At 46.5% G+C, this 72,089-nt stretch overlaps 1 protein-coding gene across 1 annotated transcript; it reads left to right on the plus strand.

Annotated features, from left to right (window-relative positions):
• Positions 1–40,347: 40,347 nt before the first annotated feature.
• Positions 40,348–42,900, plus strand: LOC132884549 (uncharacterized protein K02A2.6-like). The gene has a single exon (XM_060918411.1). It carries the CDS (start codon positions 40,348–40,350, stop codon positions 42,898–42,900), a length of 2,553 nt encoding a protein of 850 aa, XP_060774394.1.
• Positions 42,901–72,089: the final 29,189 nt, after the last annotated feature.

Genomic DNA, 72,089 nt, shown 5'->3' on the forward strand with positions numbered 1-72,089 from the left:
GAATGTGAAATACAGGCAGGCAATCCAAGACACAAGAGGTGATGATAGGTTTGGGTCTTGATATGAACAAAGAAGCAGAGAAAATCACAAACACTAAACAATGACTAAGACTAATGACAGGGTTTAAATACACAGCCACAATGAGAGAACCAGGTACATGACTAATAGATACTGAGAGAGGTGTGAGGCAATTAAACAGGTGAGGAAGAACAAGGTGATGCACCTGCTGAGAAACCTGAAAGAGCTCTGGTTATAACCGACTCTATCATACTGCACCTGAAATTAGCTCAGCCTTTAGGGGCACCAGCAGCTTTAGTCAGGTGTATACCGGGAGCCAGGGTGCCGGACATAGCCAGTAATCTTAGGGTCCTAGGCAAGCACAGGTTCTCAAAGATAGTTATCCATGCATGAGCTAATGATATACGCCTTTGTCAGTCTGAGGTTATGAAGAATAACTTTGTAGAGGTGTTTAAATTAGCGAAGGTGATGTCCAATGCTGTAGACATGGTTCTGGCCCCATCCCAATGCGGCGTGGCGATGTAGCTTACAGCAGGTTATGATCGCTAAACTGCTGGTTGTCCAGGTGGTGCTCTGAAAACAGTGTGGGCTTTATAGATAATTGGGCTAATTTTGAGGGCACTGCTGGCCTGTTAGGGTGGGATGGGATCCATTCCACTCATGAAGGTGCTGCTCTCATTTCCTGCAGCATAGGTCATAGTCTCAGAACAGGCCTAGTTAATTTCTGACAATCCAGAGCCAAGGCCAGGGAGCAGACAAACAGGCTTAACCGACTGTCTGCTAGCCGCACAGAGTAGTCACTCAGGGCCCACTATATCGAGACTGTGTCTGTTCCCCGAGCTCAACAAAAAAGTAGAAATACTCAGAGTTTGTTCCAGTAACCTAATCAATATAAAATTAGATCATACTGACTGTACAGCCACTGCCAGCACCTTTGATCTAAAGGTGGGGCTATTAAATATTAGATCTCTTACATCTAAAGCACTAATGGTTAATGAACTTATTACTGATCAGGAGTTTAAAGTGCTGATGACACGAACATGACTCTATGCAATTTCTTAAATAAACTATACAACATGGCAAACATGTTAGATTTCTGTTATAATTACGTGAAAAGAAGCTGTTATTAAGCGAATATCCAACTTTTAATTGCACAGCGCAAGAAAACTGGGTCCGTGGCTCGCGGCCATGCTGTGACATCAGCGGAAGAACACGTTGCGGTTCACTGGCTGTTCTACTCAATGGAAATGGTGCATGAAAACGCCGGTGAACTCTCTAGTGCTAGCTCTTCAACAACGAAACACTGGTACTTTAAGCAGTGATCATGATGGCATGATTTTATCTGATTTTAAATAAATGAGATTGATAATAATGTGAATGTTCACAACTAGTACATACAAACTCTGCAGCTTCTGATTCAGCAGCTGTGTCATACTCCGCAAAAACATCAGCAAGAACCTACAATATAAATGGAAATGCAATACACTAAGCTCAAATGACTTTTGGAAAGTATAATTTCTAAATTTTTTCTACATATTCTTGAAGTCGGTCATCGGGGTACTTGCTACCGTTCCCTAACAACGCATGGCAAAGGGTAAAGTGTAGTGTTGCTACAAGTACTTGCTAAAGCCTCCGGTGGAAGATCCTCGATGTGCTGATAAGACATACAGTTCTATATAACACACAAGTGTCACGATAATCACAAAACAGATGCAAATTGTTAAAATACCTAATTTTTAAGCAATCATGTATTGATCTCTTCCGAATAGAATCTATGATAGCCTACCCTCTTTACCCTTTGCCTCTCATTGCTAGGCGGCAGTTACATGAAAGCCGCAAGCTTTCACAAGCAAATACATGACTGATATCACGCCGACTTTATGATTACATTTATGATTATCATGAATGTGTACTCTATGATGTGTACTCTATGAGCGCTCTGGAGCAAGTCACTTCCAAGATGGCCGCACAGACCACATGGTTACTATTTTTAGCATCATGTCGGAGCACTCTATAGCTCTACGTACCTTTATCTTATGTCGTTTCTCAACACATGTTCTGACAGGAGGACTGTCTTTGGAGGAGTTGCCTTGTCCCAGGCGACTGCTGGATCCGGCATAGCTACTAGTAGACCCCCTCCGGAATACTGTAGGCACTGCTGATAGTAGCAACACACGTTTGTGCTGAACTGAACACCCAAGAGATTCCTTTAAGCTGGGAAGGGTGTCAAAACAATCCAAATCGAAGTGTTCAGAGCACAGGACAGATGTTGGTGAGGGCTCCCACTTGTCACGAGTGCGCCTGACTTGCTTCACCCACTTCGCATGCAGCTCTGGATCTCTGGGAAACTTGAATAAACTTACCCCATCCTTGTGGGTTTTGGAGCAAAAGCCGGCAACACAACGTGAAGGCATAATATATATATATATATATATATATATATATATATATATATATATATATATATATATAATCTATAATAATGTATAATAAAAATACTAATAATGATAAACTGAACACCTGCCGCATCAACAACAAACTGGTAAGTTAGGAGGAAGGTTCTTTCGCTGATGTCATATAGCTCCTCCTCCTCTTTCGTCTCCTGGGTGCTGCAGCCCCATCAAATTTGCCCAAATAGCCGAGCACAGTGCATCTCCTCCCTCTGCTGACGGGTGAGGCGCAACTGGTCTTGCTGCAGCTCCCCGCCGACAACCGGCTCAGGTATGCAGACCTTCAAAAAGCCATCCTTCAGCGTGTCGGCCGCTCCCCAGAGCAACAATGGCAGCGCTTCCGCTCGCTGCGCTTGGAGGAGGTTGGCCAGCCGTTTGCATTCGGGCAGCAACTTCGGGATGCCTGCCAGCGGTGGCTGAGGGCAGACGACCGTGACGCTGAGGTAGTGATCGACCTGGTGACACTGGAGCAGTTTGTCGCGTGACTTCTGGAAGGAATGGCGGAGTGGGTCCAGTGTCATCACCCGGTGTCACTAGACCAGGCAATCGAGCTGGCAGAGGACCACATGGCGGCTGTTCCAATGGCAGGACAGCATGTTTCCTCTTCTCCTCTCTCTTCTCTCTCTCCCTCTCCCTGTGCTTCCCATCCTCGCCCCATTCCCCCACCGCAGAGGCGGGGGCTGGCTCCCCCTCAGCCAGCCCGGCGCACCCGTGGTGTCCTCCCATTTCCCCCTTCCTTGTCTCTGTCTCCTCCCCCTCAGGTGAGTGATGTCTGTAACACTGGTGCAGAGGGAGAGCCTGGGCTGGTGTGCTGGTGCTGCAGGGAGCCGGGACATCTCCAACATCAGTGCTCCACGATGGAGGTGGGCGCGGTGGTCCAGGTCCCCGACGTGCCAGAAACCACCCTCGATCGGGCCAGAGCGCATCAAATACCGGTAAGTGTCCAAGGGGATACGTATCAGGCTTTGGTGGATTCTGGCTGTAACCAGACCTCAATCCACCAAAGCCTGGTGCAAGGTGAGGCATTGGGGAGAGCACGAATGGTGAAGGTGTTGTGTGTGCACGAGGATGTTCACAACTACCCTTTAGTGTCTGTCCACATTCTATTTCGAGGGGAAAAACATAATGTAAAGGCAGTGGTTAACCCTTGTCTCACCCACTGACTAATTTTGGGGACTGATTGGCTGGGGTTTAAGGAATTAATGACACACATAGCAAAGAGTGGGTCCTGCCATAATTCAGCTAGGGAAAGCCCTGAAGTAGCATTGGCGGGAGAAGCTGTCACAGAACCGTCTACAACCCCAATTCCAAAAAAGTTGGGACAAAGTACAAATTGTAAATAAAAACGGAATGCAATAATTTACAAATCTCAAAAACTTATATTGTATTCACAATAGAACATAGAGAACATATCAAATGTTGAAAGTGAGACATTTTGAAATTTCATGCCAAATATTGGCTCATTTGAAATTTCATGACAGCAACACATCTCAAAAAAGTTGGGGCAGGGGCAATAAGAGGCTGGAAAAGTTAAAGGTACAAAAAAGGAACAGCCTGAGGACCAAATTGCAACTCATTAGGTCAATTGGCAATAGGTCTTTAACATGATTGGGTATAAAAAGAGCATCCTGGAGTGGCAGCGGCTCTCAGAAGTAAAGATGGGAAGAGGATCACCAATCCCCCAATTCTGTGCCGACAAATAGTGGAGCAATATCAGAAAGAAGTTCGACAGTGTAAAATTGCAAAGAGTTTGAACATATCATCATCTACAGTGCATAATATCATCAAAAGATTCAGAGAATCTGGAAGAATCTCTGTGCGTAAGGGTCAAGGCCGGAAAACCATACTGGGTGCCCGTGATCTTCGGGCCCTTAGACGGCACTGCATCACATACAGGCATGCTTCTCTATTGGAAATAACAAAATGGGCTCAGGAATATTTCCAGAGAACATTATCTGTGAACGCAATTCACCGTGCCATCCGCCGTTGCCAGCTAAAACTCTATAGTTAAAAGAAGAAGCCGTATCTAAACACAATCCAGAAGCGTAGACGTCTTCTCTGGGCCAAGGCTCATTTAAAATGGACTGTGGCAAAGTGGAAAACTGTTCTGTGGTCAGACGAATCAAAATTTGAAGTTCTTTATGGAAATCAGGGACGCCGTGTCATTCGGACAAAAGAGGAGAAGGACGACCCAATTTGTTATCAGCGCTCAGTTCAGAAGCCTGCATCTCTGATGGTATGGGGTTGCATTAGTGCATGTGGCATGGGCAGCTTACACATCTGGAAAGACACCATCAATGCTGAAAGGTATATCCAGGTTCTAGAGCAACATATGCTCCCATCCAGACGACATCTCTTTCAGGGAAGACCTTGCATTTTCCAACATGACAATGCCAAACCACATACTGCATCAATTACAGCATCATGGCTGCGTAGAAGGGTCCAGGTACTGAACTAGCCAGCCTGCAGTCCAGATCTTTCACCCATAGAAAACATTTAGCGCATCATAAAACGGAAGATATGACAAAAAAGACCTAAGACAGTTGAGCAACTAGAATCCTACATTAGACTAGAATGGGTTAACATTCCTATCCCTAAACTTAAGCAACTTGTCTCCTCAGTCCCCAGACATTTACAGACTGTTGTAAAGAGAAAAGGGGATGTCTCACAGTGGTAAACATGGCCTTGTCCCAACTTTTTTGAGATGTGTTGTTGTCATGAAATTTAAAATCACCTAATTTTTCTCTTTAAATTATACATTTTCGCAGTTTAAACATTTGATATGTCATCTATGTTTTATTCTGAATAAAATATGGAATTTTGAAACTTCCACATCATTGCATTCCGTTTTTATTTACAATTTGTGCTTTGTCCCAACTTTTTTGGAATCGGGGTTGTATGTCAGAACCGCATCAGGGTGATACATGGAGTGAGGAGTGCCCCACCCCTCCTCCCTCTCTTGGGGATTCCCTTGGGGATTTCCCGTTAGAGCAGTCGTGAGACAGGACTCTGCGGCATGCATTTGACCAAGTGAGAGTAATCGATGGTCAAATTCTCCAGCCAAATGCGATGCTGGCCTTCCCCTACTTTACTATTATTAAGGATAGATTACCCTGAGTGACGCAGGACACTCAAACTGGCGAAAAAGTAGCACAGCTGTTAATTCCAAAGAGCTGCTGGGAATTTGTATTCCAAGCGGCTCATTTTAATCCCATGGCTGGACACTTGGGGCAGAATAAGACACTAGCCCGAATAATGGCCCGGTTCTATTGGCCAGGGATTCGCGGGGATGTCCATTGGTGGTGTGTGGCGTGCTGCGAATGCCAATTAGTAAATCTGGTGGCCACTCCAAAAGCACCTTTGCGCCCTCTCCCTTTAATCGAGACCCTGTCTGAAAGAATTGGGATGGATCTCGTCGGGCCATTAGATCGGTCAGCATGGGGATATCGCTTTATTTTAGTTCTGGTGGACTATGCAATGCAATATCCGGAAGCAGCGCCTCTCTGCAATATCTCAGCACATAGTATAGCAGAAACACTCTTCTGCTTTATCTCCCGGGTCAGGATTCCGAAAGAAATCCTGACAGACCAAGGCACTACATTCATGTCACACACACTGTGCAAGCTGTATGGGTTACTAGGGATTAAGCCTATCTGCACCAGTGTCTATCATGCACAAACAGATAGCTTAGTACAACCCCGATTCCAAATAAGTTGGGACAAAGTACAAATTGTAAATAAAAATGGAGTGCAATGATGTGGAAGTTTCAAAATTCCATATTTTATTCAGAATAGAACATAGATGACATATCAAATGTTTAAACTGAGAAAATGTATCATTTAAAGAGAAAAATTAGGTGATTTTAAATTTCATGACAACAACACATCTCAAAAAAGTTGGGACAAGGCCATGTTTACCACTGTGAGACATCCCCTTTTCTCTTTACAACAGTCTGTAAACATCTGGGGACTGAGGAGACAAGTTGCTCAAGTTTAGGGATAGGAATGTTAACCCATTCTTGTATAATATAGGATTCTAGTTGCTCAACTGTCTTAGGTCTTTTTTGTCGTATCTTCTGTTTTATGATGCACCAAATGTTTTCTTTGGGTGAAAGATCTGGACTGTAGGCTGGCCAGTTCAGTACCTGGACCCTTCTTCTATGCAGTCATGATGCTGTAATTGATGCAGTATGTGGTTTGGCATTGTCATGTTGGAAAATGCAAGGTCTTCCCTGAAAGAAACGTCATCTGGATGGGAGCATATGTTGCTCTAGAACCTGGTAATACCCTTCAGCATTGATGGTGTCTTTCCAGATGTGTAAGCTACCCATGCCACACACACTAATGCAACCCCATACCATCAGAGATGCAGGCTTCTGAACTGAGCGCTGATGATAACTTGGGTCATCCTTCTCCTCTTTAGTCCGAATGACACGGTGTCCCTGATTTCCACAAAGAACTTCAAATTTTGATTCATCTGACCACAGAACAGTTTTCCACTTTGCCACAGTCTATTTTAAATGAGCCTTGGCTCAGAGAAGACATCTGCACTTCTGGATCATGTTTAGATACAGCTTCTTCTTTGAACTATAGAGTTTTAGCTGGCAATGGCGGATGGCATGGTGAATTGTGTTCACAGTTAATGTTCTCTGGAAATATTCCGGAGCCCATTTTGTTATTTCCAATAGAGAAGCATGCCTGTATGTGATGCAGTGCTGTCTAAGGGCCCGAAGATCACGGGCACCCAGTATGGTTTTCCGGCCTTGACCCTTATGCACAGAGATTCTTCCAGATTCTCTGAATCTTTTGATGATGATATGCACTGTAGATGATGATATGTTCAAACTCTGCAATTTTACACTGTCGAACTCCTTTCTGATATTGCTCCACTATTTGTCGGCGCAGAATTAGGGGGATTGGTGATCCTCTTCCCATCTTTACTTCTGAGAGCCACTGCCACTCCATGATGCTCTTTTTATACCCAGTCATGTTAATGACCTATTGCCAATTGACCTAATGAGTTGCAATTTGGTCCTCCAGCTGTTCCTTTTTTGTACCTTTAACTTTTCCAGCCTCTTATTGCCCCTGTCCCAACTTTTTTGAGATGTGTTGCTGTCATGAAATTTCAAATGAGCCAATATTTGGCATGAAATTTCAAAATGTCTCACTTTCAACATTTAATATGTTGTTGTGGCAGCGGGGGCGTGGTCAAGCGCTGGTCTGTGACAGGAGGGCGGAGTAGGGGAAGGTAAGTGGCAGAATCGCTACACCTGAGTGTGATTAACCTGTGTTTTGTGTGTGTTCTCCCTAGTAAACCGCACCCTACTTAAGGAGGGAGAGTGAGAGCGGAGGGGAGCATTGAGAGGAGCCTACAGTCTGCGTGTGCGCGAGTCAGTCTCCGGATGTTTAAGCTAAATGTTAGACTGAAAAGTTTGGCAATAAAAAGCCGTTTTGCATCCTGATCTCTGTCCTGCCGTCTTCTGTGCTCCACCCACACATTGAACTCGCTACAGTGGTGCCGAAACCCGGGACGGTGGAGCACCGGTCCTGCAGCCCCATGGAATCCTCCCCGTTCGCGGACTTGGTCCACGCCCTCGCCACGGCTCAGCAGAGCCAGCACCAGGCACTCATCACGCTCCAGAAGGAGCAGGAGCGCCACTTCGAAGCCCTGGTGCTGGCTCAGCAGGAAGACCGAGAGGCGTTCCGGCGCCTCCTCGCGTCGGCGGGGTCCACCAGCGCCCCGGCCGCGGGCCCATCTCCCATCACCTTGACTAAGATGGGCCCGCAGGACGACCCCGAGGCGTTCATCGCGTTATTCGAGCAGGTCGCCGAAGCTTCGGGGTGGCCGATGGAGCAGCGCACGGCACGCCTCCTCCCCCTCCTGACGGGAGAGGCACAGTTAGCCGCACTACAGCTCCCTGCCGACCACCGGCTGGCCTACGCCGACCTTCGCCGGGCTGTCCTCCAGCGCGTGGGGCGCACGCCGGAGCAGCAGCGCCAGCGCTTCCGCACGCTGCGGATGGAGGAAGTCGGCAGCCCGTTCGCATTCAGCCAGCAGCTCCGGGACGCCTGCTGGCGGTGGCTGAGGGCCGAAGATCGCGACGCCGAGGGAATCATCGACCAGGTGGCGCTGGAACAGTTCATTGCCCGCCGGAACCGCGGAGTGGGTCCAGTGCCACCGCCCGGCGTCGCTGGATCAGGCCGTAGGACTGGCGGAGGATCATCTGGCGGCTGTCCCGGCGGCAGGACAACGGATGGCATCATCATCTCTCTCCTCTTTTCTCTCTCTCTCCCCCCTCCTCCCGTGTCCCATCCTCGCCCCATTCCCCCACCACGGAGGCGGGGGCCGGCTCCACCCCAGCCGGCCCACTGCACCCGTGGTGCCCTCCCGTTTCTCCCTTCTGTGTCTGTCTCTCCCCCCCCTCAGGTGAGTGACCCTCAAACCACAGCTACAGAGGGGAGGCCCGGGCCGGTTTGCTGGCGCTGCGGGGAACCGGACCACCTGCAGCAACAGTGTGCTGCGATGGAGGTGGGGGCAGTGGTGCGGATCCCCGACGCGCCAGAGGCTGCCCTCGATCAGGCCGGAGCGTATCGCATACCGGTAAGTGTACAAGGGGCGACATATCAGGCGTTGGTGGATTCGGGTTGCAATCAGACCTCGATCCGCCAAAGCCTGGTGCAAGACGAGGCATTGGGGGGAGCACAAGGGGTGAAGGTGTTGTGTGTACACGGGGATATTCACTACTACCCGTTGGTGTCGGTCCACATACTTTTCAGAGGGGACAAATCCATAGTGAAGGCGACGGTTAATCCTCGCCTTACCCACACTTTGATCTTGGGGACTGATTGGCCGGGATTTGGAGGGTTGATGGCATGCCTAGTAAAGAGTGGGTCCTGCCGGTTATCAGGGGAGGGTCCCGGTGTCGCTTTGGCTGGAGCTGCGGTCGCAGAGCCGTCTACGTCATCTCCGCGACAGAGTGAGGAGCCCCCGGCCCCTCCTCTTTCTATTGGGGAATCCCTCGCGGATTTCCCACTGGAACAATCGCGAGACGAAACTCTGCGACACGCGTTTGACCAAGTGAGAGTAATCGATGGTCAAACGCTCCAGCCGAACGCCACCCCGCCCTTCCCCTATTTTTCCATTTTAAAGGATAGGTTATACCGAGTGACGCAGGACACTCAGACGAAGGAGCGTGTCACCCAGTTGTTAATTCCAAAGAGCCGCCAGGAATTGGTATTCCAGGCGGCTCACTTTAATCCCATGGCGGGACACCTCGGGCAGGATAAAACACTCGCCCGGATAATGGCCCGATTCTATTGGCCGGGGATTCGCGGCGACGTCCGTAAGTGGTGTACGGCGTGCCGCGAATGCCAGTTGGTAAATCCAGTGGCCATTCCAAAAGCGCCCTTGCGCCCCCTACCATTAATCGAGACCCCGTTTGAAAGAATTGGGATGGATCTCGTTGGGCCATTAGATCGGTCAACACGAGGGTACCGCTTTATATTGGTTCTGGTGGACTATGCAACGCGATACCCGGAAGCAGTGCCTCTGCGCAATATCTCCGCACGTAGTATTGCAGAGGCCCTCTTCCACGTCATCTCCCGGGTCGGAATCCCGAAAGAGATTCTGACTGACCAAGGCACCTCATTTATGTCACGAACACTGGCCGAACTGTATGGGCTACTGGGTATTAAGCCGATCCACACCAGCGTGTATCACCCACAGACGGACAGTTTAGTCAAACGGTTCAATCACACCCTCAAGAATATTATCAAAAAATTCGTAAGTGAGGATGCACGTAACTGGGATAAGTGGCTCGAACCCTTGTTGTTTGCAGTGCGAGAGGTCCCCCAAGCCTCCACGGGGTTCTCCCCGTTTGAATTATTGTATGGGCGTAAGCCGCACGGCATCTTGGATGTACTGCGGGAAAATTGGGAGGAGGGACCTTCACAGAGCAAAAATGAAATTCAATATGTTATGGATCTGCACGCAAAACTCCACACGCTCACCCACCTAACTCAGGAGAATTTGCGGCAGGCCCAGGAACGGCAAACCCGCCTGTACAACAAGGGCACGCGCCTTAGAGAGTTCACTCTGGGAGATAAGGTACTCATCCTGTTGCCCAAGTCGAGCTCCAAATTAATCGCCAAGTGGCAAGGGCCCTTTGAGGTCACACGGCGAGTCGGGGACGTCGACTATGAGGTTAGGCGAACGGACAGGGAGGGGGCGCTACAGATCTACCACCTCAATCTGCTGAAGCTCTGGAACGAGGAGGTCCCCGTGGCGTTGGTGTCGGTAGTTCCAGAGAAGGCGGAGCTGGGGCCGGAGGTCCAAAAAGGGTCATTGGCATCTCGCACCTCTCCGGTCCCCTGTGGAGACCACCTCTCCCCGACCCAACTCACGGAGGTCGCCCAGTTGCAGGCCGAGTTTTCAGATGTGTTCTCGCCCCTGCCCGGTCGCACCAACCTCATAGAACACCACATAGAGATGCCCCCGGGGGTGGTAGTGCGTAGCCGTCCTTATAGATTACCCGAACACAAAAAAAAGGTGGTTCGGGAAGAACTTCAGGCCATGCTCGAAATGGGCATCGTCGAGGAGTCCCACAGTGACTGGAGCAGCCCGGTGGTCTTGGTTCCCAAGGCCGACGGCTCGGTCCGGTTCTGTGTGGACTATAGAAAATTCAACGCGGTGTCTAAATTTGACGCGTACCCAATGCCTCGTATTGATGAGCTGCTCGATCGACTAGGCACGGCTCGCTTTTACTCGACACTGGATTTGACGAAGGGATATTGGCAGATCCCCTTGACTCCATTATCCCGGGAAAAAACGGCCTTTTCCACACCGTTCGGCTTACACCAGTTCGTCACACTTCCGTTTGGGCTGTTTGGGGCGCCCGCTACGTTTCAGCGGCTGATGGACCGGGTCCTCCGGCCCCACGCCACCTATGCGGCCGCTTACTTAGATGACATCATCATTTATAGTAATGACTGGCAACAGCACCTGCAACACCTGAGGGTCGTCCTTAGGTCGCTGAGGCGGGCGGGGCTCACTGCCAACCCGAAGAAGTGTGCGATTGGGCGGGTGGAAGTACGGTATCTGGGCTTCCACTTGGGTAATGGGCAGGTGCATCCCCAAATTAATAAGACAGCAGCGATTGCGGCCTGCCCGAGGCCCAAGACCAAAAAGGGGGTGAGACAGTTCCTGGGGCTGGCTGGCTATTATTGTAGGTTTATACCTAATTATTCGGACGTCACCAGCCCGCTGACTGACCTCACTAAAAAGGGGGCGCCAGATCCGGTCCAGTGGACGGAGCAGTGCCAGCGGGCTTTCTCTGAGGTAAAGGCTGCACTGTGTGGGGGGCCACTTTTGCACTCCCCTGACTTCTCTCTCCCTTTTTTGTTACAGACGGATGCGTCGGACAGGGGGCTGGGGGCCGTTTTGTCCCAGCAGGTGGGGGGAAAGGATCGCCCAGTATTATACATCAGCCGAAAGCTGTCAGTGCGTGAGGGGCGCTACAGCACCATCGAGAAAGAGTGCCTGGCAATCAAGTGGGCGGTCCTCGCCCTCCATTACTACCTGCTGGGGCGCTCTTTCACCCTCTGTTCGGACCATGCGCCCCTCCAGTGGCTCCACCGCATGAAGGATGCCAACGCGCGGATCACCCGTTGGTATCTAGCGCTCCAACCTTTCAACTTCAAGGTGGTCCACAGGCCAGGGGCGCAGATGGTCGTGGCGGACTTCCTCTCCCGTCAAGGGGGGGGGGAGTCGGCTGTGGGCCGGACGGGCCCCGGCCTGAGTCGGGCGGTGGGGGTATGTGGCAACAGGGGCATGGTCAAGCGCCGGTCTGTGACAGGAGGGCGGAGTTGGGGAAGGTAAGTGGCAGAATCGCTACACCTGAGTGTGATTAACCTGTGTTTTGTGTGTGTTCTCCCCAGTAAACCGCGCCCTACTTAAGGAGGGAGAGTGAGAGCGGAGGGGAGCATTGAGAGGAGACTACAGTCTGCGTGTGCGCGAGTCAGTCTCCGGATGTTTAAGCTAAATGTTAGACTGAAAAGTTTGGCAATAAAAAGCCGTTTTGCATCCTGATCTCTGTCCTGCCGTCTTCTGTGCTCCACCCACACATTGAACTCGCTACAGTTGTCTATGTTCTATTGTGAATACAAAATCAGTTTTTGAGATTTGTAAATTATTGCATTCCGTTTTTATTTACAATTTGTACTTTGTCCCAACTTTTTTGGAATCAGGGTTGTAGAACGATTCAATCGTACTCTCAAAAATATAATTCGGAAGCTTGTAAGCGAAGATGCATGTAATTGGGATAAGTGGCTTGAGCCCCTGTTATTTTCAGTACGAGAGGTCCCACAAGCCTCCACAGGTTTTTCACTGTTCGAATTGTTATATGGGCATAAGCTGCGTGGCATTTTGGACATGCTGTGTGAAAATTGGGAGGAGGGACCTTCACCTAGTCTCATCTCATCTCATTATCTCTAGCCGCTTTATCCTTCTACAGGGTCGCAGGCAAGCTGGAGCCTATCCCAGCTGACTACGGGCAAAAGGCGGGGTACACCCTGGACAAGTCACCAGGTCATCACAGGGCTGACACATAGACACAGACAACCATTCACACTCACATTCACACCTACGGTCAATTTAGAGTCACCAGTTAACCTAACCTGCATGTCTTTGGACTGTGGGGGAAACCGGAGCACCCGGAGGAAACCCACGCGGACACGGGGAGAACATGCAAACTCCACACAGAAAGGCCCTTGCCGGCCATGGGGCTCGAACCCAGGACCTTCTTGCTGTGAGGCGACAGCGCTAACCACTATACCACCGTGCCGCCCCCCTTCACCTAGTAAGAACGAAATTCAATATGCTCTTGACCTGCACGCCAAACTCCACACACTCACGCACTTAACCCAGGAGAAGACAGGTGCAAGAACGTCAAGCCCAACTGTACGACAGGGGCACATGCCTTAGAGAGTTCACACCGGGAGACAAAGTACTCATATTACTGCCCACTTCGAGCTCCAAATTGGTCGCCAAGTGGCAAGGGCCCTTTGAGGTCACACAGCGAGTCAGGGACATCGACTATGAGGTGAGGCGAATGGACAGGGGTGGGGCATTGGAAGTGTACCACCTCAATCTATTAAAACATTGGAATGAGGAGGTCCCCGTGCCATTGGTGTCGGTAATTCCGGAGAAGGCGGCGCTGGGGCTGGAGGATCAAAAAAGAAAATTGACATTGCCCACTGCTCCGGTCCCCTGTGGACACCACCTATCCCAGATCCAGCTCACGGAGGTAGCCCAGTTGCAGGTAGAATTTTCCGATGTGTTTTCGCCAGGGCTTTGAACCAGAATTTTTTTCCTATTGGTTCGTTCCGAACAGAAACGGAATTTTAACGTTTCCGGTTTTGGGTTCCACCATTAAATAGACGTTCCCGAACCGGTTAGAACAAAAAAATTTCATTCCCGGAACGGTTAATTATGTTCCCTGTCAGCTGTTTAACAAATGGCTATAAAATTATGCCTCTGTCTCATCCAGCTTAAGCTGGATGATGTATGTAGGCTAATTCTATTACAACCTTCATTAAATAAGACAAGAAATAATTCAAAACAATTATTATTTCAAATGTTGGCGATTTGGATTCTCAGTATGTCTTCCCATCTACACAAACAGAAAAAGTGCCAAAAATGAAAGATAATTCGTTTAGTGTGTTACCAAAGGCTAGTCAGGCCCTATAGAGGGCTAACGCATGACGTCACCGCGCCACGAGATTTTGTTAGGCGCCATATTGGAAGACCAAGTACACATCTATGCAAGTACATATATTCATAAAACAAACTACACCTGAAATGTAGCCAGGGCCGGTTCTGCCCTAATCTGGACCCGGGTGCAACATCGCGCAACCCCCCCCCCCAAAAAAAACCCCCACCAGTCTAAATCAGGACAACCATCACATAACTATAACTATAAACATTTTAGATCAACTATTTTAACTAAATGGGCTATAATAAATAAGCCTGCAGGCAGCCACGGCGGGCTGCCTCAGAAAAGTAACCATTCAATGAGACAACTGAAAGCCTGCAGCCACAGCGGGCTGCCTCAGAAAAGTAACCATTTGTCCTACCTTAAAACTCGTTTTGCATTTTCTGCCTTTTTTTGTATTTTCGACCCTCCGTTTATTTTCTTTCCTTTTCTGAAAACCCGATTTGTGTCCAGACATTTTGTTCTGCTACCAACGAACTAACTCGTCAGGTCTCGTCTCTCGAGCCCGCGATGATTCCTGTGGGAAGGGCAACAACTGATACATTTTTACAAACAGCCAATAGGGAGGTTGCAATGTTCAGGCTCTTCTTTGCTCAGACACTCAGTAATGCAATTACTCACTTATTATCACATGGAGAAGTGATAGTAGTCCACCTTCCCGCTCTCTCTATTCGGTCAGCGAACGTCACACAGGAAGTGAACCCCAGCAGGTCATAGAAACTTGCGCAGGAGAAGAATGACTTTTTTTTTTATTTGTAGGCTACGGAAACTTTGAGGAACGAAATAAAAACCAGTATTAACCGGTTACCATTATTTTTAATAAGCGTTTCTGTTCCGGAGCATAAAAAATAATAAAGTTTCTGGTTTCGTTTCTGTTCCATGTGAAATAGAAAAAGTTCCCGGTTTTCGTTTTCGTTCCTTGAACCCGTTCAAAGCCCTGGTTTTCGCCCCTGCCCGGCTGCACCCACCTCATAGAACACCACATTGAGACACCCCCGGGGATGGTCATGCGCAGCTGCCCTTACCGTCTGCCTGAACACAAAAAAAAGGTGGTCTGGGAGGAACTTGAAGCCATGCTTGAAATGGGCATAATCGAGGAGTCCCACAGTGACTGGAGCAGCCCAGTGGTCCTGGTCCCCAAGACCGATGTGTCGGTCCAGTTCTGTGTGGACTATAGGAAAGTCAACGCGGTGTCTAAATTCAACGTGTACCCAATGCCTCGCATTGACGAGTTGCTCAATCGATTAGGCACTGCTCGTTTTTATTTGACACTGGATTTAACGAAGGGATATTGGCAGATGCCCTTGACTCCTCTGTCCCGAGAGAAAACGGCCTTTTCCACACCGTTTGGCTTACACCAATTCGTCACACTTCCTTTTGGGCTGTTTGGGGTGCCCGCTACGTTCCAGCAGCTTATGGACAGGGTCCTCCACCCCCACACCACCTATGCAGCCACGTACTGTATCTGGATGACATCATCATCTACAGGAATGACTGGCTGCAGCACCTTGAACATCTTAGGGCTGTTCTAAAGTCGCTGAGGCAGGTGGGTCTCACAGCCAACCTAAAGAAATGTGCGATTGGGTGGGTGGAAGTATGGTATCTGGGTTTCCACTTGGACCATAGGCAGGTGCATCCCCAAATTAATAAGACGGCAGCGATTGCGGCCTGCCCAAGGCCCAAGACCAAAAAGAGGGTGAGACAGTTCCTGGGGCTGGCTGGCTACTATCGTAGGTTCATACCTAATTATTTGGACATCACCAGCCCACTGACTGATCTCACTAAAAAGGGAGCACCAGATCCGGTCCAGTGGACGGAGCAATGCCAACAGACTTTCTCGAAGGTAAAGGCTGCACTGTGTGGGGGGCCACTGTTACACTCCCCTGACTTTTCTCTTCTCTTTATTTTGCAGACAGATGCATCGGACAGAGGGCTGGGCGCCGTTCTGTTCCAGGAGGTGGAGGGGGAGGAGTGTCCCATGCTGTACATTAGCTGGAAGCTGTCGATGCGGGAAGGCAGGTACAGCACGATTGAAAAAGAGTGCCTAGCCATCAAGTGGGCAGTCCTTGCCCTCCGGTACTACCTGCTGGGGCACTCTTTCACCCTCTGTTCGGACCACGCACCCCTCCAGTGGCTCCACCGCATGAAGGATGCCAACGTGTGGATCACCCATTGGTATCTTGCACTCCAGCCTTTTAAGTTTGAGGTGGTCCACAGGCCGGGGGCACAGATGGTGGTGGTGGACTTCCTCTCCCGTCGGGGGGGGGGGGGGGGGGGGAGTCGGCTTCAGGCCGGATGGCTCCCTGGCCTGAGTCGGGCAGTGGGGGTATGTGGCAGTGGGGGCGTGGCAGAGTGTCGGTCTGTGAATGGAGGGCGGAGTCAGGGAAGGTGAGTTGTCATGTCACTACACCTGTTGTCAATTAATATGTGTTTCTGTGTCTCCTCCAGTGACTGCGCCCTATAAAAGGAGAGTGAGAAGGGGAGCTCGGTGCCGAGGGCTTGCTACTAGCCTGTGTGTGTATGTGTGTCTGTGAAAGAGAGTCTGAGTTGTGTGCTGAAAAGCAGCAATAAAGAGAATGATCAAAGTTGCAAACAACCGCCTGTCATGCTTCTGTGCTCCACCCACATCAGAGTCTCACTACAAGGGGTTAATCAGAATGTCATAGGGCCGACCCATAATGGTGGTCACACCCTCGATCTAATACTAACATTTGGGTTAAATGTAGAAAATATAGTCACACTTCCACAGTCTGAAGTTATCTCAGATCATTATCTCATCTCATTCAAAATATGTCTGAGTAATAACATGTATGCACCTCACCATGCTACTGTATTAAATGTACATTCACGTCAACTACTGCACACAGCTTTATAAATGATCTCCCAGAGTTATCAACTTTGATTGGGTCACTGTCAGCCCCTGCAGAACTTGATCAGGCAACTGAATGCTTAGAGTCAACGTTCGGCTATACTTTAGATCAGCGTTTCTCAACCTTTTTTCAGTCACGGCACCCTTCAGAAGTATGCAAATTCTCAAGGCACCCCATATAAAATATACGCAGTCACGCTGACCATACGCTGACCCCGGCAGTGACATTGTGACATGGGAAAGGGGACCGTGAGACAAATTTTGATGATGCATGAGGCGGGAATGATCTGCATTAGTGTAACTATCAGTTTTTGGAATTTTAATTAATTTTATTTATTTCAATGTTAGAATATATAATTTTTTGACGGCACCCCTAACGAAGCCAGACGGCACCCCAGGGCGCCGCGGCACCCCGGTTGAGAAAGGCTGCTTTAGATAATTTAGCTCCTCTTAAAAGGAAAATGATCAGAGAGAAAAAATTAGCACCTTGGTATAATGATGACAAAAGCACTTTAAAACAGACCACTCAAAAATTGGAACGTAAATGGCGTCAAACAAAATTGGTCACGTTCAAATTAGCGTGGAAGGAGAGCTTTCTGATGTATAGAAAATCTTTTAGTGCTGCTAAATCAACATATCTCTCCTCCCTAATAGAAGATAACAAAAATAATCCAAGATTCCTATTAAATACTGTAACTCTGGATGGCCTTTCTTTTTCTTCACATGCAGCAGTAAAAGAACTTGGGGTGATTACTGACCCCAGTCTTTCATTCGAAACTCACACTGATAACATTACCCGGATAGTTTTCTTTCATCTAAGAAATATTGCTAAGATAAGAAATTTAATGTCATTACATGACACAGAAAAACTAGTTCATGCTTTCGTTACCTCCAAGTTGGATTATTGTAATGCCTTACTGTCTGGATGTTCCAATTGTAGCGCCCCCCTAGCTGACCTGGCTATTTGTTGGAGTGCGCTCCCCGAATCCATGTATGGCGAGAGATCTCTCTCTCTCTCTCTATGTAGTTAACTAATGCTCTAATTTATGTAATCAGAAATGTCTTTGAATGTTGCTATTTAAACTACTTAATGATGCTAATCATGACACTAGGCTACGGTTTTACACATTTAACATAAAGATATCAAACTGATGAATTAACCATGAAATCCTGTCTCTTTCTTAATGTATTGTCTTACTTTGTAAATACCTCGACCTGAAATATGTCTCAAATGACCTGTTTACCCTTTAACCTCTAAACTCAGGGTTCAACGTTACCTCTGTATGAACTCCCTACATGAAATATGCACACATGCACAAAACATTAAGTTCAACGGTTTACTTAAAAGTAGAAAAAAATATATATATACATAACATACAAACATAAAATATTCTCTTTTAGTTCCAGTTCAGTTAGAGTCCAAATAATTTAACTCAGTTTCAATTGCAATCCAAACTCAAATATTCACAACTCAAATCTTCAATCAAAACCTCATAGGCTACACCTTATTCTAATGCCGGCAGTTTATATCATAAACTGAAATACTATCAAATGAAACAAAAATGAAATGGGTACCCAACCAAAGCACGGTGAAAGTCAAAAGATGCAGGCCTGTAGACTAGTGTGGCTTGGGAGCGGAGAGACCTAAAACAACATGGCCGCTTCACGCCGTGGCGCATGAAATAAAACTCACTGCTTCAGCTGTTGTCGGTGTCGGGCTCTCGGTAGCCTCGCAGTGCTGGCGGTGCTGAAGGAGCACCGACGTTGTCACAGCCGAAGATATGCCTCCGAGGCTCGGAGTATGAGGATCTGTCACTGAAGTAGTATAGCCGGGCAGGCTACTTACTTGCACAGTTCACTTAACTCCAACAAGCGAAGTCTGGTTGACTATCACTCACGGTATCCTCGTGGGAAACTTTTGGTCAAAGTCTTCCACTAAACTCGCGTGTAACACTACTATGCATAGGCAGAATGTCCATAAACGACTCACTGTCCGTTTGTCATTAAACATTTACCATATACATACATCAAATTAGCGTTTTGCCAACTTTGCAGTTCACATGCGTCACAGCCTAACTCTTAGTCATCTTCCCGTTTTTTTTTCGCATGCTCTTTTTTCTCTCACACTTCCTGCTTCCCCTCGACCTCCAACCCCACTCTGATTGGCTAACGTAACAGGTAAGTACATTTTTTACAAACTTAATTCTTTTTACATGTACACAGTTTTTACAGTTTTAACACAATAACATTCACCTTTCAAAAGTAAATAAATAAAATAAAATGAAATAAAAGAATACACTGCAAATCTATAACCCCAAGAAAGATAATGTATGTTACCCAACATCCATTTCACTTAACATAACACTTCCCATTTAACCCCGTCCTGGCCAATGGGTTTTAACTCTTTCTTAACCTTAATACTATTTATTACCATTAACCTTTTAACTTTTTGAGCTATTTATTTCACTATGAACTTATTTATTCATATCAGCTTTTAACTTCTTAGTAATGAATTCCAACAGGGTTACACCCTCCCCCTTTTAATTGTCTGAGTGTCCTCACCAGACACTAGTAAACTTAACTAAGGAGTCTTATGTGTCTAATGCTTTCCAATTTTAATGACTAAACCCCTGTGCACAATGGTCACAGGCTGGTCCTTGGACCTACCAGGCTCATCATATGTGAGTCTAATAGTAGGCTTCACTGTTCTCTGAGGTCTTAGCTTAGGTCTGATCTTATCAGCTTTCTGGACCTCGTCCACATCTTCATGGGCAGTTTCAGCTTCCCAGGTCTCTTTTGGAGCCTCATCTCCACTACGCTCTTCCTCCCTCTCATCCCCATGGCCAGGTTCAGAGTTGCTTTCCTCAGGTTCGGCTTCAGGTTCATGATCTGATTCTCTTCCAGGGTCATGATCAGGTAAGGAGTTACGGTCTTCCACTTCAGGAGTGAAAGGTAAGTCTTCTTCTACTTCAACTACTGGCCTGGAGGCATTAGTCACTCTCTGCGCTAGCTCTCTCCAGGACGTTGAGTCACGCGGAGGAACATAGTAGCCCCAGTCAGAGGACGAATCGGAAAACTCTTCTAGCTCTTGAGCCTCCAGACTTAAGTCCCTTGGCCGAGGGTCTGCTCTGGTTCTTGGCTTGGCAGGAGGGTCTTGGACCTGTTTGGTGGTGGGCATCCTCACCAGCTGGCCAATAGGAAGAAGATGGTCCCTATGGATGGTCTTGGTTCCTGGTCTTCCATCCTCCCTTCTGATTTTAAACACAGGTAGGTTGGGCATCTTTTCCACTATAACGTAGGGCTCCTGATTCCACCTGCTCTCCAGCTTGTGCTTTCCTCGCAGTCCTAAGTTCCTGAGCAGAACCCTGTCGCCACTTTCCAAGGACCGAAATGTAACTCTGTGATCATACAACCTCTTGTTCCTTTGGTGTCTCTTGTCTGCAGCTTCAGAAGCTAGCTTGTAGGCTTGCTTTAGATCTTCTTTAAGCTTAGTGACAAATCTGGTGTGGCACACGTCCTCGACACCATCAGGGGACGTTCCAAAACACAAGTCTACAGGAAGTCTTGCCTCTCGGCCGAACATTAGGTGGTAAGGCGAATATCCTGTAGCATCACACTTCGTACTATTGTACGCATGTACTAAGTAAGGTACGTGTTGACTCCAACTTCGCTTTCTCTCACTTCCTAGTGTACCGAGCATGGAGATCAAAGTTCGGTTGAATCTCTCTGGCTGCAGGTCTCCTTGCGGGTGATACGGCGTCGTCCGCGACTTGTGTATCCCCATCAAGGTAAGTAGCTCTCGGATTAAACGGCTCTCAAAATCTCTTCCTTGATCTGAATGGATTCTGGAAGGTAATCCATAATGAACAAAGTATTTTTCCATCAGGACTTTGGCCACAACAGGAGCTTTCTGGCTTTTTGTTGGGAAAGCCTGGGCATATCTGGTGAAATGATCAGTGACTACTAACACGTTGCTTATACCTTTAGAGTCAGGCTCCATAGAAAGAAAGTCCATGCACACTAGGTCCATGGGCCCTTGACTTATGATTTGGTGCAATGGAGCAGCTCTCTGCACAGGTGTCTTATGGGAAACACACTCTCCACAGTTCTTGATGTATGCTTCCACGTGCGCTGACATCCCAGGCCAAAAGAAACGACTTCTGAGCAGGTCAAGGGTTCTCTCTTGTCCGAGGTGCCCTAGGTCATCATGCAGAGCGCGCATGACCATCTCCCGGAACTCTCTCGGCAAGACAAGCTGACTGACCACTTCTCCAGATGACCTCTTACTAAACCGGTACAACAGCCCCTCTTTCATGGCTAGCTTCCCAGCTTCTCTTTTCAGTCTCAGCAGCTCTTGATTTATGTTCCCATCCTCGGGCCAACGTCCATTCTTCAAGGCTTGGATGGCTGGTCCAATGGCCTCATCATCTTCTTGAGCTTTCTTTATGTTCTGTTTGGACATGAGCTCCAATGACTTCAATTCCATGTGCGATGGAAAGGCATAAATGTCTGGAATACAGTGGGGAGATGCTCCAAGCTGAGTGACATATGCTAGTGAGCTGTTAGGGAACTCTGAAATACAGACTTGCTGGCAGATCGTTTTGACCCCAGGTGGAGGTATAGTCACCCAGCCCTCTTCATCATCCACATCTGGCACCTTCCTTGACAACAGATCGGCATCCACGTTCTGACGCCCGGGGCGATACTGAATATCAAATTCGTACGTCGATAAAGCAGCAAGCCAGCGATGCCCTACCGCATTGAGCTTGGCTGTAGACAGTACGTATGTTAGCGGGTTGTTATCCGTGCGTACGGTGAATCTGGCCCAATACAAGTACTCATGAAACTTATCAACTACAGCCCACTTGAGTGACAAGAATTCAAGCTGGTGTATGGGGTAGTTTCTTTCGGAAGAGCTTAGCTTTCGACTTGCAAAAGCAACTGGTCTCAGGCCCTCAGGGTGCTCTTGATATAGGACAGCACCAAGACCCTTTAGGCTTGCGTCAACATGCAGGATGTAGGGCTTTTGAGGATTGGCAAACGCCAGTACAGGTGCATGTGTCAGACAGAGTATTATGCTATGAAATGCCTCCGTGCAAGATTCATCCCATCTATCCCCGAAGGGCTCAGACTCTTTTAGATAAACTTTGTGCATGGCTGAAGACGGTTTCTTACTTTTCTGAGTAGGAGCATAGCCCTTGGTGAGCTCAGTCAATGGCCTAACAATTGCTGAATAGTTTTGAATAAAACGGCGATAATAGCCACAAAATCCAAGAAAGGATTGCAGCGTCTTCAGGTTCGTCGGCCTTGGCCATGTTGCAACAGCCTCGATTTTGTCTGGATCTGGGGCGACACCCTCTGCAGACACTATATGCCCCAGGTACTTCACCCTTGGCAGACAGATCTGGCACTTGTCCACAGAGAGCTTCAGCCCAACCTCCCCAAGGCGATCTAGGATCTTGAGCAGTCTCTCCTCGTGTTCTTCAAGCGTCCTCCCGAACACGATCAGATCGTCCAGGTATACTAGTACTTGTAAAAGGTTCATATCTCCAACAGCTTTCTCCATTAACCTTTGAAAGGTCGCTGGAGCGCCTGTGATTCCTTGCGGCATTCTTTCAAATTGAAAGAACCCCAGTGGGCAAATAAAGGCCGTTTTCTCTTTGTCGTCTTCGGACATGGCTATCTGGTAGTACCCAGAGCGCAAGTCCAGAACAGAAAACCACTGACTTCCTGACAGGGCGTTCAGTGCATCTTCAATGCAAGGCGTCGTATACTGGTCAGGGATTGTGCGGCTTTTCAGCAGTCGGTAATCTATGCACATCCTAATAGAGCCATTTTTCTTTCGTACGACTACAATTGGTGACGCATAGGGGCTTCGAGACTCAGTAATGATTCCTGCCTGTAGCAGTTCTTGTAAATGCTTCCTCACGTCTTCAATATCTGCAGGAGCTAGTCGGTGTGACCGCTCACGAAAAGGCCGGGGATCAGAGAGACGGATTCTGTGCTCTACGCCTTTGGCTAACCCCACATCCCACTCATGCATTGAGAATACATGTGACTTCTGTGCTAGTTTCTGTCTTAGTCTGTTCTTCCATGATTCAGAGATTGGGGTGTCTCCAAAGTTTATTAAGCTTGCATCAAACTCAGTGCAAGCAGTCTCTTTAGGGGGAATAGTCGCGACTGAGTCAATGTGATACATGCAGCCAATCACTGTTCCAACAGGTATGGATGTTTCTCTCGTGTATTCATTCTTGACTAACACTCTGAAGATGTCGACATCCAATGCGCCACTGGGCACAACCATGGGATGGAGGAACACACCAGCGGGCAATGCAGATTTGGGTGATGCATCGATCATCAGTATCTCTTGTTCAACTGGCTTCAGTAACTCAACTTTGCACACTACCTGTGTGTCACCTTCCGGTGGGATGTTCAGAGGGCCTGGACCCAGCCATCTAACGCAACCGACCTCATCTTCATGCACAGGGATAGCACCACTATGGAGAGTGGATTCTTCTTCATTAACACTAACACGGAGACCCAGTGTTCGCTCAACACGTGCAACCTCCACACCATTGTCTTGACACTGTTTCACCAGGCGTCTAACATGGCTAGCGTTGGTGCCCACAATGACAGATGTCGGATCTTCAGCTCTAGGGCTAGGACATATGAGAGCAAGTACAGTCACCGTCTGACTGATTCCTAACACCTCAGCTGGATATTCAATGTCAACCACCACATACCCACAATAGGGATAGCTAACACCCGTTTCACTTAATCCCCAGAGGGACAGACCAGACACGGGCTGAATAGGGACATCAGACAGATGCTTCTGGTACCATGGTGCAAATATAATTGTCACCTGCGAGCCACTGTCTAACAGAGCAGTGCAGGAGTGCCCATTAATCTTCAATGGCACTAAACTGGGCGGACCAACTAGACCATCAGGGATGCAGGCGTTTTCTGGCACATCAGCAGTGCTTTTCTTCACTACACTGTTCACTCCACTAGCAGTGGCATCAGCCGATGGCTGGTTGTTTTTTGACAGTTTCAAAGCTTGGATAAGTCTCTTGATAACTTTGGCTTGGTTCTCTGGGTTCTCACACTTCCCTGCAAAATGCCCATTCTCCCCGCAGCGATAACAAAAATACTCATCAGAGCGTTTGACTGATCTCTGTGGAGAGCTGGCAACTGGGTTTTGCGTATTTACAGCTGAAATAGCAGCTTGAGGCTCAGGCGCTTTCTGAGTAACTTTCTGTTGCAGGCGTTTCACCTCTTGCTTCAATGCTGTCAGTTCACTGTCAGCGCAATGTTCATTTGATACAGGTTTAAGGGGAGTTTTCTCAGTGCTACCCAGCATAGCTGAAGCTGGCTTAGACACTGCAGCAGTGACTAAAGACTTGAGCTCTTTTATTTCTGATTTCAAGCTCTGAAGTTCAGACTGCTTAACATCACTATCTTGCCTTAGATAGGCACTCTGCACAAAGGGACTGATTTTCTTTCGTGAGGCTTCATATTCCTCTTCTTCTCTTATTTCTTTTAACAGTTGGAGAAAAGATGGCGGGATCAGTTTCCTCTCTCTCAGACGCAGATTGACTACCATCAAATCAGAGGAGACAGCACCACGCAGCAACTGATCTAGTCTTGCTCGGTCTACATAAGCAGGAGGGAGACCACCTCTCTGGACCACCTTGTTCAACGACTGGTCTAGCCGCCTGAGAAAGTCTGAAAGCTTTTCACCTGTCTGTTGCTGTAGTAAGCGAAATGCAAAATACAAGTCATCTCCTGACTCTGCACTCCCAAAGGCATGTTCAAGTGCCTCTAAACAATGTTCAGGTGACACATCAGGATCACTCACTCGAGCTGCTTTGATAATCTCCAATGCCGGACCTCTGAGGCTCTCCATGAGTCTTCGCCTTTTCTCTTTGGGAGAGCAATCACACTCTTCCACCATGAGCTTTGCTTGTCCCAGCCAGTGGTCAAACTGCTCTTCTCCGGATGGGGTGGGCAATGTCCCAGAGAAAAATCGTAGACGGCGATAACTGTTGTCACTTGAAAGCTTTGAAGTTTTTTGAAGAAAATCCCCCACCGCTTGCAGGATTGACTCCGTTGAGTTAGAATCTTTAACAGGGAACATTTTGCGGAGGTCTTCTATGGTCTTACCTTCAGCCTGCAGCAGCCCAGCTAACTTTTGACTAAAATCCTGTGCATTGGCGCCTGGAGCTGGCGGTGGAGCATCACCTTGTGGAACTCCATTTGCTATGACTACAGTCCATGCTTCTCCACCTTCAATAGGAAAGATCTCAGGAGGAACATTATCTCTTTCTGCTGTTTCTCTACACTCACACAGGACAAGGTAGCTGTTGTGCCGTGTACTGAAAGTTCGCCCTCGGACTCGCACACGTCCTAAACTCTTCACTGTTTGCATCGTCTCTTCAATGAGGCTGATGTCGACTTCATTGGGAATGAGTAGCAGGACTGCATGATCCTCAGGTACAGCCTCGCCACGGCACCATCCCCTTAGCTCCGTTGCTAACTCTGAATGGCTACTTGAAGTCTCCATAATTACATTAACTTTGAGTCTTTTCAACAGGAATGCTAATCCTATTTATGCTAAGCAGTTAGCTACCAAATGCTAATAATAAACTAAAAATATCCTTAATTATTTAATTTCCTAAAGTAATTAGTCACATTAATTAACAGTATTTACGATCCCGGACGAGCCCCCATTTTATGTAGCGCCCCCCTAGCTGACCTGGCTATTTGTTGGAGTGCGCTCCCCGAATCCATGTATGGCGAGAGATCTCTCTCTCTCTCTCTATGTAGTTAACTAATGCTCTAATTTATGTAATCAGAAATGTCTTTGAATGTTGCTATTTAAACTACTTAATGATGCTAATCATGACACTAGGCTACGGTTTTACACATTTAACATAAAGATATCAAACTGATGAATTAACCATGAAATCCTGTCTCTTTCTTAATGTATTGTCTTACTTTGTAAATACCTCGACCTGAAATATGTCTCAAATGACCTGTTTACCCTTTAACCTCTAAACTCAGGGTTCAACGTTACCTCTGTATGAACTCCCTACATGAAATATGCACACATGCACAAAACATTAAGTTCAACGGTTTACTTAAAAGTAGAAAAAAAATATATATATACATAACATACAAACATAAAATATTCTCTTTTAGTTCCAGTTCAGTTAGAGTCCAAATAATTCAACTCAGTTTCAATTGCAATCCAAACTCAAATATTCACAACTCAAATCTTCAATCAAAACCTCATAGGCTACACCTTATTCTAATGCCGGCAGTTTATATCATAAACTGAAATACTATCAAATGAAACAAAAATGAAATGGGTACCCAACCAAAGCACGGTGAAAGTCAAAAGATGCAGGCCTGTAGACTAGTGTGGCTTGGGAGCGGAGAGACCTAAAACAACATGGCCGCTTCACGCCGTGGCGCATGAAATAAAACTCACTGCTTCAGCTGTTGTCGGCGTCGGGCTCTCGGTAGCCTCGCAGTGCTGGCGGTGCTGAAGGAGCACCGACGTTGTCACAGCCGAAGATATGCCTCCGAGGCTCGGAGTATGAGGATCTGTCACTGAAGTAGTATAGCCGGGCAGGCTACTTACTTGCACAGTTCACTTAACTCCAACAAGCGAAGTCTGGTTGACTATCACTCACGGTATCCTCGTGGGAAACTTTTGGTCAAAGTCTTCCACTAAACTCGCGTGTAACACTACTATGCATAGGCAGAATGTCCATAAACGACTCACTGTCCGTTTGTCATTAAACATTTACCATATACATACATCAAATTAGCGTTTTGCCAACTTTGCAGTTCACATGCGTCACAGCCTAACTCTTAGTCATCTTCCCGTTTTTTTTTCGCATGCTCTTTTTTCTCTCACACTTCCTGCTTCCCCTCGACCTCCAACCCCACTCTGATTGGCTAACGTAACAGGTAAGTACATTTTTTACAAACTTAATTCTTTTTACATGTACACAGTTTTTACAGTTTTAACACAATAACATTCACCTTTCAAAAGTAAATAAATAAAATAAAATGAAATAAAAGAATACATTGCAAATCTATAACCCCAAGAAAGATAATGTATGTTACCCAACATCCATTTCACTTAACATAACACTTCCCATTTAACCCCGTCCTGGCCAATGGGTTTTAACTCTTTCTTAACCTTAATACTATTTATTACCATTAACCTTTTAACTTTTTGAGCTATTTATTTCACTATGAACTTATTTATTCATATCAGCTTTTAACTTCTTAGTAATGAATTCCAACAGGGTTACACAATAAGTGCATAAACAAGCTCCAGTTAGTTCAAAATACAGCAGCAAGAGGTCCTTACTAGAACTACAAAATATGACAACATCACCCCTGTCTTATGCACACTGCATTGGCTCCCAATCAAATTTCGTATTGATTATAAAATACTACTATTGACCTTTAAAGCACTGAATGGTCTCGCACCACAGTACCTGAGTGAACTTCTGGTCCTTTATGACCCGCCATGCTTACTTGGATCAAAAGGTGCAGGCTATCTGCTGGTACCTCATATAGTGAAGGCTACATCAGGGGGCAGAGCCTTTTCTTACAAAGCCCCACAGTTATGGAACAGCCTTCCAAGTACTGTTCAGGAATCAGACAGTCTCAGCATTTAAGTCTAGGCTGAAAACATATCTGTTTAGTCAAGCCGTTTGTTAATGGTGTTTATGAGGAAAAGGAGTCGATCTGGAGGGTCCTCAGACATAGTATTTTGGTAAACTGGGATGTATGGATGCTGTCAGTCCCCCACTCACTTGCTCACTTGAGTTTGTTGACGGTGTAGTGGCTGGCTTCTTTATGTCCTGGGGCTCCCTCATGCCTGTGTTACCTTCTGGCTCTCTCCTTTTAGTTATGCTGTCATAGTTAGTTTTGCTGGAGTCCCCGCTTGTACTCAGCACAAAATGTATACTGTTCCTACTTATTCAGGTGACATTGGGCATACCTAACAACCTGTGTTTCCTCTTCCCCCCCCCCCAAATCTGTCCCTCTGAGTTACATGTCAATCCTGGGATCAAGGTGCTGACCTCTTCTTCTCCTCGGACCTGCCTGATCCATCCTAATGCCCTATGTCTGGTTGGAGTCTCATCACATCGCTCCTGTGGAGGATGGACCCATATGGACAGTTGAAAGTCACACTTGGAAGACACTCTGGACACTTACAGTTATGCTTTTGTGGCTGAGGACTACAGTTGGCTTGCTAACTTTAGGACTGCGGTTGTCATGAACAGTTTTCCACTCAAGTTTCCATCAATGAAGAGTTATAACATCAGTGAAACTGACTTCATGTTAAAACTGTTAATGTTATAGTCATGTTGTCTACTGTTGTCCAGGTGAGGATGGGCTCCCTTTTGGGTCTGGTTCCTCTCGAGGTTTCTTCCTCATGTCATCTGGGGGAGTTTTTCCTTGCCACTGTTGCCACAGGCTTGCTCATTGGGGATAGATTAAGGATAAAATTGGCTCATGTCTTGGGTCATTCAGATTCTGTAAAGCTGCTTTGGGACAATGTCTATTGTTAAAAGCGCTATATGAACAAACTTGACTTGACAAGGAACAAAAGAGTCTCTCTGGTGGGGAACACAAAAAAATTCTGATTCTTACTGCCCCCTCCCCTCCAGCACCTGTAAGTCTCAGATATTCACTTACTACATTTGCTGTTTACATATATGATTTACTCTCATTAGTCATTTTGATGTATGGACATGGGCATAGTCTATAGAGCCAACTTGTCACACAACTTGTCAAATTGCAATTGTAAATGCTATCCCTGCTACTGTGATAGTACAGTGGGCTTTTATATACAACCCCAAATCAGAAAAATCTGGGATGGTATGTTGAACCTGAAATTAAAATAAAAAACAATGATTTGTAAATTATATTTGACCTGTATTGCACTCAAAACAATACAACAGCACCTGTGTCTCAACCAGGCTAAACCTTGTTTTATAGCTAACATTTTAGCTCATCATATATCCCTTTTGACCCAAAAGTTCCTGGAACCAGATGAACTAAACTCAGGAATTAAACTAGGAACTAAAAGTCCCTTTTTGCACATTCTTGTTTCCATTTCCACTGTATCTGAAAAAATAGATTAGGCAAATTACAAAAACAAAAAGTTTTTACATATGAGGAGTCCTATTGTTAGAACATAAATATGAAAATGTTATACATAGGGTGGCACAGTGGTGTAGTGGTTAGTGCTGTCGCCTCACAGCAAGAAGGTCTGGGTTCAAGCCCCATGGCCGGCGAGGGCCTTTTTGCATGGAGTTTTCATGTTCTCCCCGTGTCCGCGTGGGTTTCCTCCGGGTGCTCTGGTTTCCCCCACAAGACATGCAGGTTAGGTTAACTGGTGACTCTAAATTGACCACAGGTGTGAGTGTGAATGGTTGTCTGTGTCTATGTGTCAGCCCTGTGATGACCTGGCGACTTGTCCAGGGTGTACCCCGCCTTTCGCCCGTAGTCAGCTGGGATAGGCTCCAGCTTGCCTGCGACCCTGTAGAACAGGATAAAGCGGCTAGAGATGAGAATGAGATGTTATACATATTTTTTTTTCACACATTCACTCATTGTGTTCTCACAATGCCTTAAATTCAACCCCCCCCAAAAAAACCCTCCTTTATACTGACAGATAATATCCATACAAGACATGTTTTAGTGTTCACTTGCTCATATTTGTACCTGTACACTGTGAACCTATGTTCCCTCTAAGCTGTGCGCGGCCACGCAGACCTCTCAGGCCTGCCGCGCACCAGATTTTTCAGACAGCACAGTTTTTTATTAGACTAATTTTAAAAATTTTAAAAAACGAATGTCCATCTCATCCGCGAATTTAGTGGAGTAGTCTCATACTCAATTTCCATTTATTAGGCTGTAGACAATGCAGCCAATTACACGCAAGCATTCTATACCATGTCTCACGCTCTGCTCAATCTGAATCAGTTAATGACAACAATGGCCAAAAGAAAGACAGGAGTGCTATCTTTACAACAACCCCCAAAGAAAAAAGTTAGCCCTGAGTTTCAACGAGAGTGGCTAGAAGAAATAGTTCAAACAAATACAAGTGACGGTAGAGGTAAGACTGTGAAACTGTCAGATATATTCACATATGAAGAAGCTAGTGGAGTCGTCTGTAAAATCTGCATGGAGGCTAAAACAAAAGGAGACTTCTCAACTGGTAAAACATGGACAGAGTGGAAACTCGACTATTTGAAGCGTCATTTGACACAAAAGGTTCACACAGATGCCGTGTCGCTTCTGTACAGTTGTAAGCATGCAACATCCATCAGCCAGCTACTTAATGAATCAGATGAAGCGCAAAAGGAAAGACTTAACAAAGCCAGGGCAAACCCTGAACAAATCAAAATGCTAATTGACAATGTGCTTCTTGCCATAAAAATAAATGCATCGATGTTGTCAGTCCAAGACATCCATGATCATATGGCAAAATACTTAGATGTACCCGACAGCTGGAGAAGCAAGAATTACGCATTTGAATTTGTTGAATCAATCAATGCTGTTGTTCAGAGTGAAATTATGAACAGTGTACGGGACACCTGTTTTCACACATTAATTGCCGATGAAAGCACTGACATCACAGTGCATAAGATGCTTGTGCTGTACATAAAGTTTCGTGAGCAAAATGAGGTGCATCACAAGACTGTCTTTGCTGGTATTATTCAGCTTTCAGGATGCAGCGCTCAGAACATTGTGGATGCCATTGTAAAGTTCTATGCAGACCACGTGCTAGACTTACTGTAAATAAAATGGTCATGTTAACCTCAGATGGTGCCTCTGTTATGTTAGGGAAACATAGAGGAGTCACTGCTTTACTGAAAAGGCAGATACCACACCTCACTGAACAACACTGTGTGGCCCATAGGGAGGATTTGGGAATTGATGACGCTTGTGATGATGTGCCTTTGATGAAGGAGGTTGAAACACTGCTCAGGACCGTATACTTAATGTTTAGCAGGTCATCAGTGAAGAAAGCTAAGTTCACGGAGTTGGCTGATGTTTTAGAGGTGGAGTCGCTGTCTTTCAGGCCTTTGAATGAAGTGCACTGACTTTCCCGATATCAAGCTGTCTGTGCTCTTTTGAGAAATTACTCTGTATTGACAGAATACTGCACAAAAGAGGCTGCCAATGATCCAGTTGCAAAATACTGTCATCAAAAACTGACCAATTCCAAATACAGAGTTGTGCTCACTGTGCTTGGAGATGTTTTGGAAGAATTAGCTCAGCCCTGTGTCAGTTTACAGCGTAGCAACCTCACGGTCATGGATGGGCATTGTCTCGCCAGAGCCAGAATTCAAAAACTACGCACTCAGTATCTAGGAGAACGTGTTCATTGGAGCAGATATGTGAGTGAACTGCTGGAGCGTGAGAATGCAGTAAATACAACGGACATTATTCTTTTTATCCGCAAAGTCTGGGAGCATTTAGATGCTCGCTGTCCTGAAGATGAGCTCAAAGATTGGGCTGCATTTGACCTCAAAACACTGGATTCAACGTTTGGCTTTGATCATGGGGTGAACTACATCACTAAACTGACAGAGAACTTTCAAGCACTTCTTGGTAATACGGGAGAGGACGTCACGACACGGATCTCCCAACAATATGATGATTTCAAGTTCATAATTAAAGAAAAAAGAAAAACAGGAGCAATACAGATGTTTGCTGAGACTATAACCTGGTCGATGAGAAGTGAGAGGTTTCCAGATCTGATACACCTAATTGACATATGTGGCACATTCCAAGCATCTAGTGCAGACTGTGAACGTGGTTTCAGTCTCACGAATCGCATTAAGACAAAATCACGGAACCGACTTGGGGTCAAACACCTGGACCAACTGATGAGAATCAAGTCAAGACAAGCAGAGGGTCCCATAAATCTCCAGAAGGTCTATAACCACTGGAAAGGGGCCAAAGACAGATGAGAGAAGATTTAAGGTAGAATAATTCTCATCTCATCTCATTATCTGTAGCCGCTTTATCCTTCTACAGGGTCACAGGCAAGCTGGAGCCTATCCCAGCTGACTATGGGCAAAAGGCGGGGTACACCCTGGACAAGTCGCCAGGTCATCACAGGGCTGACACATAGACAACCATTCACACTCGCACCTACGGTCAATTTAGAGTCACCAGTTAACCTAACCTGCATGTCTTTGGACTGTGGGGGAAACCGGAGCACCCGGAGGAAACCCACGCGGACAACATGCAAACTCCACACAGAAAGGCCCTCGCCGGCCCCGGGGCTCGAACCCAGGACCTTCTTGCTGTGAGGCGACAGTGCTAACCACTACACCACCATGCCGCCCCTGGTAGAATAATATATATTCATTATTTTTCATATACTGGACAGTAACCAAATGTAGCCTGTTATCTTGCTTGCATTACTGCATCACTGTATGATGATTAAAAACTGTAATTTAGAAAAAAGCTTGAAAATGTTGTTGGTATAAGATTTTGAGCAATAGTAAGTGGATGTTACTCTTTTGGTTTGTGTTTTTCAGATGCTCCCCTTACAGAGAGGTCTCCATGCAAATTGGAGGATGAGTTACATCCAGGCCCTTCTTTAACTCATGGACAGTTTAACACAAGTTTAACACAATCACTAGTTCTAAGTTCTACTGTATAGACTTACCTACATTCTTTAAAATGACTGAAGTGAGCACAATCACAAAGAAATGTTCTAAATGCCTACCAAAGTTCTTAAATCATAGACGGAAATTAACATATTTCAGGTCTACCCAAGTTCTTAAAGCCCAGACTGTTAAAATCTCATGGAAGTGAACACAATCAGAGTTCTATACCTGTTGTTAAACACTTGAATACTGAACAGAAGTTAATAAATAAGATTAAAGGCATATTGCTGCGATTATAATCTATTATGCATTATTATCCCAATCGCATACTTTACAGTTGTGTAAATCTGCTCACAGTGCTGAAGCATGTCGCTCAGACACATTTCAATTTGCTCAGTACTGAAAAAAATTAGAGGGAACATTGCTGTGAACAGATTGTTTTTCTTTTAAAATCATACCGGTACGTCCCTGAGTGCTGACATTGTACTCTCTCCAAGGTTCAAATATTGCACTCTGACATCAAATTGTGACATCACACTTGCTATATGACTTATCAAATCTAAGGCCTAACAGATATCACTTCTAAATTGTTGTAAGCAACCCTAAAGATGCCCCAGTGTTAAACTTTTGACTGTAAAAATAAGCCGGATCACTGAAGCAGTGAAAACGCACACCATTAATTGGCGGTCACTCGTAGTCGAGTATGACTGTCCTCCTTCTTGGTCCTTGTGGGTCTTCAGGTGGGCATAGAAGCCGATTCTGGACCCAATTATTCTTGTGCAGTGTATTCTTGTACACACACACACACACACACACACACACACACACACACACACACACACACACACACACAGAAACAGTGAGCACACACAACACACCCAGCTTTGGGAAGCCTTTTGCTGCCTATAAACGCTATGTCACTCAGTGCTCACAGTCAGTGCGTTTACATGCACATCCAAATCGAGCTACTGTCGGTAATCGAGCTAAGGGTCCCAGCAGGGGTGCCAGAGAAATCCAATCCTACATGCACACAAGGAAATCGAGCTATTGTGTGAGGTACATTGTGCACCCAAGCCACAGGTGGCGCTACACGCCCCATCGTGTTGGTACACTTCCGGTTGTCATCATGAAGAAGAGCTATTCAAGAGTATAAACAAAGTTATCAGTTCCGTGTTCACAAGAAGAATGACGACGAGGACAGCAACATCGAGAGATGTTGTTCCTCCTGACCTCTTCTTCTGCTCGCTACTACTACTGTTGTCATGCCGACTGAGGCTGTTGTGTTTCCCACTTGTGGTCTCGTCACTCGTCACTTCCGGAAGGGGCAGTGCTGAAGTAAGTAGCTCGACTACGTAGCTCGATAGGGTTTACATGCACTAAGTAGCTCGGCTACAATCGCATAATCTAGGTCGCGTAGCTCGATTACGAGAAATCCAGTTCGGTTCGATTTCAGCTGAGCTGAGGTGTTTCCATGGCATTTAGAACTTCGATTTCAGTCAAGCTACGGCAGAAATTCGATTTTCTCTATGTGCATGTAAACACACTGAGTAATTTTAGTTTTTTTGGTTTTTTTTAAATTAAAATGTTCCTTGTATTTTTATGTGACATGCTTTTGTTTATTTTTAATTCACTGAGAAAAGCTATCTTGTTAGAGGGCAAGAATCATGTTGCTATGACAGTGTAATTGTTTATTATTATCTGTGTCAGTACTGCATATGTTTTATCTTGCCAAGTTAGATTTACTCAAAATCTGTTGATTTGTGTGTTTTGTTGCCAGTAAAAATCACATGGTTACAGAAAATTTTTGATGAGATTTTTTAAAAGTCTTTATTAGTCACATATATATTACAGCACAGTGAAGTTCTATCTTTTCCATCTGAAGCAGTTAACACAAACAAACACACATACTGTACAGAGAGAGAGAGCAGTGGCACCTGGGGATTTTTTATAATTAGAAGCCTTTATTTGATGTCTCTGTGTTACTAAGGCAAGTGTTACTAAGTACTAGTGATCCAGTTATGCCACAGATGGATATCTAGTTACAATACAAATGGTTGTGTCCAGGAAAGCCTTTTTTTTTTTTTTTTTTTGCAATATCATAACTTTTAAAATTGATAAATTGTTGTTATAAAGTTTTATTTTTAATTTAAATGTGCAGGGGGGGACATCCCCTGATCAGTAAATGGTGTTGATTTGTGGGTTTTGTTTTCCTTTAAGCTCACTCTCTAGCTCAGTCAACCACAGCCCTCCCATTGTCTCATTCAGTTATGCTCTCAGTTTGTTTGCTCACTCACTTGGAACAATCCTCCAGGAACTCAAATTAATCTCAAGTTCCTCCAGTCAAAATGCATGTTTTGTTATTGAGTTCCTCAAAAGATTCTTGGTGCCCTGGGAAACTCCGTGAGGTGGAAATGCCCTAACAATACAGAAAGCACAAGTAAGATTATAATTAGAAGCCTTTATTTGATGTCTCTGTGTTACTAAGGCTACGTTTACATTACGTCGAATCAGCGGATCATCAGATTAACGTTCTTAAAACGATTCGCGTTTACATAAAACCGTTAGCCGTGCACACAGCAACACCAATACGCGGATACGCTCGGCTCCGCAGGCATCCTGCGCTCCAAATCACTCCGCCCTGAACAGCGAGTGCCCTCTGGAGGGTGCGCACTCCGGCCCTGCGCAGCTCACACAGCGCGCGAGTGAAGTGAACAAGCCACGATTCGGGACTGAGCCGCTGTGTGTGAGATCCCAGCGCAGATCACTTATTACTTGCAAGTGGAAGGATGGCAAGCCTAAAGACAATCATAACTACACAATGGGCAGTATTTGCATCAGTATTTGCAGTATTTTCATACTTTTATACTCTTTAATGAAAGGTGATACAAGGCGGAAGTCTGCGCCGTTTTTCAGCAGTCGCGTCACATGACCAACGCCAGCGAATCAGGAAGGTGGATGTCACAGTGACGTTGTCCAATGAGACGCCAGCTAGAGCTCAGCACAGCGTATTCGCGTATTCTCAATGTTTACACAGCACCGGAGCTGATACGATCTAGATTGAATACGTGGACGCTGGCGGATTCCCGTTTCCCCGCTTTTTCAGGGGGGTTAATGTAAACGGACAGTGCATCCGCGAAGAAAACGAGACAGATACGGTCTAGTGTAAACGTAGCCTAAGGCAAGTGTTACTAAGTACTTGACTTTGCACTTGGACAACTCATTTACATTTCAATTGTTTGTCTGTGAAGGTTCTCATTCATCCAGGTCATTGTAAACCATCATTGCTAAAGAAGGCAACTGGACTTGCTTGAAATTCTTGAAGACATTTCACCTCTCATCCAAAAGGCTTCTTCAGTTCTGTCTGACTAGTGGGGAGTTCCAGGTATTTATCCTCTAGTGGACCAAAAGCAAACCTAAGGAACATTGAGGTCACATGGGTCACAGGATGACTGAGAGTGTAAAAGGATGACTGAGAGTGTAAAAGGTTTGCTTTTGGTCCACTAGAGGACCAAAAGCAAAATATCTGGAACTCCCCAAAATATCTGGAACTTCCCACTAGTCAGACAGAACTGAAGAAGCCTTTCAGATGAGAGGTGAAATGTCTTGAATTTCAAGCATGTTCAGTTGCCTTCTTTAGCACCAATTGTTTCAATTGTTGTTTTCTTTCTCACTTAGATTCTGTGACAAAAAGCAGTTGGGCCACAGCATCCAAAGTGAAAGCTTCGATTAAAACTTTTTATTTTTTTAAGGACCCACACATGAAAATACATAAATTTCAAAATACCAATGTCCGATTTAAAAAAATAACCAACACCAAAGTTTGAGGAGAATAATAGCCATTTTCTATACTTTTCCAGTAGAAGCAACTAGGAAATAACACTTACTACCTGGGAAAAAAAATACAAATAAATTTGTTACATAACAAATCTATCATCATCATCATCATCATCATCATCATCATTCACTGGTTTTCTGCATCTACAGTCATGGAAGTGTCCTGCAGCTGCATTCAGTTTTTTCTTCATCTTCTTCCACTGTGTCTCACATCCTGCAAGCTCCCTTAGCTCTCGGAGTTTCTTTTCTGTTGTAGGGGGACCCCATCCTCTGTGCTTTTGGTCTGCCTTCAGCGTGCTGAGCAGATTTACACAATGCCTTCCTTTATGGGCCTTGTATCTGCTGGAGCCTATTACTGCAAATTCCAAAGCTTTTTGCACAGGTGTGTCTTGTGGCATTCTAAGGATGTGTCCAAACATAGACCACCTGAGTTGATCGACTTTTATGGAGAGAGGTGTTGTGTTGCAGATTCTGTATAAGGTGTAGTTTGTTACCATACTCTTAGGCCACTGATGACCTGTGATAGCACACAGGTGTTTACGGTGGCAGATGTCAAGCTTATGACTGCCTTTGGTGTTGCCCAGCTGTTGCAGTTATATAACATGATGGAGACACAACAAGCATTGTATAGTTGTAGCTTCTTTGCCAAAGGAATCCTAGCTCTTCGGATCCAAATCTTCCAAAATGATCGAAATGCAATGTTACCCATGATGCAACGTGCCTCTACATCAGCAGAGCTACAGAGGAGGGAACCCAGGATTTTACTTTTCCTCCATTCCTCTGTGATTTGTCGTTCTCATCCTTCTCTGATGTATCAGCCAGGTAGACAAGAGTGAACTCTGTTTTACCTTCATTCATGAACAGGTTTGAGTCCTTTAGGTTTTTGGCAGCAACAGGTAGAAGTCTTTCTAGTGGATCTTTTTCTTCGTCTAGGAAATCCACATCGTCTGCATACTCCATTTCTAGGGGCATGCCCAGTTTAGAGAAGGGTGGATTAGGTCTCGTGGAAGATCTCTGTACAGTTTCTAGTGCAGCTGCAAGGTAGCAGGTGAACAGCACTGGGGACAGGCTGTCTCCTTGTGGCGAACCAATGGTTGTTTCAAAGTCTGCCAAGTGTGTTGATCTAACTCGTACCTTCAGCTTGGTACCTGACAGCAGTAGCCTTACCAGTCGCACTTCATTGTTGCTGCACCCAGCCTGGTTTAACACTTCTAGGATTTTCGAACATTTTATAGTGTCAAAGGCACATGACATGTCTATGCCCATTTTGTGGAAGTCCCAGTGTTTGGACATGACAACTGAGACAAGCATGTGTTGGGCCCACACAATGTCTGCACAACTACATCCCCTTTTGAATCCACTCTGATATGGCCCAGTGAAGTTGTCAATTTTGTCTCTGATGCAGTGGAGTGCGACAGTGGACAAAATCTTCCGGATACTGTTCAAGAGGGCAATAGAACGCAGGTTTGCAGGTGGACCAGGTGATTTTTTGGGTTTGGGCAGAGCAATGAGTGTTCCTTCACCGATGGCTTCTACTGGATGGTGGTGTACGAAGACATAGTTCAAGCTGGATGTGAAAACTGGGGATATAAAGTCGCTCCCATATTTGAATAATTCATTGCTGACTCCGTCAGGTCCTGGTGAACACCCATTTCTCAAGGATTTTATGGCCTTCTTGACTTCGTCCTCTGTAATTGGGGCTACAAGAGGCCTAGGGTTACTTTGGAAAGGTTCTAGTTTTTCTCAGTTTGGGTCAGTGAATTGCTGTAGGAACCAGTCTCTTATTGCATCTGCCTTGCCCTTGTCCATGGCAATAAAGTGACCTTCAGCATTTTGAACTGAGAGTGATGGAGAAGTTCCAACTTTGAGGGCATGGGTTGCCCTGAACATTTTGCTACAGTCATTTGTGGAAGAAATCTCGTCTATTAAGCCATCTGCTCTTTTTATCTCAAGTTCTTTCAATCGTTTGTTTATCTGCCGAAGGATGGTGTTACGTTCCTTTCTCAGGACACTTTGGTCTTTGCTCTTCCCTGTTTGGTATATGCATAGTCTTAGGGCTTTCTGTTTCTCTGACAGCTCTGCAACTTGGGGGTCTTCAGTATGTTGTCTGTGCTTGTTGCTCTTAAGCACTCCTAGGGTGTTGGCAGTGTGATGTAAGGATCTATTTTCTAATGCGGAGTTATGCCTTAATGTGGTACGTCCCGTATATAAGACACATCACCTGTGATATGTGCGAGTGCGCGCAGTAACCGGAGAAGCTGTATGTCACTCAGTCACGAAGTTCAGTAAACAAGTTAAACGAAACTAGCTTCAAGTGGTTTCATTATTACTTCACATGGTGTCAGAAGTTAAGGAATGGCGAAATTCCATCCTCCAGAAAACTTCGAATTCAACCATCCGGAACGTTGGCCGGAATGGAAGCAACATTTTTCCCGCTACAGGACTGCGGTGAAATTAAACAAAGAGGAAGACGATGTACAGGTCTGTACTTTGATTTATGCACTCGGGAAGGAGGCAGAACAGATATACAAGACATTCGTTTTCGAAGAAAAAGAAGAAGAAGAAGAAGAAGAAGAAGAGACGTATGAGACTGTGTTAGGGAAGTTTGACAGCTATTTTGTGCCGCAAGTTAATGTGATCCATGAGCGTGCATGTTTCCACCTGCGTGCTCAGAAGCCAGGTGAATCTGCTGAAGAATACATTCGCAGCCCTCATGAGCTAGCCCAGACATGTGCTTTTGGAAATGCAAAGGATGAGAATATCCACGACAGACTTGTGGTAGGAGTTATCGACAAAGAACTGTCTGAGAAGATGCAATTAATGCCGAGTTTAATGTTGAGCAAAGCAGTGGAACTTGTGTGACAATCGGAGCAAGTAAAGGAACATGTCAGTGAACAAACAGCTAGCAGCAGCGCTCATTTGAACGAAGTGGCATGACAACGGCAGCAACAGCAGCACAAAGGAAAGGGGAGACCTAAAAGTGGAGGACACAGACAAGCCAACAAGCATCTGAGAGAAAACACCGGTGAGTGGAAATGTAAGAGATGTGGTAGAAGCCATGGGAGGAATGATTGCCCAGCTAAAAATGCAACATGCAGACTGTGCAATAGAACAGGGCATTTTGCAGTAGTGTGCCGTACTCGTGAAGTCAATGATGTTAGTGCACCAGAAGATGGCGCCGTTGTCACCTATTTCCTAGGTGAAACCAGGCAAATGCAGGATAACAGTGCATGGACTATTTCTCTCCCAATACTTGACACTGCTGTTGATTTCAAAATTGATACTGGGGCTGATATCAGTGTAATTTCTGAAAAGACATTTTCAAGCCTAAAATACAAACCTAAACTGACAAAAGTGTCTGCCAAGTTGGAGAGCCCGGGAGGAAAACTACAGTGCAAAGGACAGTTCACGGTCACAACTACTGTCAAAAAAAAGCCTTTTAGGATAAAGCTGTTCATTGTGAGTGGATCTACTGTGAGCAACCTCCTAGGACATGGAGCATCAGTCGCGATGGACTTAGTCAAAAGGCTGGATGAACTCAAATCGGCAGTCCCAACAGACATTGGGTTGCTAAAAATTAAGCCAATTCAGATTTGCTTGAAAGACAATGCGGTCCCATACAGTGTCACGACACCCAGAAGAATTTCTGTGCCAATGCTTTCCAAGGTCAAGATGGAGTTAGACAGAATGATGGCGGCTGGCGTAATTGAGGAAATAAAGCCAACTGAATGGTGTGCGCCGATGGTGGCTGTCCCCAAGAAAAATGGACAAATTAGGGTATGTGTGGACCTCAAACAACTCAATAAGGCAGTAAAGAGAGAGAAATACATGCTCCCCACCATTGACGATATCCTACCTAGACTTGCAGAAGCCAAAGTCTTTTCACTCCTCGACGCTGCTAGTGGCTTCTGGCAGTTGCCCTTACATGAGGACAGTGCAAAGCTGACTACATTTATAACACCTTTTGGCAGGTACTACTTCCGACGACTGCCTTTCGGAATAACAAGTGCGCCAGAGATTTTCCAGAGAGAAATGTCAGAGCTCCTGAAAGACCAAGACGGCATAGCAGTTTTCATGGATGACATATTAGTGTATGGAAACTCGACAGAGCAACACAAACAAAGATTTCAGAGTGCACTACGCACCATCGAGAATGCAGGACTGAAATTGAACAATGAAAAGTGTCTGCTGAGACAGAGCCAGCTCTGCTACCTAGGGCACGTGATCGACAGCAATGGCATACATCCTGACAATGCAAAGATCGAGGCCATAACACAACTACAGCCACCTGAGAATGTGTCCGACCTGAGACAGATGATGGGCATGGTCCATTACCTGGGCAGGTATGTTCCACACCTGTCTGAGGTGACAAGGCCACTCAACGAGCTCCTGAGAAAGGACACAGCATGGATCTGGGGCCCAGCTCAAGATGAAGCATTCCACAAGGTAAAGTGCCTAATCACAGAATCACCTGTTTTGGCATTCTACGACGTTACAAAGAAAACAATTGTTAGTGCTGACGCCAGTAGTTATGGGGTGGGCGGTGTTATCCTACAGGACCATGAGGGCGTACTGAAGCCAATAGCCTACTGCTCAAGAGTGCTTACAGATGCAGAGAAACGATATGCCCAAATTGAGAAGGAGTGCTTAGCCTCTGTGTGGGTATGCGAAAAGTTCTCCAGATTCCTGTATGGCTTAGAAAGCTTCACCCTTCAAACTGACCACAAACCACTCGTCCCATTGATAAACACCAAAGACCTTGACTCAGTCCCACTCAGGTGTCAGAGATTGCTCGTGAGAATGATGCGATACAACCCAGTTGCTGTGTATGTGCCTGGCAAAGAGATAATTGTGGCGGATGTGCTTTCAAGACACCCCCAGCCAGTCCTCACTGCGGATGTCTGCGAGCTGATCCAGGAAGTAGAGGCATATGAGGAAGCAGTCAGCAACGCATGGCCCATCTCGCCCACCAAAATGGACATTGTTAGGGCAGAGACAGGAAAAGATGTGGATATGGAAAAGGTGAGGCACTACATCAGGGCTGGCTGGCCCAAGTACGCTGCTAACGTTCCTCATGCAGTGAAGCCATACTTCAGTGAGAGACATCACCTATCCATCTCCCAGGGGCTAGTGCTCTACGGCGACAGAATTGTCATACCCCAAAACATGCGTGCTGACATCTTGCAGAAGATTCACAGCGGTCATCAGGGCATCGTGAAGTGCCATGAGAGGGCCCAGATGAGCATCTGGTGGCCTGCCATAGGAAAAGACATTCAGCAGTTAGTCAGCAGTTGCAAAGACTGTCAAGAATCACGACCTACACAGAGAAGAGAACCGCTGCTGACCACCCCGCTGCCTGCCCGTCCGTGGGAAAGAGTGGGTGCGGATATATGTGAGTTGAACAAACAGTACTATCTAGTAGCTGTAGATTACTTCTCTAGATATATAGAGACTGCACATCTTCCTAACCTAGCTGGCGAGACAACTCGTACCAGACTGAAGTGCATATTTGCAAGATGGGGTTGTCCTAATGTCTTAATTACTGATAATGGCCCACAGTTCACGGGCCGAGCTTTTCAGCAGTTTGCAAAAGACTATGACTTTCAACACATTACAACCAGTCCCCATTACCCCCAGGCTAATGGCGAAGCAGAAAGGGCTGTACAGACAGCGAAGAAAATCCTAAAACAGTCTGACCCTTTTGCAGCACTGTTGAGCTACCGATCAACTCCTCTCCAGGCCACAGGTGCGAGCCCGGCGCAGCTGATGATGGGGAGGCAGATCAGGACACCGATCCCCACACTGGAGTCACACCTGCAGCCTGCTTGGCCCGACCTGCACCAGGTGAGACAGGCAGACGCCAAAGCCAAAGCAAACTACAGGCGAAACTTCAACAGAAGGCACAATGTCACAGACTTACCTGAGCTTAGTCCTGGAACTGCAGTTGCCCTGAAGCTTGACGGCGAGCAAGGATGGCGGAAAGATGGCAAAGTGCTCAAAATGTGTGAGACACCAAGATCCTATCTCATACAAACAGACAAAGGAGTACTGCGTCGCAACCCTCATCATTTGATGCCCAAAGTCAACATGGACGACGGCCCAGGAGCACCTGAGAAAGACACACCTGCTCCTGAGCAACCTACACCTATGCAGGAAGCGCAGGCTAACAAAGACATTCAACCGCACCAGAGTCCAAGTCACCAACCACCAGCAGTGGGGGCCTCACCGTCTCCGGTGAAGACACACAGTGGCTGTGCCGTGAAGCCTCCTGCAAGATACAAAGACTTTGTGTAGTACTAATAATCTTTCTTTACAGGGTGTTCGTGCTATAATTAACAAGCTTTCTTTACAGGTTCTGAATCCACCACAAGACTGGATGAAGGACTGATTTTATTAAAGAAGGAGTTTCAATTAATGGATTTAAGTAGCCTCATAGTTAGTTAAAGTTTATCAAGAGGCTATTGGTTGGATCCACTTAATGAAAGAAATGTGTTATTAGGAAATGCTGCAGCCTGGATACCCTGAGTAAAATGTTTCAGTATTTGTTTAGACAGTTATGACATTTTGTTATCTCAGAAGGAAGGGTGATGTGATGTAAGGATCTATTTTCTAATGCGGAGTTATGCCTTAATGTGGTATGTCCCGTATATAAGACACATCACCTGTGATATGTGTGAGTGCGTGTAGTAACCGGAGAAGCTGTATGTCACTCAGTCACGAAGTTCAGTAAACAAGTTAAACGAAACTAGCTTCAAGTGGTTTCATTATAACTTCACTACTTCACAGGCAGCAGATATATGCATGCACTTCAATAAGGTATCCAATGCTTTAATACCAACAGATCTTCATTTAAGGTACGTGAATCTTTTCATCATGGCACACCTTCAGCCTGTTCAGTGTGCTGAGTGCAGGATGTTTAGTCATTCTTCCTCCGTCACTAGCGATAGCTCTATTAGCTTTACTTGTGATAAGTGCAGATTAGTTAGCTCTCTGACGGAGAAGATTTCAGTGCTAGAAGCGCGTGTCCAGGCTTTAGAGCAGGTTAGTGAGCATGAGAACAGTGTAGTTTCTGTTAGGGAAAGTCTGGACGCCCTAGGTGGAGTTAGCAATCCCCCAACTCCGGCATTAGAGCCCTTACAGCGGGGCGAATGGGTGACGGCTCGGCGGCATAAGCGTAGAGCCAAAGCTACCGCTGAGGCTCGCCCACGGGAGCACCACTCCTCTCCGCGTCACGTGTCGAACAGGTTTGCTCTCCTTAGTGATGCACCCACTGAGAAACCTGAAAGAGCTCTGGTTATAGGGGACTCTATCATACGGCACGTGAAATTAGCTCAGCCTTTAGGGGCACCAGCAGCTTTAGTCAGGTGTATACCGGGAGCCAGGGCGCTGGACATAGCAGGTAATCTTAGGGTCCTAGGCAAGCACAGGTTCTCAAAGATAGTTATCCATGCAGGAGCTAATGATATACGCCTTCGTCAGTCTGAGGTTACTAAGAGTAACTTTGTAGAGGTGTTTAAATTAGCGAAGGCGATGTCCGATGCTGTAGTATGCTCTGGCCCCATCCCAATGCGGCGTGGCGATGTAGCTTACAGCAGGTTATGGTCGCTGAACTGCTGGCTGTCCAGGTGGTGCTCTGAAAACAGTGTGGGCTTTATAGATAATTGGGCTAATTTTGAGGGCACTGCTGGCCTGTTAGGGCGGGACGGTATCCATCCCACTCGGGAAGGTGCTGCTCTCATTTCCTGCAGCATAGGTCATAGTCTCAGAACAGGCCTAGTTAATTTCTGACAATCCAGAGCCAAGGCCAGGGAGCAGACGAACAGGCTAAACCGACTGTCTGCTAGCTGCACAGAGTCGTCACTCAGGGCCCACTACATCGAGACTGTGTCTGTTCCCTGAGCTCAACAAAAAGGTAGAAATTTTCAGAGAGTTTGTTCCAGTAACCTAATCAATATAAAATTAGATCAGACTGACTGTACAGCTGCTGCCAGCACCTTTGATCTAAAGGTGGGGCTATTAAATATTAGATCTCTTACATCTAAAGCGCTAATGGTTAATGAACTCATTACTGATCAGGAGTTTAATGTACTGTGTTTAACAGAAACATGGATTAAGCCAAATGAATATATAGCATTAAATGAAGCGAGTCCTCCTGGATACAGTTATATACACCAGCCTCGTCTAACTGGCAGAGGAGGAGGCGTCGCGGTTATTTATAACAATTATCTAGGTGTAACACACAAACCTGGTTATAAATTTAATACATTTGAAGTTCTTCATACTCATATAATGTATGTAGCCTCGAAAAATAAGTCTACCCAGTTAATTCCATTGCTTATTATTTACAGGCCCCCGGGGCCATATTCTGAGTTTCTTTCTGAATTTGCAGATTTTATCTCAGATCTGGTTATTTCCTTAGACAAAGCTTTAGTTGTCGGAGATTTTAATATTCACTTTGATAACCCAGAAGACCCTTTAAAAACAGCGTTTGTGTCCATCTTAGATTCAGTCGGGATTAAGCAGAATGTCATAGGACCGACCCATAATGGTGGTCACACCCTTGATCTAATACTAACATTCAGATTAAACGTAGACAATATAGTCATACTTCCACAGTCTGAAGTTATCTCAGATCATTGTCTCATCTCATTCAAAATATGTCTGAGTAATAATATATGCACCTCACCACGCTACTGTATTAAACGTACTTTCACGTCAACTACTGCACAGAGCTTTATAAATGATCTCCCAGAGCTGTCAACTTTGATTGGGTCACTGTCAGCCCCTGCAGAACTCGATCAGGCAACTGAATGCTTAGAGTCAACATTCCGCCATACTTTAGATAATGTAGCTCCTCTAAAAAGGAAAATGGTCAGAGACAAAAAATTAGCACCCTGGTATAATGATGACACTCGCACATTAAAACAGACCACTCGAAAATTGGAACGTAAATGGCGTCAAACAAAATTGGTAGTGTTCAAATTGGCGTGGAAGGAGAGCTTCCTGAAGTATAGAAAAGCTCTTAGTGCTGCGAGATCAACATATCTCTCCTCCCTAATAGAAGATAACAAAAATAATCCTAGATTCCTATTTAATACTGTAGCAAAATTAACCAGGAATAAGTCCACTATCAACACATGCACACCTGCAGTATGTAGTAGCAACGACTTCATGAATTTTTTTTAATGACAAAATTGAGAATATCCGACAAAAAATTCAAACTACTAATTTAAGGTTAGACAATGAAAGTGACCTTGTAGTTAACAATATAACTGTATCAGATCATCAGTTAGAATGTTTTACTCCCCTAAAAGAAACTGAATTACTTTCATTAATCTCTACATCAAAAGCCTCAACTTGCGTACTAGATCCCTTACCGACACATCTATTCAAACAGATAATGCCTGGAGTAATTGAACCACTTCTAAAAATAATAAATTCTTCTCTTATGATTGGCTATGTACCCAAATCCTTTAAACTAGCAGTTATCAAACCCCTGATTAAAAAACCTGACCTTGATCCCTGTCAGCTGTCCAATTATCGGCCAATATCAAACCTCCCCTTTATCTCCAAGATCCTTGAAAAAGCTGTGGCACAGCAGTTATGCTCATATTTACATAGGAATAACATCCATGAAATGTATCAGTCAGGATTTAGACCTCATCATAGCACAGAGACAGCACTGGTTAAAGTAGTAAACGACCTACTGTTGGCGTCTGATCAGGGCTGTGTCTCGCTACTTGTGTTGCTTGACCTTAGTGCAGCATTTGATACCATTGATCATTCCATTCTTCTGGATAGACTAGAAAATGTTGTGGGAGTTAAGGGAATGGCCCTCTCCTGGCTCAGGTCTTATCTAACTGATCGTTATCAGTATGTCGATATAAATGGTGATATTTCTAGATGTACCGAGGTAAAGTTTGGTGTTCCACAAGGTTCTGTCTTGGGTCCACTGCTTTTTTCTCTATATATGTTACCTCTGGGCGATATTATTCATAAACATTGTATTAGTTTCCACTGTTATGCTGATGACACACAGTTGTATGTCTCTGCAAAACCTGATGAGAGACACCAGCTTAATAAAATTGAGGAATGTGTTAAGGACATTAGACACTGGATGCTTATGAATTTCCTTCTGCTTAACTCTGACAAGACTGAAGTACTTGTGCTAGGACCACATACAGCTAGAAGTAAGTTTTCTGATTACACAGTAACTCTGGATGGCCTTTCTGTTTCTTCACGTGCAGCAGTAAAAGACCTCGGAGTGATTATTGACCCCAGTCTTTCATTCGAAACTCACATTGATAACATCACCCGGATAGCTTTCTTTCATCTCAGAAATATTGCAAAGATAAGAAATTTAATGTCATTGCATGATGCAGAAAAACTAGTCCATGCTTTCGTTACCTCCAGGTTGGATTATTGTAATGCCTTACTGTCTGGATGTTCCAATAAGTGCATAAACAAGCTCCAGTTAGTTCAAAATGCCGCAGCAAGAGTCCTTACTAGAACTAGAAAATATGACCACATCACGCCTGTCTTATCCACACTGCATTGGCTCCCAATCAAATTTCGTATTGATTATAAAATACTACTATTGACCTTTAAAGCACTAAATGGTCTCGCACCACAGTACCTGAGTGAACTTCTGCTCCTCTATGACCCGCCACGCCTACTTAGATCAAAAGGTGCAGGCTATCTGCTGGTACCTCGTATAGTGAAGGCTACATCAGGGGGCAGAGCCTTTTCTTACAAAGCCCCACTGTTATGGAACAGCCTTCCAAGTAATGTTCGGGAATCAGACACAGTCTCAGCATTTAAGTCTAGGCTGAAAACATATCTGTTTAGTCAAGCCTTTTGTTAATGGTGTTTATGAGGTAAAGGAGTAGATCTGGAGGGTCCTCAGACATAGAGTGTTTTGGTAAACTGGGATGTATGGATGCTGTCAGTCCCCACGCGCTTGCTCACTCGAGTTTGTTGACGGTGCAGTGGCTGGCTGCTTTATGTCCCGGGGCTCCCTCATGCCTGTGTTACCTTCTGGCTCTCTCCTTTTAGTTATGCTGTCATAGTTAGTTGCCGGAGTCCCTGCTTGTACTCGGTGCAATATGTATACTGTTCCTACTTATTCAGGTGACATTGGGCATACCTAACCACCTGTGTTTTCTTTCTCTCCCCCCCCCCACCCCAAATCTGTCCCTCTGAGTTACATGGAGTCAACAGGAAATCTTTTGGTGGAGACGGTGGGGACCTCGACTGGCTATCGTAGCCTGCAGGGAATCGGCCGTCAGACATTCTGTCGCATGTCCCAGACCCGGTGAAATGTAACTGAATTGTCTTGGCCAGGCCTAAGGGTCCCATCTGCATCTCATCATTGCTGAGGAGTGTGCTCCCATCACCCAATCAAGCATCCAGCCAGAGCAGGTCATGATATATTTTTTACCATATTAACATGCCATTGTGCGTCATGCCTGATGTAAAGACTCTCGTCTCTGCGAGCCTACCACACAGATTTAATACTTGTCATTTTTAGGGCATACCTAACAACGTGTTTTCTTTCTCTCTCTCTCCCCCCTCCCCCCCCCCCATCTGTCCCTCTGAGTTACATGTTGATCCTGGGATTGAGATGCTGGCCTCTTCTGCCCCTCGGACCTGCTTGATCCATCCTGGTGCCCTGTGTCTGGTCGGAGTTTTATCGCCCCACTCCTGTGAAGGACGGCCCCATGAGGACAGTTGAGGGTTATACCTGTTAAAACTGTTAATATTATAGTCAGGCTGTCTGTTGTTGCCCAAATGAGGATGGGTTCCCTTTTGAGTCTGGTTCCTCTCGAGGTTTCTTCCTCATGTCGTCTGAGGGAGTTTTTCCTTGCCACCGTCGCCACAGGCTTGCTCATTGGGGATAGATTAGGGATAAAATTAGCTCATGTTTTAAGTCGTTCAAATTCTGTAAAGCTGCTTTGCGACAATGTTTATTGTTAAAAGCGCTGTACAAATAAGATTTGATTTGATTTGATTTATTTGGGTTGTTGTCATAGTGTGTTGGCCACTTGATTTTGTAGGTCTTCCCTATATTGTACTTGGGTGGTGGGGTCAGTTGTGAGCCTTGTGAGGTCATATCTGACCTGACCTTTCTCTCTCTTCTGTTTATGGACCAGGTAGGCATTTTCCATTCGGATACATGTTACTACTGGCTGGTGGTCTGAATTGAGGTCCGTGCCTCCATAAGTGCAGGAGTCTTTCAGGAGTGGTTTGCAGTTCAGTTTGCAAAGCACAAAATCTATCTGGTTGAAGACTGCAATTGTGGATTTTGAGTCTGCTGTTCTCTTGGGAGTAGCAACATGTCCAACTCAAGATGTACGGTGGCGGGCAGGATGTTTATTGCTCCATACGGAGGTCCGATGGTTGTCACGCGGCAAAATGCTGGCCCATGTGCTGCAGGAGGAACTAAAATTATTTTTGACTGATGAGAGGTGTGATGACACAAAGCTGCTTGTAAGTGATGAGTGGTGTGCAAGGCTGGCATACATGGCAGATGTATTTCAGCATCTGAATGAACTGAACACACAAATGCAAGGCTGAAATGAAAACTTGCTCATGAGTGCAGACAAAAGAAATGGATTCTGTTCAAAGGTGGATCTCTGGTAGCATCTGAAAAGTGCCAACCATGACATGTTCCCCCTCACCCAGAAATGGCAGGATGTCAACACTGCTGCACTGTGTGAGATAATAGGTAAACATTTGAAAACTCTTGAGAAGTTGTCATTTTATTTCCCCTCACCCTTCACCGAATGCCTTGACTGGGTTAGGTCAGCAGCAGTTTTTGGAAGGGACATGACTTTGCAAGCGCAGGAGGAACTAACTGAACTGAGACAAGACCATGGTTTAAAGCCAAGCTTTGCTGATCTACCTTGGGATAGTTTTTGGTTGACTGCTGCCAAGGAGTTCCCCATTCTGGCAAACTATTTAACTATATAAGCTATTTTGACATTGCTCCCATTTTCCACAACATATCTATGTGAGCTGAGCTTTTCAAGCATGACTGCTATCCATTCATCTATCCATGATCTGTAGCCACTTATCCTGTGTAGGGTTGCAGGCAAGCTGGAGCCTATCCCAGCTGACTATGGGCGAGAGGGGGGTACACCCTGGACAAATCACTAGGTTATCGCAGGGCTGACACTAAAGGCCTCTGCATGCTCTTGCGACAAGGCTTTCACAGATAGCTTTTCACAGACAGTTGTAATTTATTGTTGAGCGGCGTGCGCGATGTTATTCACCGGCACAACGCAAGGGGGCGCGAAGTCGCTAGGAGTAGTTGGTGGGTGTGGTTAGTGGAGTGTTTATCCTCCGGTTACTTATAATGACTAGAACTTTTTTTTTTATAATGACTAGAACTGGAGTCGTATAGATGTACGTACTTCCTCAATCAACCGCTCTTCGTGCTGCTCCATCTTCGCTCATGTTTTTAAAAATGCCGGTCGTAAAAACAAAACAAACCGGGAAAGTAGGGAAGCGGAAGTGCGTGTACAGCGGATGTAGAGTGAACCAATCAGAGCCCTCTTGTCTGCGACGCTGTCTGCGAGGCTTCTGCGGTGGTCACAATTTTTGGGAGGTGCGCGCAGAGCGTCTGCGAAGGTGGGGGGGGCTACGCAGACACTATCTGCGACACCGTCTGCGAGGACTGGGCTATCAGCATAAATTGGCCTTAAGGCTACATCCACATGACAACGGCAACGAGATTTTATTAAAAAAAAATCACATCCACATGGGCAATGGATCAGTAAAATATCAGGTACATATGGCAATGCAACGCTTGCTGAAAACGATGCAATACACATGCCACACCTCTACGTGCGCTGTAAGACGGTCCCATCGGAGACACCAGAACAATAGAAGAAGTAGGACGCATGCGCATAAACCCCTGCTTCTACCCAGCGTGAAGCACTCAGGAACAAACACACAACAACAAGAAGAAGATGGCTGCGACTACGTGAGGAAACCGTGCCTTCTGTGTGTACAAATTAGTTTTATTAGTGTGCATAGTTTTATATAACTTAATTTTCTTACTGTGTATGAACATTTTGAAAAGCATTTTTATATAATTTATATAACTTTTTATATTGTGTGTGAACATTTTGAAAAGCAGTCTTATCCAATAAAAAAAAGAAATTCAAGAAATGGTTCAGTTACTTGTTTATTTAAAAGAAAAGCTGTATACAAAAGTGAATGCAATGCAGTGGTTCATACAAAACAGCGAGAGTGCTGCTTGTTCTAGTCATGTGGTTGTGACATCATCGTAAACAAATCCGTTCTACTCATCCAGACGACTTCGCAATGGCGCCGTTGCCAGATTTTTCCACTCTGGAACCCGTTCTCAAAAAATATCATTTTGGGGCACCCAAAACGCTGGTGCCGTGTGGACGCCAGGCCGAAACGATAAACAATTTTATCAGATTCACCTGAATCCGTTGCGATGTGGACAGCCTCATAGAGACAAACAACCATTCACACCTATGGTCAATTTAGAATCATCAATTAGCCTAACCTGCATGTCTTTGGACTGTGGGGGAAGCCAGAGCACCCGGAGGAAACCCATGCAGACACGAGGAGAACATGCAAACTCCACACAGAAAGGACCTTGTCGACTGCTAGGCTCAAACCCAGGACCTTCTTGCTGTGAGGTGACCATGCTAACCACTACACCACTGTGACACCACCTGACTGCAGTAAAAACTAAAAACAGAGAAAAACTGGGAGCTGTTGAGGAAGAGCTTTGTGTGTGCCTTTCTTCAGTTTCTGCCAGGATATCAGCTTTGTGTTCATCTAAACAGGCCCAGGTTTCACACTAAGTATTAAAAAAATTGAGAGACTAAATTGTCATTATATATGCTGTATTAGGCTACAATGTGTCATTTTGTAACTTTTTTGGTTGGCAGTGTGCCGCGGGACTTTTTTAATGTAAAAAATTGTGCCATGGCTCATGAAATCAATGACATAATTGGTCAAACAGTGAACATTTCTTCTTTATCATGCATTCTTGGTATCAATAATCCCCCAAATATTCCTCTAAATCATTTAAAACTCCTTACAATACTTTTCTTCTGTGCTGGGAGATACACTTTATTAAAGTGGGTGTCAGAAGAACCCCCTAGCATCACACAGTGGATAAGCAATGTGTTAGGGTTCATGCCTCTTGAAGCTATCAGCTTTCATTAGAGAGAAGAACCATTTCAATTTTGTTTGGAGTCCTTTGACAGGTTACTTAGGACCTGATTGTTTGGGAATGATAACAGCAGGGCTCTGTGGTCTGGAGTGGGTACCGTAGATGTTGTATTGTCAATGCACTGTATTTATACATTCTTGTTTTGTATTGATATTAGCTTTTCCATCTGTCAAATCTGTCATGAACTGTAAACCTGTTGATACCTGATTATATTTTAAAAAAAAATGGAATGGCACATTAGCTTGCCATTTTCAACAGGTGTTTTAACATTTGTATAAATTGAGAATAGAATTAAAAGGTATTTGTTAGATTGTGAAGTAAATTTTCTGTTTCCCCTTCAATAAAGATGCAAACAGGCACAGAGACTTAAAGAGAGGAAGACAGATTTTATGAAAAGAAGCTTCATGTATGTACCCCGGTGTTGTCCTCTCTCGATGCCTGAGACACTCTCTCTGAATGCCCAAAAAACAATCTCCCTCACTCTGGTTTCTCATAACAAAAAGCTCTTTCTCAAAACATTTAAGCTATAACATAGATAAGGATAATACCATAGAGAGAGACAGACAGACACACACACACACACACACACAACATTTTCTCCATCATGCAGGGGATTACAAATATTCTGAAATAATAAGAATTTTAAGAAACGCTTAACCATTATTATTTAAAATATAATCCTCCTCTTGCACCATGACAACATTGGCCATTTTGGCTTTTATCACATTGTCCATTAATTTGATTAAATCTATTTGTAAAACAAGACTGCAAATTCCTTTTTTTATGTTTTTCACCTTTGTTTACATGTAATTAAAATAAATGTTGACAATGTTGCTCTGTGCCTGTTTAGGTCACAAACTGATCCTTATGGAACAGAAAAAGACCATCCACCACGAGTTGGGCTTTGTAACAGGACCAAGGCTACAAAACCATATCCTCAACTACGGGTGCATTAGTGACCGCATTGCCACAATGGACCTGTCCCTTCCACTAAAAAATGGCAAGACTACCAAATGCCACATTGTAAATGTTTATGGCCCAACAACAAAAGGAGCCCAAGAAAATCCATTTCTTGTGGAATCACAATGCTATCAAATCCCTTCAAGATGGCTGTTGTTTGTATGTGGCGATTTCAACGCCAAACTTGGGAAACTAAGCAAGACAGATCACGATGCAGGATTAAATCTGTGCATAGGCTTATATGGAATGGGTAAAAGAAATGACAATGGCAAAGCACTAGCATCTTTTATCAGTGCCCATGGTCTATTCGCCACCAACACACACCTGCTACCACTCCTCTCCCATCAGCCAGGGCTTTTTAAGAACTGTTTGGAGCTACTCCATTTGCCAGACTATCTCTTGTAGACTTTCCTCGCCTCGTTACAGCTCATTGGTATTGTGTCTTCTTGATTCCCCCGCCTGAATTTTTCCTTGTTTTTTGTCAAGTTTTCTGTCCAGTTTTTTGTCCCTGTTTTTGCCTGCCTGTTCTTTTGAATTGTGTCTTTTGCTACCTCTGCCTGGATTTCCCTTGTCCCTGTGTTCATCAGTTTTTGTGAAGAAGGCATTGGGAAGACTTTTCTGTCCTGTTTTTTGTCCCTGATCGTGTCTACCTGCTCCTCTGTGTTTTTGACCTTCTGGCCTGTTTTTTGACTACCGATTTTTGCCTGAGCCCTACTGTACCTTTTTGCCTTTCTGCCATCTACTTCATTAAAGTTTTCTCTTTACACTGCCTGTTTTCTGAGCCTGCTCTTGGGTCCTCCCTTCACCTCAGCTCACCATTCCTGACAGCACAGTCTGGCCAACATGGACCCAGCAGATTTCACCCAGCTAAGAGCAGTGGTGCAGAAACAGGGAGCTCTCCTTGGGACCACCAACAGGACATCCTACAGGTGAATCATAACTTTGTTGCCATCTCTGACACTCTCAATCTTCTTGCCACTCAGCTACAACAGCTTCAAGTAATGTCTGCTCCTACACAACCCCCTCCACCTACCGCTCCTCCAGCCCCTGCTCCAGCCCTCTTCAGAGAATCGAGACTTCCCTCCCCACAGCCATATGATGGAGAACCAGGTACCTGCAGATCATTTTTATCTCAATGCTCACTAACCCTTGAGCTTCAACCACTGGCCTTCCCTACAGAGTGTTCCTGAGTGGCCTACACCATCACTCTCCTCACTGGCAAAGCTAGGGAGTGGGAAACAGCTATGTGGGATGCCAATGCACCATGCTGCGCCAGCTTCAAGGATTTCACAGAGGAGATGAGGCAAACCTTTGATCACTCTCTGTCTGGCAGAGAGGCAGCAAGATAAAATCATGGGGCTGTGGCAGGGTGCCCGGTCCACTTTTGACTATGTGATTGAGTTTCACACTTTGGCTGCATCTTGTGGCTGGAATGAGAATTACTTGTTTGACACATTGAATGGGCTGTCAGACTCCATCAAGGATGAGCTGTTCTCACAAGAACTGCCACCTGCTCTCCCTGGTCTCATGGACCTCACCAGTCATATTGACTCCCGGATCAGACGGCGAGTGAAAGAGAGAACTTGGACTAGTCTTGCTCCCCCTCAGCCTCCCATTCCTTCCGCTGAGCCAATGCAGGTAGACCGAGTCCGCATCTCACCTGAGGAACAACAGCGCCGTTGGGATGTGAGGGCATGTTTTTATTGCAGACAGCTGGGGCAGTTCTGCCAATCTTGCCCTTTAAAAGAAAGAGCCCACCAGTGAGTTTAGGGGCCCTGGTGGGCAATGTCCAGAATCAGCCCCCTACTGATCGACCGCTACTCCCAGTGGTCATTATCCATGGCACTCAGCCCCACAACCTCCAGGCACTCATTGATTCAGGGGCTGACAGAAACCTGATCTGCTCAACCACCACCAAGTGCCTGGGGATTCCACTACTGGCTCTGAACCCGTCCCTCACTGTCCTGACCCTTAATGGTACTGGTCTGACCACCATCACCCATAGAACAGCCCCAGTCACCTTAAGAATTTCTGGTAACCACTCTGAATCCATCCAGTTTTTTGTCATGAGTAATCCCCATGTGCCCATAGTTCTTGGTCTGCCCTGGCTAACTCTACATAACCCCCATGTCAACTGGACTAACAACACCATTTTAGGATGGAGTCAATTCTGTTTATCATCATGCCTGAGATCTGCCCTCCCTCACACCGAGCTGCTCCAGCTCACCATTGGTGAATATCCTGACCTCTCTAATGTGCCTTCTGAGTATAATGACTTAAAACCTGTGTTCAGCAAGTCTCAAGCCATTTCCCTTCCTCCATATAGGCCCTATGACTGTGGAATTGACCTTCTCAAGTTCAAGTCAACTTTATTATCAATAATGCCGTATGTGCAGAACATACAGAGAATTGAAATTGCGTTTCCCTCTTATTGGCAGTGCAAACAGTAATAAACATGAAATATAAAATATAGGTAAAAGATATAAACTTAAAAAAAATATATCTAAAGCTATCTAAGAAAAGATAGTGGCAATCCAGAAAGTATAAATATGGCAAATGTCGCAGTGTGAACAGAATTAACGGTATAAATTTAAATGTGATGAATGACAATATAAACAGAATGAGCAATGTAAATGGGAACAGCAGTCTGACAGTATAGTAGGGCAATATAGCATGATATAAACAATTATCAATATAAGTATAAATAAATATAAATATGGCAGTATGAGCAGAATTTACAGTGTAAGTATAAAATATGGCAGATATGACAGTATAAACAGTATAGCAGTGAAGTCTATCAAAGATAAAAGATGTATAAAGTGTAAACAATGTTGTAAACAGTTTTTATATAGTGCAATTGAGTAAAAAAATATAACATGTAAACAGTATTGTAAACAGTTTTTACATAGTGCAATTGAATTTCATTAAAGTTCGTTAAAGTGGCTGGTGACGTTTGGTTTGTGTATTAAGGGAAGGGGGTACTGGCCTGGGAGGGAGTTCAGCATCCTGATGGCTTGGTGGATGAAGCTGTCTCTCAGTCTGCTGGTTCTCACCCGGAGGCTTCTCATTCTCCTCCCAGAAGGCAGGAGGCTGAAGAAGTGGTGGTTGGGATGGGTGGAGTTGCCTGCAATGCTGAGTGCTCTGCAGGCCAGGCATGTGCTGTAAATATCCTGAAGGGAGGGTAGGGGGACACCGATGATCTTCTCAGCTGCTCTCACTATGCACTGCAGGGTCTTCCGGCAGGATGTAGTACAGCCGCCGTAACACACAGTGATGCAGCTGGTCAGGATGCTCTCGGTGGTTCCACGGTAGAAGGTGTGCATGAAAGGGACTGGTGCTCTAGCTCTTTTCAGTCTGCAGAGGAAGTAGAGGTGCTGCTGAGCTTTCCTGGCCAGTGATGTGGTGTTGCAGCTCCAGGAGAGATCCTCGGTGAGGTACACACCCAGGAACTTGGTGCTGCTCACTCTCTCCACAGCGGCACCATTGATGGTCAGTGGAGGATACTGGGTTTCCGGAAGTCGACAACCATCTCCTTCGTCTTCTCCACATTAAGAGAGAGATTGTTGTCTCTCCACCATGCGGCCAGTTGGCTCACCTCATCCCTGTAGTATGACTCATCATTGTTGTTAATGAGTCCCACCACAGCCGTGTCATCCGCAAACTTGATGAAGAGGTTGCTGTTGTGTGTTGGTGTGCAGTCGTGGGTCAGCAGGGTGAAGAGAAGGGGGCTGAGCACACAGCCTTGGGGGGGGGCCCTGTGTTCAGTATGATGGTGCTGGATGTGTTGCTGCCGACCCGGACTTCCTGTGGTCTTCCGGTTAGGAAGTCCAGCAACCAGTTGCAGAGGGAGGTGTTAAGTCCTAGACAGCCCAGTTTCTGTATCAGCTGCTGGGGGATCGTCTCGTCTTCTTCCGCTCTATCCGGGACCGGGTCGCGGAGGCAGCAGTCTAAGCAGGGAAGCCCAAACTTCCCTTTCCCCAGACACCTCGGCCAGCTCCTCGGGAAGAACACTGAGGCGTTCCCAGGCCAGCCGAGAGACATAGTCCCTCCAGCGTGTCCTGGGTCTTCCCCGGGGCCTCCTCCCGGGGGGACATGCCTGGAACACCTCCCCAGGGAGGCGTCCAGGAGGCATCCGTAAAAGATGCCCGAGCCACCTCAGCTGATTCCTCTCGATGTGGAGCAGCAGCGGCTCTACTCCGAGCTCCTCCCGAGTGACTGTGCTTCTCACCCTATCTCTAAGGGAGCGCCCAGCCACCCTGCGAAGGAAACTCATTTCGGCCGCTTGTATCCGCGATCTTGTCCTTTCGGTCATTACCCAAAGCTCATGACCATAGGTGAGAGTCGGAACGTAGATCGACCGGTAAATTGAGAGCTTTGCCTTTTGGCTCAGCTCCTTCTTCACCACAACGGACCGGTAAAGCGACCGCATCACTGCGGAGGCTGCACCGATCCGCCTGTCGATCTCACGCTCCATCCTTCCCTCACTCGTGAACAAGATCCCGAGATACTTAAACTCCTCCACTTGAGGCAGAACTTCTCCACCAACCTGGAGAGGGCAAGCCACCCTTTTCCGGTCGAGAACCATGGCCTCGGACTTGGAGGTGCTGATTCTCATCCCAGCCGCTTCACACTCGACTGCAAACCGCCCCAGTGCATGCTGAAGGTCCTGGTTTGAAGAAGCCAACAGGACAACATCATCCGCAAAAAGCAGAGATGAAATCCTGTGGTTCCCAAACAGGATTCCTTTGGGCCCCTGGCTGCGCCTAGAAATTCTGTCCATAAAAATTATGAACAGAACCGGTGACAAAGGGCAGCCCTGCCGGAGTCCAACATGCACTGGGAACAGGTCTGACTTACTGCCGGCAATGCGAACCAGACTCCTGCTCCGTTCGTACAGGGACCGGACAGCCCTTAGCAAAGAGCCCCGAACCCCATACTCCCGAAGCACCCCCCACAGAATACTACGGGGGACACGGTCGAATGCCTTCTCCAGATCCACAAAGCACATGTGGACTGGTTGGGCAAACTCCCATGAACCCTCGAGCACCCTATGAAGGGTATAGAGCTGGTCCAGTGTTCCGCGACCAGGACGAAAACCGCATTGTTCCTCCTGGATCCGAGGTTCGACTATTGGTCGAATTCTCCTCTCCAGTACCCTGGAATAAACCTTCCCTGGGAGGCTGAGAAGTGTGATTCCCCTATAATTGGGGCACACTCTCCGGTCCCCTTTCTTAAAAAGAGGGACCACCACCCCAGTCTGCCACTCCAGAGGCACTGTCCCTGACCGCCACGCGATGTTGCAGAGGCGTGTCAACCAAGACAGCCCCACAACATCCAGAGACTTGAGATACTCAGGGCGGATCTCATCCACCCCCGGTGCCTTGCCACCGAGGAGCTTGCAAACCACCTCAGTGACTTCGGCTTGGGTAATGGACGAGTCCACCTCTGAGTCATCAGCCTCAGTCTCCTCAGTGGAAGACATGACGGTGGGATTGAGAAGATCCTCAAAGTATTCCTTCCACCGCCCGACAATGTCCCCAGTCGAGGTCAACAGCTCCCCACCCGCACTGTAAACAGTGTTGGCAGAGTACTGCTTCCCCCTCCTGAGGCGCCGGACAGTTTGCCAGAATTTCTTCGAGGCCGACCGATAGTCCTTCTCCATGGCCTCCCCGAACTCCTCCCAGTTCCGAGTTTTTGCCTCCGCAACTGCCCGAGCTGCAGCACGCCTGGCCTGCCGATACCCGTCAGCTGCCTCGGGAGTCCTGGAGGTTAACATGGCCCGATAGGACTCCTTCAGCTTGACGGCATCCCTTACTTCCGGTGTCCACCACCGGGTTCGGGGATTGCCGCCACGACAGGCACCGGAGACCTTGCGGCTACAGCTCTGAACAGCTGCGTCCACAATGGAGGTAGAGAACATGGTCCACTCAGACTCAATGTCCCCCGCCTCCCTCGGAAGCTGGGAAAAGCTCTCCCGGAGGTGGGAGTTAAAGACCTCCCCGACAGAGTGCTCGGCCAGACGTTCCCAGCAGACCCTCACCATACGTTTGGGCCTGCCAGGTCTGTCCAGCTTCCTCCTCCGCCAGCGGATCCAACTCACCACCAGGTGGTGATCAGTTGACAGCTCAGCCCCTCTCTTCACCCGAGTGTCCAAGACATAGGGCCGGAGATCAGATGAAATGACTACAAAGTCTATCATTGACCTCCGACCTAAGGTGTCCTGGTGCCACGTGCACTTATGGACACCCCTATGCTCGAACATGGTGTTCGTTATGGACAAACCGTGACTAGCACAGAAGTCCAATAACAAAACACCACTCGGGTTCAGATCGGGGAGGCTGTTCCTCCCAACCACGCCCCTCCAGGTGTCACTGTCATCTCCCACGTGAGCATTGAAGTCCCCCAGTAACACAATGGAGTCCCCAGTCTGAGCACTCCTCAGTACCTCTCCCAGGGACTTCAAGAAGGCCGGATACTCTATACTGCTATTTGGGCCATAGGCACAAACAACAGCAAGAGCCCTCTCCCCAATCCGAAGGCGCAGCGAGGCGACCCTCTCGTTCACTGGGGTAAACTCCAACACATGGCGGCTGAGCTGGGGAGCTATAAGCAAGCCCACACCAGCCCGCCGCCGCTCACCACGGGCGACTCCAGAGAAGTGGAGAGTCCAGCCCCTCTCGAGGAGCTGGGTTCCAGAGCCCAAGCTGTGCGTGGAGGTGAGCCCGACTATCTCTAGCCGGTACCTCTCAACCTCCCGCACAAGCTCAGGCTCTTTCCCCCCCAGCGAAGTGACATTCCATGTCCCAACAGCCAGCTGCTGTGTCCGGGGATCAGGTCGTCGAGGCCCCTGCCTTCGACTGCCACCCAATCCACATTGCACCAGTCCCCTACTGCTACCTCTGTGGGTGGTGAACCCACAGGAGGTCGGGCCCACGTCACCTCTTCGGGCTGAGCCCGGCCGGGCCCCATGGGCAAAGGCCCGGCCACCAAGCGCTCGCATACGAGCCCCAACCCCGGGCCTGGCTCCAGGGTGGGGCCCCGGCTGCGTCATCCCGGGCGACGTCACGGTCCTCGGATTTTTCTCCATAGGGGTTTTGGTGAACTGCTCTTAGTCTGGCCTGTCACCTAGGACCTGTCTGCCTTGGGAAACCCTGACAGGGGCATAATGCCCCCGACAACATAGCTCCTAGGATCATTCAAGCACACAAACCCCTCCACCACAATAAGGTGGCAGTTCAAGGAGGGGTGCTGGGGGATGATTGTGTTAAATGCTGAATTAAAGTCTAGGAACAGCATCCACATATAAGAGTCCTTAGTGTCCAGGTGAGTGAGAGCTGAGTGGAGAGCGGTGGAGATTGCATCATCAGTGGACCGGTTGGCCTGATATGCAAATTGGTATGGGTCCATGGAGGGAGGGAGGATGGATTTGATGTGCTGCATGACTAACTGCTTGAAGCACTTCATAATGATGGGGGTCAGTGCCACAGGGCAGTAGTCACTGAAGCAGGATGGAGAGGCCTTCTTTGGAACAGGGATGATGGTGGTGCTCTTGAAGCAGGTGGGGACAACAGCTTAGCTCAGGGAGGTGTTGAAGATGTCTGTGAGGACATCTGTGAGTTCCTCTGCACAGTCCTTTAGCACACGACCTGGAATGTTGTCAGGTCCTACAGCTTTGCGGGTGTTGATCCTGGAGAGGGATCTCCTTACACTGGCTGGAGACAGGGACAGCACCTGGTCATCCGGAAGGGGTGATGTCTTCTGTGCAGGCATGCTGTTGTTGGCTTCAAACCGTCCAAAGAAGTTGTTCAGACTGTTCAGCAGAGTGATGTTCTTGTCACAGGTCTGTGGTTGAGGTTTATAGTCCGTGATGCAGTCTGTATCCCCTGCCACAGGCTCCTTGTGTCTCTGCTGTCAGTGAAATGATGGGTTATCGTGCTGCTGTACTGCCTCTTTGCTAGTCTGATGCCACGGGACAAGTTGGCTCTTGCTGATCTCAGACCAGCCTCATCACCTGCTCTGAAAGCAGTGTTCTGGGCTTTCCGTAACCGATAGACTTCCCCCGTCAGCCATGGTTTCTGGTTGGCCCACACTGTGATGGTCTTAATGTCCTTGACATCAATGTATTTACTAATGTAGGCTGTAACAGTGTCTGAATACTCCTGGATGTTGATCTGGTGGTTGTAAGTGGCTGCCTGCTTAAACATGTCCCAGTCTGTGATGTTAAAGCAGTCCTGAAGTGCTGAGGAAGCACCCTCTGGCCACACTCATACCTGCTTCTGGACCGGTCTGGTGACTTTGACCTTCAGCCTGTATGCTGGCATTAGCATAATAGTGATGTGGTCTGAAGCACTGAGATGGGGGAGGGGTGAGGCCTTGTATGCTCTTCTCAGTGTTGTGTAAACCAGGTCCAGTGTGTTGTTTCCCCATGTTGCAAAGTCAATGTGTTGATGTAACTGAGGAAACACTGTTTTGAGATTTGCATGGTTGAACTCTCCTCCAACTACGATGAGAAATCCCTCTGGATGGGCTGTCTGTTGGTCACTGATGGCACAGTACAGTTCACTCAGTGCCTTGTCCCTATCGTTGTTGTTGCAGCTGGGAGGAATGTAAACTGCAACAAGCAGGATGGCAGAAAACTCCCTCGGTAGATAGAAGGGCCGGCACTTGATGATCATAAACTCCACAAGGGGTGAACAGTGTCTGCAAACTACCGCAGTGTCCTGACACCAAGCATCCCTGATGTAAACACAGACCCCACCACCGCGGGTCTTACCTCCTTCAATGAGGGCTCTGTCTGCTTGGTAGCATGTTAGCTGGTCAAGCTGGATGGCAGAGTCCGGTATGCTGTCGTTGAGCTATGTTTCTGTGAACACAAAAACACAGCACTCTCTCACAACCTGCTGGGTCACTCTCAAAAGATGTATATAGTCCAGTTTGTTATCCAAGGAGCGTACATTGGCAAATATGATGGACAGTATAGCCGGCTTGTGTGGATTAGCCACTAGCCTGGCCTGGATACCCCCGCGCTTTCCTCACGTCTGCCTCCTCTCGCACTACCTATGGCGCTTCCTCTGTGGGTGTGCAGCAGTAGTGGGGATCGATGTCAAAGTGGGCCGCCAGAGTAGGCCGAGGTCGTGTAGCTCCTTAGCGTGTGCCAGGTTTAACTTGCAGAAAAAGTGTTGCCAATGTCAAAAAGAGTCCCACGGCTGTATATGCACCTAGGGACGGACAAATGCATTGAAAACATACAATCACTCAAGCACACCGACAAAGACAAACATGTAAACACCACATTATCGGGACAGAGAGAGGCCGCTGCATCCGCATGCGCCGCCATCTTTCATCATGGTAATCAATGCAAGGATTTGTCCTTCTCCACAAAAAAGAATCCTGCCCCTGCAGGAGAAGAGGAGGGATGAATAATTCCAGCAGCCCTTAGGTGGTGCAGTCTCCCTGGGACTGCACCACCTAAGGGGCGACTTTACTCTCTCTCTCCTTCTGAAAGGCAAGCCATGGATAAATACATCACTGAGTCCTTTGCAGCTGGAATTATTTGTCCCTCCTCTTCTCCTGCAGGGGCAGGATTCTTTTTTGTGGAGAAGGACAAATCCTTGCACCCTTGCATTGATTACCATGGGCTAAATGACATCACCATCAAGAACCATTACCCCATACCTCTCATGTCTATGGCATTTGAGTTACTCCAGGGAGCCCAGATTTTCACCAAGCTAGACCTGCATAATGCTTACCACCTCGTGAGGATCAGGGAAGGGGACGAATGGAAGACAGCGTTTAACACCCCCACAGGCCACTACGAATATCTCATGGTTTTGTTCGGCCTGACTAACGCTCCCACGGTTTTCCAGGCCCTCGTTAATGATGTCCTGAGGGACTACCTTAACATTTTTGTTTATCTGGATGGTGTACTGACTTTTTTTCCGTTCCCTTGATGAACACCGCATCCACGTCAGGCAGGTCCTTCAGCGACTCCTGGAAAATAAACTCTTTGTTAAGGCAGAGAAATGTGAGTTCCATAGAAGTTCTGTCTCCTTTCTGGGTTTCATTATCTCCCCCACACAGATTCAGATGGACCCCCTGAAACTCAAGGCAGTTGCTGACTGGCCTACCCCGTCCTCTCGGTGAGAACTCCAGTGGTTTCTTGGGTTTGTGAATTTCTACAGGCAATTCATCAGGAACTTTAGTACGGTGGCTGGGCCCCTCATGGCTCTAACTTCCACCAAGGTCCCGTTCAGCTGGGGGGAAGGGGCTGAGAAGGCATTCTCCAAGATCAAACGACGGTTCACGTCAGCACCTATACTCACCATTCCAGATCCGTCCCAGCAGTTTGTGGTTGGGGTTGATGCTTCGGAGTCAGGAGTGGGGGCCATATTGTCCCAAATATCGGCTAGTGACAACAAGCTTCATCCTTGCTCCTTCTTCTCTCATCAGCTTTTCTCCTCTGAAAGAAACTATGACATTGGCAATAGGGAACTGTTGGCCATTAAACTGGCCTTGGAAGAAGGGAGACATTGGTTGGAGGGCTCAGGCCTTCCCTTCATCATATGGACAGATCACAAGAACCTAGAATACCTCAGGACTGCCAAGAGCCTCAATTCTTGTGAGGCCCGATGGTTTCTCTTCTTTTCTCGCTTCAAGTTCACACTTTCCTTCCACTCAGGCTCTAAGAATGGTAAGCCCAATGCCTTGTCCAGAATGTTTTCTCCCCTCCAGGAGGAATCGACCTCCCCTGAGACCATCCTTCCTCCACGGTACCTGGTGGGGGCTGCTCTGTTAGAGGTGGAAACCCTGGTCCAGAAGGCCCATGAGCAGGACCCAGGGCCCAGTAATGCACCTCCTAACCATTTTTTTGTTCCTGTTTCTGTGCGGGCACAGGTGTTGCAGTGGGATCATGGTTCCAGAATGGCGTGCCACCCAGGAGCAGCCTGGACTCTGGCACTCATCCGACAACATTTTTGGTGGCCATCCATCAAGGAGGATGTCCAGAGGTTTTTGGCAGCTTGCGACATCTGCGTCAGGAACAAGACTGGCAACAGACCCCCTGTCGGCCTGCTGAGACCCCTTCCTGTTCCCCACCAGCCCTGGTCACATTATAGCCCTGGATTTCATCACAGGACTCCCTAATTCAGGTGGCAATACTTGTATCCTCACTGTTGTCAACTGTGTTTCTAAAGCTGTTCATTTTATCCCTCTGCCCAAGCTTCCCACCACCAAGGAGACCACCAAATTGCTGATACTCCATGTTTTCCATCTACACGGACTCTCCTCAGACATCGTATCAGACCGTGCACCCCAGTTCTCTGCCCAATTCTGGAAGGCTTTCTGTAAACTCATTGGTGCTTCTCACAGTTTGTCTTCAGGTTTTCACCCTCAGACCAATGGACAGATGGAATGGGCCAACCAGGAGCTGTAAGTGGCTCTCAGGTGCATGGTATCCAAAGATGCTGCCTCCTGGAGCAAGACCCTTCCTTGGATAGAGTACGCTCACAACTCCTTACCCACCTCTGCTACAGGTCTTTCCCCCTTCCAGTGCTCTCTGGGTTACCAGCCACCACTCTTCCCCATCCAAGAAGAAGAAGTTGCAGTGCCCTCTGCCCAGATGTTTATGTGCCGCTGCAGGAGAACATGGGCATTGACCAGGAAAAAGCTCCTATGTTCTGTCAAGCTGTTTAAAGAGCAAGCCGACAAACACTACTCGGCAGCTCCCATCTATCGGGTGGGGCAGTGGGTAATGCTCTCCACTCGCCACTTGTCCCTCAAGATGGTCTCCCGCAAATTGGCTCCCAGGTACATAGGACCTTTCCCCATCTCCAAGGTAATTAATCCTGCTCTGTAAGACTGTCTCTGCCCATAACCATGTGCCGTATTCACCCAACTTTCCATGTCTCCCAAGTCAAACCCCTTGTCTCCAGTTCCCTGTCCCCACCCTCCAAACCCCCTCCTCCTCCTGGGTTCATAGATGGTGGTGAGGTCTTCACTGTCAGGAGGTTGCAGAAGGTACGACGCTGAGGCAGAGGACTCCAGTACCTGGTTGATTGGGAGGGGTATGGTCCTGAGGAGAGGAGCTGGGTTCCTGCCAGGTCCATCATGGATCCCACCCTCATCACGGACTTCCACCAACAACACCCTGAGGCACTTTCTAAGGTGCCTGGAGGCACCCGTTGAAGGGGGGGGGGGGGGGGGGGTACTGTCATAGTCCGGTCCAGTCCATCCATGCCTTAGACTGTGGGACTTCCACGCTGGCTCCAGGCTGGCTCCAGGACAGGAATTCAGTCCTGCCTTGCTGAAGGTCATTTCCTGAAGTGGCACTCCCACACCTGCTACCACTCCTCTCCCATCAGCCAGGGCTTTTTAAGAACTGTTTGGAGCTACTCCATTTGCCAGACTGTCTCTTGCCTCACCTCACTACAGCTCATTGGTATTATGTCTTTTTGATTCCCCTGCCTGAATTTCTCCTTGTTTTTTTGTCAAGCTTTTCTGTCCAGTTTTTTGTCTGTTTTTGCCTGCCTGTTCTTTTGAATTGTCTTTTGTTACCTCTGCCTGGATTTCCCTTGTCCCTGTGTTCATCAGTTTTTGTGAAGATTTTTCTGTCCTGTTTTTTGTCCCTGATCGTGTCTACCTGCTTCTCTGTGTTTTTGACCTCCTGGCCGGTTTTTTTGACTACCAATTTTTGCCTGAGCCCTACTGTACCTTTTGCCTTTCTGCCATCTACTTCATTAAAGAAGTTTTCTCTTTATACTGCCTGTTTTCTGAGTCTGCTCTTGGGTCCTCACTTCACCTCAGCTCGCCACTCCTGACAGTTCTTGACACATGAGGATATCATCCTGCATGTTCTTAAAGCATATACGCAGAACCATGGCCTCACTTTCGTTTATAAATGCCTTGAGACCTCAAGAATGGCACAGGAATAGTTTTAAGCGTTAACAATAAATCTAATATAGCAATTTTTACAATGAAAGTGATTTATATAGGTAGTGATCTGAATGAATGACATTGACAAGAAGTGGATGAACAGAGAACTGAACAAACAACTGAAAGTCAGATTGTTTCAAAAACAATCGGCCTTCAAGAAGTGAGAACACAGGGTAAGCTCTGACTCTCATTTGGATAAAAGAAAAAAGTTGTTTACCTGCATTTAGATTAATACATGTAACTTGTATTGTGTGTTTAAGTTACCGGTATAAAATTATTTAATTTGCTTCAGAATGTGATTGTCTCAGTTCGTCTGATTATTTAATTAGCCTTTTACGTTTTATCAGTGAAAATGCATGCATGTACATGTGTGTTGCATAAGTTATAACACCTATCCTGTTTTAATGAGAGTCAACCCACAATCGGTGAAGTCAAATCAGTCTTACTTCAGCAAGTCAGTAATGGTATTTCTTACTTTCACCATAAATTTTATTTATATGACTTTGGTCTATTGCTGTAAAAGGCTTTGGCTTTAAAACCGGCTCCTGCTGTGATGTCATGCACTCAGGGCTGGCTGGCTCAGCAAGGCAGCTTGAATGCCAACTTTGTGGTTGATTTTAACTCTCAAAAATATTTTTTTTATTCCCATTTATGCAGCATACAAGAGTCAAGGATGGAGATACTATCCACTCAGAAATTTATTTAAAAATAAAGTCTCTGCGTATCTCCTCTGAAGTTGTGCATATAGTGTTTACCATCCCCCTATCGAGTAGCATCTGTGAACAGGGATTCTCAGCAGTCAAAAGAATCAAAAGTGACTGGAGATCCTTGCTCACAACCCCCCAGCTCAACAACCTTTTTGCAGTTTCTCTACAGGGCCCGGATCTCAATGCATATAATCTCAATGCATATAATACTGAGAGGGCAGTCCACCTATGGTAAATGGAGGGACAGCATGAGTGGCACCCACAATTTTCAGAGGCTGCACAGCAAGCTGATGTAGATTAGGAAGATAGGTTGTTTAATTTCCTCCTAAATGCAATGGCAAACTGAATAAGAAAGTAGTGCAGTACAGACTCCTGTTTTATAATGTTTTTAGTTTTATTATTCATCTTTGCAATATTGCTAGTCATTGTTATAGGCAAAGCAAAGTGTGTTGTGTTCTAAACTCTATATAAAAAGAGTTTATATCACTTCTTGTATCTCCCTGATGCAGTGCTGATGTGGACAGCTCTGTGACAGTTTCTCCAGTCACTGCTACACTGGGATCCCCCATGACGTTTTACTGTAGGACCCACCCCCTACTACATGTTCTATTAAGGCTCAAAACCCCAGTCAATCAGTCCCCAGTGGATGAGACGAGGATTAACCGCTGCCTTTATTCTATGCTTTTGGCCCTGGAATAGAATATGAACAGACACTAGAGGATACTTGTGAACATCCCTGTGCACACAAATGACTTTCACTGCTCTCCCCAATTACTTACCTTGCATCAGGGTTTGATGAATTGAGGTCTGATTACAACCGGAATCCATCAACACGTGATTTGTATCCCCTTGAACACATACCGGTATGCAATACATTCCGGCCCAATCGGGGGCAGTCTCTGACACATCAGGGATCTGGATCACAACTTCAACCTCAATCGCAGAGCCCTGATTCTGGAGATGCTCCGGCTCCCCGCAGCACCAGCACACCGGCCCAGGCTTTCCCTCTGCAGTGGCGTTATGGGCATCACTCACCTGAGGGGGAAAAGAGACAGACATGGAGGAGGGAGACGGGAGGACACCACGAGACTCTGCGGCATGTGTTTGACCAAGTGAGAGTAATCGATGGTCAAACTCTCCAGCCAAATGTGGCACCTGCCTTCCCTTAATTTGCCGGCTGGGGAGGAGCCAGCCCCCACCTCCGCAGTGAAGGAATGGGGTGGGGATGGGAAGGAGAGAGAGGGGAAAAAAAGAAGAGAGAGAAAAGAAACAAGGAGAGGCACCTCGTCTGCCTGCCATTGCAACCGCCACCAGATGGTCCTCTGCCAGCTCGATGGCTTGTTCGAGCAATGCCGGGGGATGACACTGGACCCACTCCACTGTTCCTTCTGGAAGTCGAGAGATGAACTGCTCCAGTGCCACCAGATCAATGATCCCGTAGGCGTCACAGTCTTCCACCCTCAGCCACCGCCAGCAGGCATCCTGGAGTTGTTGGCCAAATGGGAACGGTCGGCTGACCTCCTCCAATGTCATTGTCCAGAAGCGCTGGTGATGTTGTTCCAAGGAGCAGCCAACACGCGGCAGGATGGCTTTCTTTAGGTTGACGTACATGAGCTGACTGTTGGCAGGGAGCTGCTGGGCTGAGAACTGCACCTCACCAGTCAGGAGCAAGAGGAGGTGCGCCATGCACTGCTCGAGCGGCCACCCCCACGTTTTGGCTGCTTGCTCAAAGAGAGCAATGAAGGCTTCTGGATCATCATGTGGGCCCAACTTCATGAGGGTGATGTGAGGAGGGTCCACTGTGGTGGTGGCCGAAGCCCCTCCCAATGCGAGCAGATGCCGGATTGCCTGGCGATCTTCCTGCTGTGCCAGTACCAAGGCTTCAGAGCATTGCTCTTGCTCCTTCTGGAGGGTGATCAGTGCTTGTTACTGGTTCTGGTGGGTGGTAGTGAGGGCATGGATGAGCTCCTTAAATGGGGAAGACTCCATGTGGTGGTTCCCTTCCATACTCCCGGGTTTCGGCACCACTGTAATAAGTCCCTGATGTGGGTGGAGTACAGAAGCATGGCAGGCAGGAGCTGATGTTCACACACACACTTTGTTTTTCCTTAATTTGTTGCTTTTCAGCTTCACTCACTCGCTACTCACACACGTGTTCTGGTTGGGAGAGCTCTCCTCTCTCTGCTATCTCTCTCCTTTTCTATCCTCTGTCACTGCAACAACACACACAATTAACAACAGGTGCATTGACTTTGCCACTCACCTTCCCTGGCCCCGCCCTCCATTCACAAACTGATGCTAGGCAGTTCCTCCTCACCACCCATATGACTGTGCTATCGACCTCCTTGCTGGCACCATGCTTCCATGCTTTTGCATTTACCCCTTGCCATCTCTGAACAAAAGACCATGGAGAACTATGTACAAGAGGCACTGCAACATGGGTACATCCATCCATCTACATCACCTGCATCAGTGGGTTTTTTTTGTGGAAAAGAAAGGAGGGGGTCTCAGGCCTTGCATTGACTACCATGACCTCAATCAAATCACCATGAAATACCCTTATCCCCTACCTCTGGTTCCTTCTGCCCTGGAACAATTACACTCAGCCTGGATATTCACCAAACTTGACTGCAGAAGTGCTAACAATCTGGGATGCATCTGTAAAGGGGACGAATGGAAGATGGTGTTTAGTACCACCTCTGGCCACTTTGAGTATTGAATAATGACATATGGGCTATCTTGCATGCCCAGCGTGTTCCAGTGTCCAATCAACAAAGTGCTCAGGGATATGTTCAGCCATTACATCATTGCATACATTGATGACATCCTTATCTACTCCCCTGATGAGGAGAGTCACATGGAGCATGTGAAAGCCATCTTTAGCTGGCTCCTAGACAACCATCTATACATCAAAGCAGAGAAATGTGAATTTGATGTGCCACAGATCTCATTCCTGGGCTATGTGATCAATATTGACAGAGTGAGCATGGATCAGGACAAGGTGTCAGTAGTGACATGTCCAACCCCCACAACAATAAAGGAGTTCCAGTGATTACTAGGTTTTGCCAATTTTTACCAGGTCTTCATTTGGGGTTTCAGCTCCATCACTGCTCTCCTCACGTCCCTGTTAAAGAAGGGGCCCAAATGCCTCCAGTGGAACGTGAGGGCAGAAAATTAATTCACCCAGCTCAAGTCTGCCTTTACCTCTGCCCCATCCTCAAGCTTCTTGACCCCGTGAAACCCTTCACCATGGAAGCAGACACCTCTAAGTCGGTGGTGGGGGCAGTAGTCTCATGGCATTTTGGAGAAAACCCCAAATTACACCCAGTGGCATTCTTTTCTAGCAAACTCACACTGGTGGAGCAGAAGTACAATATCGGTAACTGGGAAATTTTGGCCTTCAAACTAGCCCTAGAGGAGTGGAGGCACTGGCTTAAGGGAGCCACACACCCATTCACCATATACACAGATCACAAGAACTTAGAGTACTTCAAACCAGCTAAGAGACTGATCCCATGTCAAATGTGCTGGGCCCTCTTCTTCATAAGGTTCTAGTTTACTATTGCATATTGACCTGGTTCTAAAAATGCAAAGGCTGATGCCCTGTCTGGAGTACATTCTGTCATAACCACTGCCCAGGAACCAGCACCTATCCTACCACCCATGTGTTTTATCAATGCACTCATGTGGGACATAGACAAGAAGCTGACACAAATTCAACCCTGTCACATTCTGGAAAACTGCCCCTCAGACCTGAAGTATGTACTGGCATGACTCTGGGGCCAAATCATCACCTGGGCACATTCCACCCCAGCCATGGGACACCCTGGCAGTCAATGCACCGATCAGCTGCTTAAAGTGAAATACTGGTAGCACCCCAATGCCTTTGGTTCCACCTGCCAATCAATTTACTCACAGATCTACCCAAATCCCAGAATCTTACAGCCATCATGGTGATCATTTAAAGTGCTGATGACACATTTTTGACATCTTTGGCGATGTTTTATAACATAAAAAGTAATTCCTGATGATCCATATATTAATTAACGAAGGCACCTATTTTACAAGTTATGATAAAAAATGCGGCTATTTGGGCAAATTTGACGGGGCTGCAGCACCCAGGAGACGAAAGAGGAGGAGGGGCTATATGTTGTCAGCGAAAGAACCTTCCTCCTAACTTACCAGTTTGTTGTTGATGCGGCAGGTGTTCAGTTTATCATTATTAGTATTTTTATTAGACATTATTATATATATATATATATATATATATATATATATATATTAGTGCTGTCAAGCGATTAAAATATTTAATCACGATTAATGTTGCGACTGTCATAGTTAACTCGCGATTAATCGCAATTTAATCACACATTTTTGTCACATAAAAGACCATTGCAATTCTCTTATCAGCATAAAAAAAAGAATAGGCTTGCTATGTACCATGGTTTTTTTTTTTATTGCAAAGCATAACACGTCTTGACACAGCCACCGCAAAGTGAAACCTAAGTCGAGTACCGGCGCGGGGCTAATCAGAGAGACAGGTTACACAGTGACGGTAGGCTTGACATGCTTGATTATAATATAAAGTACACTATTATATTAACTTTAAGTTGTTCATTGATAAATATTGCATTGAATCTGATCTTTACTGTTTCAGCTCACTTAACACATTTTGTACTTTTACACTTTCTGCCTGTTGATGCGTCGCGCTGTCCAATCAGAGGCGGCCAAATTTGCATATTACAGGAAGGATTTCTGGGATAGCATTGAGTTTACAGTTCAGAGGGATCTGGCTTCTTTAGATGCTGTCTTCTTAAAACTGAATAAATATTTTAAAAGAGCCAAATGAGCCAGTCTTTTGAACGGCTCTTTTCAAAGAACGGATCACAAAGATGCGGATCCCATCAAAGAGCCATAAATCCCATCTCTACTAGTGCGCCCTGCCCGCGCTGGTTCTTTGGGGGAGGAGGGCAGAGGACTCTGGCTGTGCGGGGCATGGCATTACAGTCTAGCTGCTATTGGTTTTCTAAGCAAAGTCTCTGTTCCAAGTTCCTGGCAGTTTCAAAAGCTTATGAAAAACCTACATCATGTCACAGAGCGTTAATCTCGCGATAAAAAAATTATCGCCGTTAAAATTGAGTCAAGTTAACGCGTTAATAACGCAACATTTTTGACAGCACTAATATATATATATATATATATATATATATATATATATATATATATATATATATAGTTATTATGCCTTCGCGTTGTGTTGCCGGCTTTTGCTCCAAAACCCACAAGGATGGGGTAAGTTTATTCAAGTTTCCCAGAGATCCCGAGCTGCATGCGAAGTGGGTGAGGCAAGTCAGGCGCACTCGTGACAAGTGGGAGCCCTCACCAACATCTGTCCTGTGCTCTGAACACTTTGGATTGTTTTGAGACCCTTCCCAGCTTAAAGGAATCTCTTGGGTGTTCAGTTCAGCACAAACGTATGTTGCTGCCATCAGCAGTGCCTACAGTATTCCGGAGGGGGTCTACTAGTAGCTATGCCAGATCCAGCAGTCGCCTGGGACAAGGCGACTCCTCCAAAGACAGTCCTCCTGTCAGAACATGTGTTGAGAAACGACATAAGATAAAGGTACGTAGAGCTATAGAGTGCTCCGACATGATGCTAAAAATAG

The sequence above is a fragment of the Neoarius graeffei genome, chromosome 4, assembly GCF_027579695.1.
Source record: "Neoarius graeffei isolate fNeoGra1 chromosome 4, fNeoGra1.pri, whole genome shotgun sequence".
In the NCBI taxonomy this organism is placed as follows: domain Eukaryota; kingdom Metazoa; phylum Chordata; class Actinopteri; order Siluriformes; family Ariidae; genus Neoarius; species Neoarius graeffei.

Coding starts and splice junctions, on each gene's coding strand:
- LOC132884549 (XM_060918411.1), top strand. CDS start 40,348: ATGGTGGCTGTCCCCAAGAAAAATGGACAAATTAGGGTATGTGTGGAC.